This window comes from Acomys russatus, chromosome 18, assembly GCF_903995435.1.
Source record: "Acomys russatus chromosome 18, mAcoRus1.1, whole genome shotgun sequence".
Lineage (NCBI taxonomy): Eukaryota > Metazoa > Chordata > Mammalia > Rodentia > Muridae > Acomys > Acomys russatus.
The window spans coordinates 16,394,573-16,466,661 of NC_067154.1; the positions used below are offsets into that span (position 1 = coordinate 16,394,573).

At 41.1% G+C, this 72,089-nt stretch overlaps 1 protein-coding gene and 2 pseudogenes across 1 annotated transcript; all 3 read left to right on the forward strand.

The window, feature by feature from the left end:
* The first annotated feature begins 9,850 nt into the window (after positions 1-9,850).
* On the forward strand, positions 9,851-24,926 carry LOC127202001 (coronin-1B-like; annotated as a pseudogene).
* An 18,739-nt stretch (positions 24,927-43,665) lies between these two features.
* LOC127202407 (ubiquitin-like protein 5) lies at positions 43,666-43,886 on the forward strand (annotated as a pseudogene).
* A 21,783-nt stretch (positions 43,887-65,669) lies between these two features.
* LOC127202002 (histidine-rich protein PFHRP-II-like) lies at positions 65,670-66,611 on the forward strand. The gene has a single exon (XM_051160596.1). It carries the CDS (start codon positions 65,670-65,672, stop codon positions 66,609-66,611), a length of 942 nt encoding a protein of 313 aa, XP_051016553.1.
* Positions 66,612-72,089: the final 5,478 nt, after the last annotated feature.

Below are 72,089 nucleotides of genomic sequence, written 5' to 3' on the forward strand. Positions count from 1 at the left end.
TGCCAGAGGCATGCTTTTGAGGTTAAATCACCCATGCTGCCTGCTTTGTCTACAGCCTTGTCCTGCTTTTTGCAAATACAGGGCTCTACCTGCATATACACCAACAGGACAGAAGAGGGCATTAGTTCTCCAAGCTGTAAGAAACAATGTCAAGTTGTTAAGGACCAGGTAGCTCTTAAGACTCACTTGCTATATGGTCAGATCTAATCTTTATAAGTTTAGTTGGTAGCCATATTTTTTCATTTCCTGTGGAAACATATGCATACCCACGACCCCATCTCAAAACTACCGCAGGTTTCCATTTCATACTTGACAAGTCCTTGTAGAATATTGGTTGACCCAATTCCTCAGTTCTTTCTATCACCCAATGTCTCTCCGCAGCTGACGTCCCTTCATCATTCACATTAAGAAAATTTAGAGTCAACAAAGCATTATTTAATCGGTCCCGGGGTGTCTTTACCCTTCCCTTTTGTTTAATAAGCATTTCTTTTAAGGTACGATTAGCTCTTTCCACAACTGCTTGTCCTGTGGGGTTGTGAGGTATACCAGTAACATGTTTTATATTATAATACATAAAGAAGTTTTTCATCTTAAGGGACACATATGCAGGAGCATTGTCAGTCTTAATTTGTGCAGGTATTCCCATAAATGCCATTATTTCCAGCAAATGAGTAATTACACAGTCAGCCCTTTCAGAACTTAAGGCAGTTGCCCACTGAAAACCTGAATATGTATCGATGGTATGATGCACATACCTCATTTTCCCAAATTCTGCAAAATGAAACACATCCATCTGCCAAATTTCGTTCCTTTTGTTACCTCTAGGGTTAATTCCCACAGGTAATGGTAGTTGAGTATATAAGGAACATGTAGGACACTTATTAATTATTTCTCTGGCTTGTTGCCAAGTGATAGAGAATCTTTTCTTCAACCCCTTACCATTGACATGATGTTTTTCATGAAATTTTGAGGCTTCGAATACATTACCTATTAATAATTTGTCGATCTCTTCATTTCCTTGTGCCAATGGGCCTGGTAAACCTGTATGGGATCGAATATGAGTAATATACAAGGGATAATTTCTGCTTCTGATGACCTGTTGCAGTTCTATAAATAAGGTAGTCAATTCTGTGTTATCAGGAGTAAATTCAGCAGTTTCTATATGCAAAACAACTCTTTCAGCATATTGAGAGTCAGTAATTATATTAAGAGATTCAGGAAAATCTAACAATACCATAAGGATTGCATATAATTCTGATTTTTGAACTGAGGTAAATGGGCTTTTAATCACCTTGGTCATTTTCTCAGACTTATAACCAACCATGCCTGACTTATTTGTGTCAGTGAAAAAGGTGGGTGCCCCTGAGATTGGTGACCTCTTTACAATACTTGGAAGGATCCAATTAGTTCTTTTTATAAACTGTATACGTTTGCTTTTTGGGTATCTATTGTTAATGTCTCCCAAATAGTTACTACAAGCTTTTTGCCAATCTTCATTAATTACCCATAAAGACATAATCTCAGAATCAGTAAGAGGCACTACAATTTCCGGCGGGTCCATCCCTGACAGTTGGCGCAATCTTATTCTTCCCTTTGTAATCAATTCAGAAATTTTCTCTATGTATGTTTTCAATTTTTTGCTCTGTTTATTTGCCAGAAATATCCATTCTATGATCCTGTCTTCCCTTTGCATAAGAAGCCCAGTTGGAGAATGTTTCGAAGGCAAAATAACCAGAATGCAACCAAGTTCAGGATCAATTCTATCCACATATGCCTTTTGAAGTTTTTGCTCCACCAGAATTAACTCCTTTTCTGCCTCAGCGGTCAGACATCTAGGACTGTTTAAATCCGAATCCCCTTGTAAAGTTTGGAACAAGTTACTTAGCTCATAGGTAGCTAACCCAATTGTAGGCCTTAACCAGTTAATATCTCCCAATAATCTTTGAAAGTCATTAAGAGTTTGCAATTGATCTCTACGGATCTGTACCTTTTGTGGTCGAATTTTTTGTTCACTTATCTTATAGCCTAAATAGGTAATTGAATCTCCTCTTTGTATTTTTTCTACAGCAATCTGTAATCCCCAGCATGGTAGAATTCTTTGTGCTTCCTGAAACATTTTTTCTACAACACTAGGATCAGAATCAGCTAGCAGAATATCATCCATGTAATGGTATATGATAGATTGAGGAAATTGCTTACGAATTATTTCTAAAGGTTGCTGCACAAAATACTGGCATAAAGTTGGGCTATTCAACATTCCCTGTGGAAGTACCTTCCAATGATATCTCTTCATTGGAGAATTACTGTTCAGAGTAGGTACTGAGAAAGCAAACCTTTCCCTGTCCTTCTCATGTAAAGGTATGGTGAAAAAACAATCTTTTAAATCAATTGTAATTATATGCCAAGACCTAGGTAGCAAGGAAGGCAAAGGAATTCCAGGTTGAAGTGAGCCCATGGGTTGAATCACCTTGTTTATGGCCCTCAAATCTGTTATCATTCTCCATCCACCTGATTTCTTTCTTACCACAAACACAGGGGAATTCCAGGGACTGAATGATTCTTCGATGTGTTGAGCCTCCAGCTGCTCTTTCACTAAACCGTGAAGCGCCTGTAACTTTTCTTTTGTTAAGGGCCACTGCTCCTGCCATACAGGTCTGTTTGAAATCCATTTTAGGGGCAGGGCTGTTGGTATCTCAGCAGTGGCCCCTCTTAAAAATTTTGACACTCTAAACCTGAAGAGTTCTGAGGTTGGACAATGGGCATAGCTTGTGGTTGCCCCTGATCACTTACATGAATCTCTTCCCCAGAAGCGTGTGTCAGTTCACCCATAGTTTCAACCTTGTTTATCTCGGTATTTGCAGGAATAGTAATCTGAGTACCCCATTGCTGTAAGAGGTCTCTTCCCCATAGATTTATGGGAATGTCAGCCACATAGGGTTTCAGCCTCCCTATCTGCCCATCTGGTCCCACACACTCAAGCCACTGTACACTTTGTTTTATTTGAGTTGGCTTACCAATTCCTACAATTTCTGTATAAACCTTCTTAAGTGGCCAATTTTGGTTCCAAGACTTCTGGCAAATGATGGAGACATCGGCTCCGCTGTCTACCAAGCCTTCTATTTTAACACCATTCAATTGTATAATTAACTTAGGTCTCTGATCATTAATTATTGTTTGCCAGAACACCCGGGTCCCTGTGCTTCCGAATGCACCAGTCCTTTCCACTGGAGCGGCTTTGCCCTTAATGTAAGGAAACAGTAGGAGTTGAGCAATTCTATCCCCGGCATTGATTTTCATCTCCTTTTTCACACATGCCATGATTTTTATTTCCTCTTTAGAATCTCCATCTATAATACCGGGATGCACAATAAAACCATGAGAAGTCAGCCCACTTCTTCCCAGAACCATTCCTACTGTGCCTGAAGGCAAAGGTCCGAAAACACCAGTATTTAATTTGTAACATTCAACCTGGGGAGATAGGGTAAGAGACATATTTGAAGCCAGATCCAAGGCTGCACTGCCTTCAGTAGCATGCATTAGATCACTAACACTCAGTTCCCGTTTTCCTGCGGGTTTGTTACTTCCTGACTGGCCAAAGGAATTCGGCTGGCATTGTTTATGGGGGCCCGAGCCGATGGCCCCCTCCTGCCGTTTCCCGTCGGCAAGATATTGCCTTGCACATCTCTCTTAGACTGACAATCCCGAGACCAATGTTTCCCTTTCCCACAGCGACTACAGTACCCTGGGAGTCTTGGCACCTCATTACCATCATAGCCAGAACCTCCTTGTTCTCTCCTATGAGTTACGTTTTCTCCTGGGTTATTGCGCCTTCTATCTCTACAGTTTCTTTGCACATGACCAATTTTACCACAATTGAAGCACCGAGTATTAGGATATCTGGGCTCTCTGGTTAAAGCTTGTCCCACAATATTATTTTGATACTCCTGAGAGTTGATATTAACTGTCTCCTTTACCCAGTCATCTAGTGGAGCGCCTCTTTCCTTTAATGGTCTAAGCACCCTCTTACAGTCAGCATTTGCATTCTCATAAGCCATGATAAGTTTTAATGCCTGTTTGTTGTCAGAATCTGGCATCACCTTATCCATTGCAGATCCTAACCTCTGCAAGAATTCTGTAAAGGGCTCCAAGGGTCCTTGGAACACTTTAGTAAAGGGAATAGTGGTTTTCCCAGGTTCCTCTACCAGCTCCCAAGCTCTCAAGGCTGCCTTACGACATTGTTCAATCACCCTATCTTCAGCTTGAATTTGTTCTCTAATATTAGTATATTGTCCTTCACCAAGCAATTGATCTCTATTAATATTTATTCCCTGTGTCGTATTTTCCTGTTCTATTTTTATAGCCTCTGTTCGCCACCATGATAACCACTGTAACTGTTGTGCTGCTTCCAATACCGCTGAAACTAAATTTTTCCAATCTTGGGGAACAAGTCTATTTTGTGTGGCCCAGCTATTTAACATTTGTTTAACAAATGTAGAGTGCATACCATATTTGACGACGGATTCCTTAAAATGTTTTAAATCCATCATGTCTACAGGACGCCAGGCCATTTCATAACCCTCAGCACCATTTTGCTCAGGCACAGGTCTTACCGTGACTGGAAAAGCTGAAGGTGTCTGGGCGACTGTGGAGGTATCCTCCACTGGGACATTTACTTCCAAAGACCTTTTGGTCGGTCTGGCTTCCTTTGCCTCTGGTTTCTGACCTTCTCCATCCTTTTTAACCACAGGTGCCTTCTGCTTTTCCAGCCCTTCCAGTTTTTTCTGCATTTTGCCCATTTGTTCAGTCAAGTCAGTAATTCTTTCCAAAAGGATAGAGCTTATTGACTCTTCTGGTTTTTTCTGGCTTTCCGGTCTCTCTATTTCCTGTCCTTCATCACTACCAATTACCAAAAATTCTTTCTGCTTTCCCATCCCTTCATTTTCTTTCCTCAGCCTTTCCATCTGTCCAGTCAAATCTGCAATCTTTTCCAAAAGGATAGAACTTACTGCCCCTTCCGGCTTTTCTATGTCATTAGCCTTTCTTCTAATCCTTCTAAACATGAAATATTGTAATAAAAGGACAATGAAAAAACAGAGAATTCCCTCTAAGTATAATGCAGGAAAAAGTTTTGCAACAGCAGTTGCAGCTTTGCTGATACCCTGAAACAGCATTTCTATACCTTCGAATACTGACTCTTCCTCCGTACCCTTAGGGACTGTGGAACCCATCGGGCCCCACGTCGTGCGCCAGATGTTGACTCTGTTTCTTAGCAATTAAACTTTATTATGCAACCCAACTAGCTTATAAAAGAAGGAAAAAGGTTAAAGGGACGAAAGAGTGAACCTTCCGGTAGCCGTTCCACGGGACGGATCCTTAGGTGTCTCTCTGGCCGGCGTGCTGATCCAGCTTGTCCGCTGCTCCTGCACCCTCTCCCTGCAGCCGACTTTGTTTTTTTCCCTTCCCCAACTCCCTCAGTCACGTGGGAAGGACCGGCTCCTTCTCCCGGTGAGGGTCCATTAGAAAGACAATAGACCAGGTGGGGTTCCCAGGTCTGCTTCCAGAATTCCAAACCCAGGATGGCTCCACTCAGTCTGTCACAAGGTATTCATGGGGTGCCCAAGGGTAAAGCCCACCAAGACTGCTCCCACCTGTGACAAAGCTTACTCCTTCCCACAGGAGTTTTCTTTCTAATAGCTTCTGTAAAGCTGGATTTGTGGCTAGGTAGTGTTTGAATTTGTTTTTGTCATGAAATAACTTGTCTTCTCTGTCAATGGTTACTGATAATTTTGCTGGATATAGTAGTCTTGCCTGGTATCTGTGTTCTCTTAGGGTTTGCAGCACCTCTGTCCAGGCCCTTCTGGCTTTCATGATCTCTGCTGAGAAGTCAGGAGTCATTCTGATAGGTTTGCCTTTGTATGTTACTCGGCCTTTTTCTCTTGCCGCTTTCAATATTTTTTCCTTGTTCTGTATATTTTGTGTTGTTATTATTATGTGGCAGGAAGATTTTCTTTTCAGGTCTATTCTATTTGGTGTTCTGTGGGCCTCTTGTATGCTCATATGCATCTCTTTCTTCAAATTGGGAAAATTTTCCTCCAGTATTTGATTAAAGATGTGTTCTGCGCTGTGGAGTCGGCTGTCCTGTCTCTCCTGTATCCCTATTATTCTCAAGTTTCGTCTTTTCATGTGGTCTTTTAGTTCTTGAATGGTCTGTGTCAGGAACGTTTCAGATTTAGCATTTCCCTGAATGGTTGTTTCCAGTTCTGCGATTGTATATTCAAGTCCTGATATTCGTTCTTCCATTTCTTGCAATCTGTTAGATAAGGCCACCTCTGAGATGCTTGCTTTCCTCTTTGCAGACTCTTGATCACGTTTTTCTTCTGTGTGTTCCTGCATCATAGCTTCCATTTTTATCTTCATGTCTTGGACTGTTTTAATGATTTCCATCATCTGGTTATTTATATTTTTCTAAATTCTTCAAGTGCCTCTTTATATGACTCTTTTAACTCTTCAGCCCTCTTGTTTGCCTCCTCCTGCATTTCCTTACAGATTTTATTTGTTTCTTCCATTATCATCTTCTTTACTAAGGACTTGAGGTCATTTTCTTGCCTATCCATTGCTGTTAGGTTCTCTAGGTTGTTTTCATTGCGAATGTTGGGATTCGGAGATGCCAAACTGTTTTGGTTTTTGATAAGATTCTTACGCTGTCCTCTTGTCATTTTGATGGCTCTGATGTTGAAAGGTATTTTGTAGTGACCTTTGCTGGTTGAGAGTGGTTAATTGATGACTGATTATAGGTCAGGTGCTCTTGCCTGTGGGGATCAGGGGGTATTTTTTGTGGAACAGGTAGGTGATCCGGTTTCACTCCTGGTGATTTTTGTCTGCCCTCTGGGCTCCAGGCTGAGTCAGCCAAATTAGATATCTGTTTGGACTTTACTGCTGTAATTCAGATCAGCAGTCTTGGGACCTAGAATAAAGTCCGCACACAAACATTCTGGCTGAGTAGGTTGATCCCAGCTGCCTGTCCTTCCTGTGGATTTGTAGTCAAGACCCCAGGTAGATCAGATCTTCTGGGGGTGTAGCTGTCTTTTAGCTCTGCCTCTATACCCTGTAGCAGTGCCCAACCTCTCCCAGTACTATATGCCTGGAGGGACCAAGGTCGCTCTTGGTCAGCAGTTAGGCACTGCAAGTAAGACCCTCTTTTTGCCTCCCGATAAAGTGAAAGTGCCTGCCTTGCTCGGGCCAGGGTCTCCACTGGACTCTGTCATTCGGGGAGCAGGGAGCGCAGTGCCAGGGCCTTGCGGCTGGGCGGTTCGTAAGACTGGGTCTGCAGAGCTCTCGTGGCCACTCGTGGAACCAAATCTTTCTGCTGGGGTATGTTGGTCCCCTCACACTCTGGGTCAGCAATTAGACAGTGCAAACACGACCCATCCACATCTTGTCTCCCGATAATGTGAGAGTGCCTGCCTTGCTCAGGCCAGGATCTCCCACTGGACTCACTTGTTGGGAAGCAGGGAGCACAGGGCCAGCTCAGCTGGTCTCTCTCATTCGGGGAGCAGGGAGCGCAGGGCCAGGGCCTTGCGGCTGGGCGGTTAGTAAGACTGCTGCAGTGCTCTGGCGGCCGCTCGCGGAACCAAATCTTCCAGCCGGGGTATGCTGGTCCCTTCACACTCTAGGACAGCAATTAGACACTGCAAACACGACCCATCCACTTCTCGTCTCCCGATAATGTGAGAGTGCCTGGCTTGCTGGGGCCAGGATCTCCTGCTGGTCTCTCTCGTTTGGGGAGCGGGGAGCGGGGAGCGGAGAGTGGAGAGCGGAGTGTAGGACCAGTGCCTTGCGGCTGGGTAGGAACAATAGGGTTGCAAAGCTCTGGCGGTCGCCCGCGGAACCAGGTCTTCCCGCAGGGCTAATAAGTTCAGCTATAGCTCTAGGCAAGACCCACGTCTCCCGATGGGTCTGTGGAAGCAGTTCAAGCTGATTTCTCACTGCCGCTGTTTGCAGGCTCAGTCCGCTGTGATTGGTGTTAAGTTTGACCCCGGATGGCCAGCGAGCTGTCGTCCCACTATAACTGTCTCTGTTGGGTCCTGCCGCCTGTGATTTCAGTCGGCCTAGGCGGGTGACCTCTGCAGTTTGGGGTGGTGCGGAAGGAGGAATCCTAGGGCAGATTCACCCTCTTCGCTGAGACTCCTCTGGCTGGGGACTCTGGAAAAACCCCTCCCCAAACAGCGAGTCTGTGCTTTATATACAGGCTCTGGATTCCATTTCAGAGTTTGGGGAGTGCGTTTAGCACCTCTGGGATGTTGCTTGACCCAGGGGGTTAGGCCCCCTGTTTGGTCTGTGGCCTTTGGGGCCCCACTCACCTACAGTTCTCAAAGTCCAGCAATCTGTTGCTTCTCTTATGTCTCTGGTCTCCATGGAGTAGATCAGATACGTGGCTTAATGGTCGGCGCCATCTTGGAATCCCCTAAGATGAAAATTTTAAAGTAGTTTTGATTTGCATTTCTCTGATGGCTAAGAATGCTGAACATTTAAAAAAAATGATTCTTAGCCATTTGAGTTTCCTCTTTTTTGAGAATTCTCTATATTTGTGACCCTTTTAAAATTTAGTTGTTTTCTTGATAGCCAGTTCTTAAAAATTCTTTGTATATTTTGAATATTAGCCCTGTATTGGATGTGTAGTTGGTAATTTTTTTGATTCTGTACGTTGATGCTTTGTTTGATTGGTGGTGTCCTTTGCTATGGAGAAGCTTCCAGTGTCATAAGGTTCCATGTGTATGCATGTATATATCACCCCATTAAAAATATTTTAGTGATATGTAACTTATAAACTCACACCTTCACTCTGATTCATTAGAATTAGAAATGGATGTTTTTATCACTGTCACGGCAAGGAAGTAAAAGGATAAAGAAGGTGGCATAGCATGAGAAGGTGGAATTGATAGCTCTGCAAGGGTGCAAAAGAGGGTGGAACTGATGATGGCTCTGCAAGGGTACACAAGAGGGTGGAACTGATGATGGCTCTGCAAGGGTGCACAAGAGGGTGGAACTGATGATGGCTCTGCAAGGGTGCGCGAGAGGGTGGAACTGATGGCTCTGCAAGAGCCACAGCTGGGTGCTTCATTATACATATCTGAGTGAAGTAACCTTGGTAGAAAAAACAGTTCTTGTGGAGAAGAAGTGGGATAAAAAGTGTGAATTAAATTTATCCGTCAGCTACTTCATCTTCTGCTTCTTTTACTGTTGCTGTTGTCTGCAGGGAAGTGGGGGGTGAATTAATGTTTAGTTTATTGCTTCTAATTACTTGTAACAGTCACATTCCCACATTTTACCACATGACTTCGAGGGTCTTTCTGTCAGTTGGGCAGCATTTACTGACCACTCTACCCACCTGTGATGAATATGTGTGTGTGTGTGTGTGTGTGTGTGTGTGTGTGTGTGTGTGTGTGTGTGTGTGTTCCTGTAGAGTGGTTCACTGAGCAGTACTGACCATTTTAATTCAGGCTGCTATAACAGAGAACTATAGAGTGAGAGGTACGTGTACATTGAAACTGATTTCTCACCATCCTGGAGGCTAGAAGTCTAGATCAACATTACCAGCATTGCTAGCTTCTGAAATGCAAAGCTTGAACTTCCCAGTGTGTCTTTGTCTGGAGAAAGAGGAAGAGAGAGTCTCATGAAGTCACTCTTATAAAGTCACTAACCTTATACGTGCTATCCCCACCCCACAACTCCCGTGACCTCATCAAGCCTCCAAGCATTCTCCTTCTGACATTAACTCCTTGCATAGCAGCATCAGTCTATGAATTTGGGAGAACACAAGTATTAGGTCCATGGAAGACTAATTAAAAACATGAAGGTAAGCTCTTTGGTGAGATTAGCCACAAAACGATGAAGCCTGGATTGTAGAACTACAAACTGTAAATAGGCATTGAGCATAAAGCGACTTAGTGGTACCCAAATGGCACAGCCATATCTAACAGGAACAGCAAAAGTCATAATGCCAACACAGCTGTTTGACAAACCTTCAGCAAGGCTGAGCCGAGTGATGAAACTGCTGTGGTACTGTCCCCCACTTTTTGGCCTTGATTTCTATGTGTTGCATACTTGGGGGACTTTTATTATTTGTACAACATGGGGATATTGGATTGATGGAAATTTTTTATTATGAATCATTTACGCCCTCTCCCTGGAATACTGCTTCTAAGCTTCCCCAGGAATGTCCTGACCGTAGTATCTTTTTCCACTTTCAGGGAGATACCCTTATCTGGCCCCACTTGAAGGTCTTCCTCACACCCCGGAGGTTGTGAATCAAATAATTATGCTAAAGACCTCCTTATAAGGCTCTGACTCAAAGGTACTCTTGGCACATCTGCCCCTGGATGTTCCTCAGTAAGGAACAAGATAATCAAAACAAAGTAAACTTATAAACAATATTCAGTAGCCAAAGAAGATGGCAGCAGATAAACGCCTCTTCCTTGTATTGATGGACAAAAAGTGGCGTGGATAAATCATACAAGAATAAAATATTAAGACCGCCTTTTCTTAGAAAAGGTTACTCATGTAAGGCCACTATGGAACAAAGAACACCAAGATTAGATATATAAGTAAATTCTACAAATATATAAAATAGTAACATGGTATTATGGCAGAAACTAAATAATAACTGCAGCTGCTGTGACCTGAAGTTTTTCTTTGTCCTAGTGACAACTTGTACTCTATTAAAAGTTGGTAATATGCTGTTTTGGACATGACAACCTGCCCAGGCTGGCTTGCAGATTTTATTTCTGTCTAGTGCCCTTGAAACCCCAAGAGTTACCAGCCTGAGAACAGGCTGTCATGTTTTGACAAAATATACCCTTGAAACTTCACTATTGTTTAAATTTGGGTTATGGGGTTGATGAGGAAAAATGAATGTAAAGGATAATTCTGTTCGGTTACAGCTTATCAATGATGATGTAACTTATGACCAAAAAGAAGTTAAAACACATGATTGGGCATAAAAATGACATGATCTATGTTTTAGAACAATGTGCATCTATCCTTGCCTACCGAGTTCAGTATAAATAATGAAGCACTCTGACTGCCAGTCAGTCGGAATGTAAACTCCTCCCAGTCCCCATACCTGACTCAGTCCTCTCTTTCTTCCCTCATTACTCTTGCATCCAGCCTTCTTCAATCTCTTCCCTTTTTGAGGGCAGGACCCCAGCACCCAAATATCAGAAAAATCAGTGTGGTTGGCATGTGGGGAAGAATCTGCCAGCCAAGACTCTAATGCGCTTGTCAGAAAGAGCAGATGAGGCAAAGATACTTTTCATGTACAACTACCCTGGCAGTAGGTATAACCTCTGGAGGAGTGTAGCTAGGTGGTAAACTGAGGTAAACACTAGCCAAGGTGGGGAAAAGAGAGCAAATTAGCTGTGTTTTTATAGATAGCTGTAGCTAACAGGTATTTGCCCTCCCAAGGATAGCCATGCCTTCATTGCCGCAAGTCCACAGACTTTTCTGAGTGAAGCTCCACATGACTTCTCCAGAGCCTTATAGAGATGAGAGAGGAGGATAAGTGCGTAGCTAGCAAAACTTAGGGGATAGCACCACAACCATTAGGCACACAGATTTGAGTTCATATCCTGACTCCTCTACGATCTAACTGTGGGCCTGGATTTCTGTAAGCCTTCTTGTTTTTCACCTATAGAATGAGAATTGTGAAAGTTACGTTTCTTTGCGTCAGCAGGCAGAGATAGGGAGAAACGGCTTAATGCCATCTGTGGTCACTAAAGGAGAAGGCCTGCTGCCCACGCCCATGTTAGTGTTGCATGTTCTGTATCTTCCTTGGTTGGACGAAGCCATGTGATCTGTTCTGGCAAATGTACTGAGAGTGGAAATCAAGACCATTATGGGATTCTCCAACTCCCCAACCTTACCAGTCATCATGGAAATCAAGGATTCCAGATGAGCTACCCAGGACCAGGAGCTCATTGCTCACCTATATGGCTCAGTAGTATGAGGCAGCCATAAAACTCTAGCAAGCTACAGAAACTTTTGATGTTCCTAGCTCCAGTTACAGCAACAGCAGCAGCTACTTCCTGCTATGTCAGGGCATCTTAACAGAATTTCTGCCACATAGCAAGTAGTAAAAATAATGTAGCTGTTAAAATGAGGAATCTTATGATGACTCCATTAGGGATATTCTTCAGAAATATTTTGTTTCCATGTCTTATCACAAACGAGAAAGAAGTAGAAAGGAAGCAATAAAAATGCATGAGTATCTGTGCAATTTTAGTTTTTTATTTTACAGTCATTAGTTTCTGATCAAGACGAATAAGCATGCAGGCAGATCCTTACTACACATTTAATTATCCTAGAAAAAAGTCTGCAAGTTGAGACAAGTAATTGATTGCATGGAGAGTTTAATGCAGATGCTTAATTATAAATACATGTCATTCATTCTCTATAGTTAATGCCTATGACCATCCTTGCCTGGTTTATATCTGGATTATAACTCTGGATGACGCACTGACTACTCAAAACCTATTATAAAGATCATAGAATGGAAGATGAGAAAACATCCTATTAGGTTTCTCAAAGTGACATTCACACTTGTTTTGAAATCTCCAGATGCCAGTCATGAGAACTACAGAAGAGCCCTAGGAGCATGCTCAGGGGGTAACGTGCTTACTAGATGCCCAGGAGGCCCTTTAGTTAAGATCCCCACAGTTATGTAAAAAGCAGAGCATGGTGGCTTGTGTTTGTAATGATGATGCTGGGAGGTGGAGCAAGAGGATTTTGGTGGGGGGAGGGTGTTGGCCAGTCAGTATAGACAATTCTGAAGTGTCAGGTCAACCAATGATAGACCCCATCTCAAAACTTAAGATGGAAAATGATGAAAAAAGATCCCAGGCATTAACTTATCACCTCCACAGGTCAATGCACAAGAGTATGCACCTGCACACACACACACACACACACACACACACACACACACACACACACACACACAGACACACACTCACACTCATGCACACATACACATGTACATGCACACAAATTTACTGACAGACATGAACAAAAAGTCTTTATATTTTGAAATAATTTTTAAACCTGCAAACAGCTGTAATAATATATGAAACTCTACATTTTTATTAAGATTTGATAGTTTTAAGTATTTTTTTTCCTTATTTGTCATCTCTTTTTAAGAGAAAGCTACCTCATCAATGTTACCACAGTGTAGATATCAAGCTACAATAATTTAAAATTGATGCACTGTTATTATCTAGGGTTCAATATCTAGTTCAATCTGACCTGTTACTTCTGTAACACCCTACAGCATCTTATCTCTTCTGGCAGAAAAACCAGTCCAGACCTGGGTTAGATTTAATTTTTATGTCATTTAAATCTTCTTTAACCTAGGATATTTTCTCAGCCAGCCTTTCTCTATCCTTTGCTGTGTTTATACTTTTGAAAAATACAACCAATCTTGGTGTAAGATTTCATCCTAGAGAGATTCAGGCTATGTGTCGCTTGGACATAATTTGCAAAACGGACGTCACTTGGATGTGTTCACTAGTGCTCCTATGCCTGTCCTTGTACCCAGCAAAGGTTTTCCTGCGATCTTCACTAGACAGTTACTATTTTTCTCTTATAAGTAATAAGTCATTTATTGTATGAAGGATGTAAAGAAGACCTTAAGGATTACTTACATGATTCAGACATATCCTAAAGTTGAACAGACATTACTCTAAACCTTAAAGGAAAGGAAAAACCCAGACCAACAACATTGACAACAACCACACATGAGTAGTTTTTTTTTCTTTCTTTATTTTAATTAAATATTTTTTTTTATTTTTTACATATACATGTATATTATTATACATATATACAATGAGCTACCTATAGCAAGAAGAACCATGACACATGAAGAATCAGGAACTATATAAATGTTAGTGTTTTCGCTATTTGTATTTGGCAGGCTTGAAGAAAACATTTTTCCTATCTTGGTGAGTCTAAAATTCTGAATGAGAATCAATATCTATCATTATCTCATCATTATCAACTTAAAACATCTATCTATACCCATAACATCTTAACCACTAAACAACTAAACTTAATTGTAAAACTAAAGTATTTGGTTTTCAATCCCATCAGAGACTTGAGAAGGAATAAACATGATTACCTGAGTATAACAGGAGTGAAGATTAGTAGCTTTTCAAATGAGAAGATGACAGAGACAGTTTGTTACTTGAATAGTCACCCAAAACTTTCTATAATGTTGGAGTATCCTCTTCAGCTTTCTGGCCTAAAATATCTGACAGACATATTTGTGAGGCAGGAACTACTGAGAAGTTGTTTACCCTGTCTAGGCAGAGTTTGGCCATCGACTCTGCTTGTGTCCAAGCTTGCCCTTTTTTAGGCAGAATTCTGTCTGTGGTAGAAACAAGGACATTTTCCCCAGTGGCTTGTTTGCCACATTAGAAGTCATTTTCATAAGGAGGTTCTTTGATGGCTCATCATCCTCTTTGAGGTAGGCTGGTTATTGCCAGGAATTAACCTGTCTCATTGTCAGTGAATCTTTTAAATAATAAAAACATTTTTAAATGTCATATCCTGCATGTCTCTGAGGCTTTTGAAGACCTTACCTAGTTTATCTTCGTATAGAATCGTATCTATTTGTTACACCTAGGATGTATGTTCTTGTGATAAAAATAGACTAGTAATTGATATGACCATGATTTGACCAACTAACGATTAACGTGTATAACTTATTTATCATGAACAGCCTGCAATAGCACTTTCAAAGTATTGGAAGTAAACCTTGTATTATAATTGAGTTACATGGGTACAATACCTCATATTAGAGTAGAAATATATATATATATAATGTGTGTGAAGAATAATCCTACATTTTAATTGTATACCACTGTATCTAAAATTAAACTTATTTTGCATCTACATGCAAAGTTCTATACCAGTGAATTAAAAATAACCTTGTGAATGACATTTGAGGCATTAAGTTGAGGAGTAGAGTCTCTAATCTACTTTTTGTTCTATCTTCCCTATATATTTCTATATTCCACCTTCTTTATTTTCAACTCCTATCTCCAAACCTAAGAATGGAAGATAAAGGAAAAGAGAGACATTTCTGAGTCCAACTTTGTTTTCTCTCTAAAGAAGACCAATAATAACTTATATCCAACTCCCATTGAAAATAACCCTCTATAGCCCAAGAAAGCAACCAAAAGCCTACCTGACCCCCCTTAAAGGAGATGGGACTTTGTTCTCTTAAGGTATCTTCTGGCAGATTTGGGTCAAACAATACAGTTGTAGGTGTCCAAAAAATTGTGGAAATGATTAAACAAGCTAGGAATAGCATTTGTTGTTCAGTTTCTAAATGTTGAGAAATTCCAGGCTTGATTAGAGTCCTGTGTGAGACAATCTGAGATGCTAGACCAGTTGGGACTGGAAGCTTTATTGAAAGATGTTCTGGGAGCTGTCTTGTTCTGATGAGGAACAGCAACTGAAGCATTTGATGCTGGAACATGAAGGATGCAGGATGTCAGTGTCCAGCATGCTGAGAGGAATGAATCCTGTAAGGTCTGATCCAATGTCAGTGTTCAGTTCTTTGGTTCTGAAAACATATACTTTCTCACAAGCACTCTACAGGACTAAAATTATAAACGTATAAGGTGTGCATGATGCACAGAACAATTAAGACTGGTTTTCTACTCTTTGTATGAGCAGAAAAAGACATCTGTAAATCTTCATTCATACCATACAAAGAATGGCATCTAATAATAATTCCTTGGGGTTTTGTAGTCAACAAGAAGCATTGTCTTTGACTAGACATTCATGTCTCAGCCAGTCTCAGAGCTATTCACATATAATAGGATTAGCAATATAAGTTACCTTGTTCTGCAGTTTAAATTCTTCACATCCCCATTGTATCCCTCTCTCTCATTCCCTCCTGACCCCCCCATCCCCTTTCCCTCCCTCCCCTAGTTCTCAGAAAGAGGAGCCCCCCATCCCCTAACATCTGACCTCAGCCTATCAAGTCTCATCTGTACTACCTGTAACCTCTTCCTCTGTATCCTGGCAAGGCCACCCTGTCAGGGGGAAGTGATCAAAGTTTGATGGCCAGAGTCCATGTCCAAAGTAGTCCCTACTCTCTACATTGTGGGACCCAACAAGAAAACTGTGCTACTACATCTGAGCAGAGAGTCTAGGTCCACCTCATATATGGTCCTTGGTTGATGTATTAATCTCTGTATTGTAGTGTAGTTATTCTGTAATTATGTGGCTAATATCCGCTTATTAGTAAGTATATACCATGCATGCCTTTCTGGGTCTGGGTTACCTCACTCAGGGTGATCATTTCTAGTTCCAATCATTTACCTGCAAATGTCAAGATTTCGTTGTTTTTAATAGCCAAATAGTATTCCATTGTGTAAATGTATCACAATTTCTTTATCCATTCTTCATCTGAGGGACATCTAGGTTGTTTCCAGATGCTGGCCATTATGAATAAATCTGCTATGAACATAGTTGAGCAAATGTCCTTATTGTATGGTGGAAAATATTTTGGGTATATTCCCAGAAGTGAGTGATATGGCTGGATCTCGAGGTAGAATTATTCCCAATTTCCCGAGAAAGCACCAGATTGATTTCCAAAGTGCTTGTACAAGTTTACACTCCCACCAGCAATGGAGGAGTGTTCTCCTTTCTCCACATCCTCGCCAGCATGTGCTGTCATCTGAGTTTTTCATCTTAGCCATTTGGATAGGTCTAAGATAGAATCTCAGAGACGTTTTGAGTTGCATTTTCATGATAACTAGGAATGTTGAGCATTTCTTTGTGTTTGTCAGCCATTTTGGTGTTCCTCTGTTGAGAATTCTCTGTTTAGTTCTGTACCCCATTTTTTAATTGGGATAGTTGGCTTGCTGGTGTTTAATTTCTTAAGTTCTTTATATATTTTGGATATTAGCCCTTTGTCAGATGTAGGGTTGATGAAGAACTTTTCCCAGTTTATTGGCTGTCATTTTGTTCTTTTGACAGTTATCCTTCACCTTACAGAAGCTTTTCGGTTTCATAAGGTCCCATTTATTAATGGTTGATCTCAGCACCTGAGCTGTTGGTGTTATGTTCAGGAAGTTGTCTCTTATGCCAATGAGCTCAAGGCTCTTCCATAGTTTGGCTTCTGACAGATTTAGTGTGTCTGATTTTATGTTGAGGTCTTTAGTCCATTTGGACCTAAGTTTTTGTTGATTAATAGAATTGAATTGAAGACCCAGAAATAAACCCACATACCTATAGACACTTGAATATTTGACAAAGAAGCCAAATCCATTCAATAGAAAAAAGATAGCATCTTCAACAAATGGTGCTGGTCTAACTGGATGTCTACATGTAGAAAAAAATGTAAATAGATCCATATCTATCACCCTGCAAATGAGTAGTCTGAGGAAGAGAATGAATTTTGTTTTGTTTTATTTTTCCATGCTGGACACTACTAGGGACTGAGCCTTCAAGAACAGGCTACTCAATAAGAAGATCTACGAAGAAAATTAGATGATACATCTAACTAACACTTGTGCAAATCTCAACAAATAAGCATGAGAAACTTTGAGAGGCAAGGGAAAACGACTCCTCCACAGATTACAATGCCACATTACTGATCTCAGATAAACTGAAAGGTAAATGCCAGATGATGATTTAAGTTCCCTTTTCTGGTAAAAATGATAAAAGGCTTGAAAGAGATCAAAACCAAGAAGACCAATTTAGTCTAGGACCTGAAAAGGAAAGTTAGCAACATAAAGGCAGGAGCCATCAAAAGGGTGAGAAAACCCAGCAAAATGAAAATAAAAACACAACTTATCAACATTTGGCATACAGCCAAGACAGCCCCAACAGGAAAATCTGTGTTAATATAGATAAATCAGAGCTACCTCAAAAAATAACTGATCAATGCATTTAAATATTTTTAAAAAACATCAATAATTCAACCTCAAAACAGCAGGTGGCAGGAAATAACTTTAAAAATCAGTTATAAATTAATGATATCGAGAGTAAAAGTCAAAATAAAACAAATACATTGACCTAGAATTTCTTCTTCAGACAAAATAATATGCCAACCCTATGCAAAATATGAGAGAATACACGAATTAATAAAATTATAGATAAAAATAAAGAGGAGAGAGCAGATTCCACTGAAACTCTGAGGGTGAAAAGAAAGTGCTTTGAAACTTACTGTTTAAAAGCTGAAAATCCCTATGACTCAAACTTGAGTAAGAAGATAATACAAACCGAAACAGGTCCAACAGCAAGCAGCCGCATTGGGGCAGTGAGAGGAGAGCTCCTAACAGAGATCAACTCTGAGTGCTGCCAACCTTTTAGAAAGGACCTGCCATGATTGTTCTTCAACTCTTCTAAAGAATAGAAAGAAAAAAGAGCACTACCAAATTCTCTTTTAGGTTGCTGTCTTTTTTTGTTTTTTAATTTTAGAATGTTTTTTTTTTTTTTTAACACAATTTCACGTAGCTGAAACTGGCTTCTAACTTGCTACATATCAAAGGATAATGTCTTAATATGTTATTTTTTTTAATTTGCATATGGTATATTTTGATGATATCCACTCCAACTCCTCTCAGGTCCACCATCATTTTCCTGTTTTCCTTCAAATTATGTCCTCTGTTTTGAAATTAAAATAGAGTTACATCTCTTCTTCCTTTCCCATTCTTCTCCCCAACTCTTCCCTTGTTCCTTTCCTCCCTCCACCCAGTGCCCTGTCCCACCTCCTCCCTCTCAAGTTAGTAACCTCTTTTGACTATTATTGTTACATATGCATACATTTATACATCCAACCTGCTGATTCTGTAAACTATTGTGGGTCTGACTGCTTCCTACTGGATAATCATTTGGGAGGATCATCCTTGGGAGAGGGGAATTCTTTCTTTCTCTGCAGCCACTGTTTTTTGTTTTTTCTGTTTTCCTTCCAGAGACATTATCTTATAGTGGATGTCCTGGGGCCTTGGATCTTACAAGTTTCCTATTCCCTCTTCCAAGGTGTTCCCTGAACCTTAGTTGTGGAGATATTGCTACAGATGTATTGAAAGGGGGAAAGCATCTTGTGGTCAGTGTGCTCTATGTTTTGACCTGTTGAGGCTTTCTGTACTGGTGCCTGCTATGAAAAGAAGCTGTGTTGATGAGGGATGATGGCTACACTTACCTGTGTACATAAGGATACATATTTAGAATGAGTCAGCTATGGACAATGTTGAATCCTGACTTCCCTTGCTTCCATCTCCCATGTGCTAGGATTACATGTGTGATTCTCATGTTTCACTGTTGCCAAACTTATTCTACAAAGCTGTTCTCTTGATACCAAAACCTAATAAAGATACAACAAAAATACAAGTTCTCCAGATGATAATAGATGTAAAAATTCTCAATAAACACTTGCAAATCAAATTCAAGAGCATATTAAGATTATATGTTGTGACCAAGTTGTTTCCTGTCAGGATGCAAGGTTTGTTCAACATATGCAAATCTATAAGTATAACTCAGCATACAAATAGACTCAAGGATAGGAATCACATGATTATTTCAATAGATGCAGAAATAACCTTCAGCAATATTCAGTTTCTCTTCATGATATAATCTTCAAAGAAACTAAGAATAGAGGGCACACACTTCAAACTAGAAAAGCTATATAAAATTAACCTATGTTCAATATCATAATAAGTGGGAAAAAAACCCGAGAGCATCTTCTTCAAAATCTGGAATGAATTAAAGATGTCCTCTCTCTCCATTCACATTTGACATAGTGCTTGGAGTCTTAAGTAGAACATTTATAAAAGGAATACAAGCAAGAAAGGAGCCAAAAATTTCCAATTGCAACGATCCAATACTTAAAGTCTAAAGACTTCAGTGGAAAACTCTTACAACTGAGAAACACATAAATCTATGTATCAGGTTACAAACAGAAAAATCAGTAGCTTTCCAATGTACCATTAATGAACTTGGCTAGAAAAAAAAAAACCAAGAAAAATTTCATTTCAATAGCCTGTGAATAAATAAAACACTGAGGAATAAACTAATTTATTAGGTTTATTAGGCAGATTCTTCCACAGGGAAAACCTTAGAACAATGAAGAAAGAAAGAGAAGATGGCAGTAGAAGATGGAAAGACCTTCCATGCCTATGGAGTGGGAGAATTAGTATTATAGAAATAGCTATATTGATGAAAGCAAGCTACAGATTCCATTCAATCCCAATCACAGTTACAATGATAGTCTTCATCTACTCAAGTAAATCTAAAGACTTAAAGACATGTGGAAGCACATAAGACCCTGAATAGTAAAGGCGATCCTTCACTCAAAGAAAAATGCTGGTGTGTCAAACACCTGATCTCAAATTATACTATGGACAATAGTAACAAATGCAGCATGACATTGGTACAAAAACAGAGACATAGGAACAGTCCAGAAGCCCACACTGCTACATCCCCTCAATCTCTAAGGAAGGCATCAAAGACACACATTGGTGAAAGATAGCCTCTTTAGGAAATGTTTCTGGGCTAACTAGATAACATGAGGTAGAAGGTGCTAGATCCATCATTCTCACCCTCTGCAAAAGTTAATGCACAGGGGGCCAATGGCCTCAGTGTAACACTTGAAAATTTGACAGTGCTAGAGAAAACATAGGAAGAACACCACACACACACACACACACACACACACACACTCACACACACACACCCCAATAATTGAGAAATGGGTTTACATGAGATTAAAAATCATCTTCACAGCAAAGGAAGCAATCATCAAAGTGAAGAGACAGCCAGCTGCACACCAGACAGAGAATTAATGTCGAGAACCTATGACGAATTTTATTCTCCCAAACCCAAATAATCTAGTTTACAAATGGGCCACTGAACTGATTAGATGGCTCTTAAAAGAAGAAATACAATTGCTTAACATAGACCTGAGAAGGAATCCAACATCCTTAGCCATCAACAAAATGCAAAGTAAAACTGACCTGGAGTTAACATGTACTTCAGTTAGACTGGGTATTAATAAGAAAGAAATGATGATTCTTGCTGAAGATGTGTTAGAAGAAGGAACCCTTGCTTATTTTATATAATATAACAAATACATTTATTATATATTAAAAATATAATAAACTGCTTGTTTGTATTATGAAAACTTTTGCACTATGGAAGGCAGTATGGTGGCTTCCCTAAACACTATATCACCAAGCTGTGCTGCCCTTGGGTGCACACCTGAAGGATGCTAGCCCACTATGGCACAGGCAGTTTGCTCATCCACATTTATTCTGCATTATTCACAATTGCCAGGAAAAGGGACCAGCCGAGATGTCCATGAGCAGAGGAATGGACAAAGGCAATGGGATACATGTGTACAATGGAATATTTCACTCAGCTATAAATGATGACATTAGTAAGAAAATGGATGGGCCCAGGAATCACTATGTTAAGCAAAATACATAGTGTGCTCTCTCATAGGTTGGAACTTATGTTGAATGTGTGTGTGTGTGTGTGTGTGTGTGTGTAGTGTGTGTGTGTGTGTGTGTATAGTGTGTGTGTGCTCACACTGGAAAGATAATCACGAGGAGGGAGGAAGATATCCTATGGAAGTGGGGATAACAAAGGCACTGGAGTAAACATGAGACAGAAGTGAGTGTGCGTCTGGGAAACTTATCTGGAGGGAGGAAGGAAACTGACCACAGGTGCCCAGGGAACTTAGCAGAACCAAATGAGGCATGGAGGACCAAATGAGAACAAAGTATACTGAAATATCTATGAAAATGCCATACAGAAACCCATCATTTTGTGTGGTAAATCCAAGAATTAATAGTAAAAGAGTCTGTCAGATATATTGGGCCTGAAGGCTGAAGAAGGTACTCCAATATTTATAGAGGGTTTTGGGTGACTATTCAGGTAGAAAACTGTCTCTGTCATTTTCTCATTTGGAAAGCTACTAACCTGTACTCCAGGCATACTCAGGAAATCAAGTTTATTCCTTTTCAAGTAGCTGATGGGCTTGAAGACCAGGTAGCTTAGTCTTACAATGAGGCTTAGCTGGTTAGGGGTTAAGATGTTTTTAGGTCTAGATAGATATTTTAAGGTGATAATGACAAGATTGATGAAGATTGATCTACATTCAGAATTTTAGACTGACCAAGATAGGAAAGATGTTTTCTTCAAGGCTCTCAAATACAAATAGCCAAAACATGAAGAATGTAACATTTATATAATTCCTGATTGTGTCATGGTTCTTCTTGCTATAGGTAGTTTATTGTATGTATCTGTAATAATATAAATGTATGTGTAAAAAATGTTTAACCAATAAAAAAAATATTAAAAGAGACCATGTACATGTCCTGTGGCACCCAATGTTCCAACTCAAATTTAACACCTACTGTCCTTAGCTGATCCAGCTTAACAGTAACCCAGGACCTGCTCTGTGTACACACTTATGCTCACACAAGGACAGCACTATGCCATCACATCCATCTTATTTTGCTCCCTTTCTGTATGGCAGTATGAGAACATAGATTCATACTTTATTCAGTGGGAAATATTCTAAAACTGGTACCTATTGTAATGTTCAAGCTATCCCAACTTGGCCAGTTGGAGCCCCTTCCGGGTAGTGCCTATTTCTTTTTACATGCTCCCATATGTGACTGTGTCAGGAGGAGGGGGTGGTGGCCCCCCTTTTTTTTTTTTTTAACTTTTCTGAACTGCAAGATAGTTTAGCTCATATGGTTCCTGTCCTTCCCCAGGCCCAGAGTTTCAGATTCTAAATCTAAGGTGACTGAGATAAATGCCAGGGAGTGCAGCTAGCTAGCTGTGTTTAAAAACGAAATCTCCCAAGTGGCTCCAGTGTTCAGGTAGAGTCACAGAGCGCTGGGCTATTTGACAAGGATGTTTAGAAAGGGCCCCAGCATGTTAATGATCAGGTTTCATGACCCTATCAGAGATAATTGATTCCTTCAGGGCTCTCTGTTTTACAATTTCAGAGGAACAGTGTGACAACCAATTATCCTACAGAAATGCCACACTGCTAACTGGTCAGATTGTGACGGGGGCCTTTTTCCTTCAGTACTTCCCTTCTAGATGGTTCTAATTCTGTCTTAATGACACAGCTTACATCCAGGCACCCATTATCTCGTTTTTTTGCTTTTCCCTCTCTGATTTATCACTCTGTAGCAGAAGAGACTTAACACAAGGGTGTGTGATGAAATACCAGAGGATGGGAAGGGAGGCAATTGTTGGTTATTGGTGTATCTACAAATAGTGACTGAACACCCACTATGGACAAGGACCTACTATGTACTCAGGGTGAGGGATGAAGCATGGATAAAGCATCCTGCTCCTACTTCCTTAGAGTTACTGGCTAGTGTTTTAAGGCAACATTTAGTCCCAGCACTCATCAGATAGTAGCAGGAGATTGGCCTACTATACACAGATCCAGGCCAACCAAGTGTCACAGTGAAACCTTGTCTCAAAAGAATGACAGACAAAAAAAAAAAAAAAAAAAAAAAAAAAAAAAAAAATATATATATATATATACACATATATATAATTTGTATATATAAATATTATATATATAATTTGTATATATACATATATATTAATAAAACCAGAGCAAACATATATGTATATATTTTGAAGGACTCCCACTTCCTGTTTCCCAGGGGCTAGGATCCTGAGCCTCGGGAGGTTGTTGCTGCAGCCCCAACACCCCAGTGAGCCACAAGTCCTTCCTGAGAACTGCAGCAGAGCAAATTTCAGCCAGTAGAAAAATGACTGGTGCTATGAGGACATTCTGTGTTACCAGAGACAACTCATTCTGCATAGCTAACTCCAAGTTCCTGGCAGTGATTATGGAAGCCAGTGCCGAGATGGGGAAAAGATGCTTTCTAGTGCTCCTGCTAGGCAAGATGGGCCACATTGATAGGGCTTGTACAAGAGTGTGTGGGCGCACAGGACCTGTCTAGACATTGACTGGTGTCCCCATAACAATGAAGTCATCGCCAGTGCCTCAGAGGTCTGTGCACTTGTGGTGTGGCGGATGCTGGAGAACGGGCTGACCTCCCATCTAACAATGGTAGTAGTGGCGTTCAAAGGGCACATCATGCTCGTGAGCATCACCATTTGGCACCCCATAGCCCAAAAAATGCTACTTAGTGCAGGATGTGACAATACCGTGCTTGTCTGGAGCGTGGGTGACTGGAGAGCTTGTGCCCTGACCTCATCTATTATGTCAGCTGTAGTCATAACAGCCACCTCTAGCGCTCAGTTTGCAAAGACAAAAGCATATGCTATGTTGCCTGGTTGCGGAGCAGGAGAAGGCTCCTGAGGGGGCCTGACCCATTCCGGCCATCTTTCTGGCAGATGTCAAGGTGTTCGCCAGCAGTTTCAACCTCGTAAGCGAATGGCAAGTGGTACTCTGGGGCCTAGAAGAACTGGAAGAGCCCATGGGGCTGCAGGAGGTGGAGTCAAGCCATGCGATAGAACTATCCCATGCCGTTCTATGACCCAGACACCATTGTGGTCTATGTCTGGCGCTAGGGTGACTCCAGCATCCTGAATCACAGATGAGCCCTGCTACATCCACACCCTGAAATGCATTCGTCAGCAGAAGGGTTTGAGCAAGCGTGCCTGAGAGAGGCTTAGAGGTCAGCAAGTGCGAAACTGCCCTCTTCTACAGACTGCATGAGCACACGTGTGAACCTGCGGTCAGGACTCTGACAAGAGAGTCTGACTTCTTCCAGGATAGCCTGCACCCTGCCACCGCTAGGCCGGAGTCACCATTTGAGGCAGAGGATTGGAGGAGTGGGCTATGCGACGCTCTACAGCTGGCCTCCCAGCTCCAGCTGCCCAGGGACCTCCACAGCTGTTACCATTGCTAATGTTCCCTGTGGCAGCTTCACGGAGGCCTGGGCATCCGAGCAGCTGGAAGAGGAGATGCAGAAGCTGTGAGAGCTGGGGCTGGTGTTCAAGGGCCACCCTGAGCTTATCAGCTGCCTGGAGGAGCAGCTGGGCTGCGTAAAGAAGAGGATCCGTGGGACCATCAGGGACCAGCTCTGGAGACCGCACCCTTCTTTTCCACCCACTTCTCACCTGGCGTTGGCTGCCAGGTCACACCCAGTAGTTTGCTGCTCAGGGCAGGGCATAGCCAGCTTGTGTCTCTTCCCTGACCTAGGTTGTAAGCACCATCTGGCTTTCGGAAAGTTTGTGTACCAAGGAACTACCTCCCCAACCTTCCAGGCTACCACCTCCTCCTCCAGAGAGCTACAGAGATGGGTTCTATATTCTCATTCCAAATTAAAAACAAAAACAAAAACAAATAAAAGCAACAAACAAGATGAGAAATCAAGGAAATCTCAAGGAATTGCTGGACATACCATAATACCATAAAGGTGATAGTCCCAGCAGAGGAAGAGCCCGGGCAAAAAGGTCCTGTGGGTCGTTATATCCCTGCAGTCTGACAATCATACTAGAAAGTAGACAAAAATTGATGAAGGGAAAGTAAACAAAGCTAAGGTCATGCAAAATTCTGTGAAATATGCTAAAGATTTTTATCTTGCAAGCAAGGTAAAGACACTGAGTGCTTTTTATAAAATGCAGCAGAGTTCCAGAAAAAAGCAAGTTCTTAGCACTAGCAGGCAGCCAGGCAGGCAGGGTTAGGCAGCCAATAAATAGCTTTCTAATCTGGTGAGACATGCATCTCTATAGCATCGTATAGGGCAAAGGCAGAGAGTTGTCATTTAGCAAAAGCTGGATCTTGAGATATTTATTGCTCTCCCATCACACAGTTGTAATTCTCCCTTTGTTGTAAATGATGCAAGTTTGTTGTTTGCAAAGCAAACCAAAAAATAATTTGTGGATCATCTTTCGATGAATAATAGCAGCCTCTAGGATGGATGAAAGGAATGTACCCTCACAAAGGAACAGCACAGAATTGCCTGCTGCTTGTTAGAAGATAGCCGTGGGATTGATGTGCTCTTGATCACAGTGCATGGGGTCCGTCAGCCCCAGAGGAGGTTTGCCTCCCTGTTTTGCTGACTTGCATAATTCCCCACAAAGCAAGAACAGATCAACGGGCCAAAGCCCCAGCAGGTAGCAGTGACTGAGGGTAGTATTGCTCTTGAACCTTTAGTAGTTACCCCCTTTGCTAGTATCCTCCCTCCCCTTTGTCAGTGAGCCCCCCCCACCCCCGCTCTCAGGTAATGCCACTCCGCTCTACCTAGGTCTGCTGCTCAGAGTCCATTGAAGGCATCGTCTGAGTCTCCCATCAGTGACCTCCACTGTCGGATGTAGGGGAAGGACAAGGCGTCTCTTCTCTAAGAGTTTGCTAATCGTTGTGACATTTGCTGTGAGGCTTCCCTGGACAAAGTACCATAGGCCATTGGTACATAGTGAATTGGGTACATAGGTTTTATTATCATGTATTAGATTATGTAGACCGTTGGTATTTAATATTAGCATTTAAAACCTTTTTTCTTCCCTGCCCAGGAATAATGGAGTCAGTTCTTTGCTAGCTCTCAAAGGTAGCTTACCTGAGAGGAGAGAGGGGCCAGGCTTCCTCTCTTAAAGGGAGGACAATAGCTGTCGTCAGATGCCCAAATAATTATCACGAGAGTTGTCATCTATTAGAAGTCCTTAGTGTGTGGACTTAGCAGAGCAGAAATAAAATAGAGGCAAGTGATTTCAGGAAGAGAAAGAGGAGGGTCACAAGCACGAGGCCAGCCTGAGCTATGTGTCTAGAAAGAAAGAAAGAAAGAAAGAAACAAACAAAACAAACAAACAAACAAAAAAAAAAAAAAAGAGAAGAAAAGAAGAAAAGAAAAGAGAAAAAATATCTTAGAGACAGAAGTAGCTGCTGAAAGCATTTCTGTGCTGTGGTACCCTCCATTTCTATCGTGTGGAACAAAAAGTAAAGATGCTCCTTCCACTTTGCCCAAAAAGTGAGGCAGTGGATGTGCATGGCTTTGGTCACAGTTCTCAGAGTTAGAATGTGAAGAGTGGCACTGATGGAAAGCTGCAGAATCTCACATGGCTTCTAGGTTAGTCTCCTTGAGAAATTAGACAGTCACCAAGCACGCGTTGTTTTGGATGTCCACATATGACATACCTGTCCAGCTCCATCAAAAGGTGTCTGTGTTCCTTGAAAGATAGTTTCACTTATCTCTTTTGATAGTGACATAAATAAAAAATGAGCCGACAAGGACGGGATGCAGAAGCTCGCTGTAGCACGCTATGACAAGACAGGAATCAGGATCAGAGAAACAGTAACAGAAGGATAGTCCCCACAGGTCACTGAAAGACAGAACAATTGATGCTTCCTGCATCTTGCTTAGTTGATGGCAGCTCTGGAGGTGGCTCCAGCCATCTCCAATATTTGTTGCAGTGTCCTTTGGCTATTCATATAATGAATAGCTATTTGTGGGGTGGGGGACAGGGAAGACAATACCCACATTATCATTAGTTCTTAAAAGTATTACCAACTTTACATTTAAGAACAGAAGGCTGGAAAAAAAAGCTATTTGATTTTTCCTTTGGGGTTGGCCCTCAGCAAAAGATGGAGTGGGAAATTGGGAAGTATAGAGTTTCAGAGGAGAAAGAGACACCAGAGCACACAACCTAGTGGCTTTCAAACTCTTAGATTCAATAGCACAGTTTTTGAGGGGATCTAAAATTACTATCTGTTACTTGTTCGTAAGCAAAACAGCCATTTTGTGGAAATGGAAAAACATGGACAATGTCAGTAAGATACAGTGTCATTGCAAACCATATAGAGATCTTTGACTTGATCTATTATATCCTGTCTCATTTATGTTTTAAAATCTTCATATATGAGCTTATGCTTGGTCTTAAGATTGACAAGGCTACTATTCATTTATTTACTTGTATTTATTTTATGTGTTTTCATGTATGTGTGGGTACACATGCGAATGTGAGTGTGTGTGTGTGTGTGTGTGTGTGAAAGAGAGAGAGAGAGAGAGAGAGAGAGAGAGAGAGAGAGAGAGAGAGAGAGAGAGAGAGAGAGAGAGAGAGAAAGGATATGGTTCCCTAGGTGACACCTCTTTTTTTTTTTTTTTTTTTTTTTTTTAAAGAGAATCTCTCATTGGCCTGGAACTTGCCAGGTAGGCTAGGCTGCCTAAGCAGAAAATCCCAAGACCCAAGCCTCTCCTTGTATTTAGTACCATTCCTGAATTTTTATATACTGATTATGATAATTAAACTCCAGGTCAATATGTATATATTCTACTGAGTTCAATTTAGTGTTGCTCATATATATATTTGGGTGTGGGGCTGACCATTTAGGTATGGGCAGTCTGTTAAGAGACTGATCCCTGAAGAAAATGACTCTCTCTCCATTAGCAGTCATTGGCTTCCTGTAGCTCTTCAACTAGGCCTGAGGTCTTGTGCATCTTTCCTCTATCCATCCTAGAATGTGGGTTAGTGTGTTCTTGTGCAGGTCTTATGCAGGCAATCACATCATTTGGAGTTCACGGGTGTAGCATCCCTGATACTTCCAGAAGGTACCATTTCACATCCATTCCCCATGTCTTCTAGTTCTTATAGTCTTTGTGCTCCTTCTTCCACAGTGGTCCTTGAACCTTGAGTGCAGGAGCTTTGTTATAAATGTCTGATTCGGATTGGGACACCCTAGAGTCACTTGCTCTCTGCACTTTGACCATATGTAGTTTCCTGTAGTATCCTCTGTCTAATGCAAAAATCTGCTTCTTTGACGAAGGCTGAGAGCTGCGCTAACCTATGGTCTAAGGATATGCATTTAGAAGGCAGTTGGCTACCACATCAGTTTAGCAAAATAGTGGTAGTAGATTCTCCTGTAGGTTCTATGACCTCCCCAGGATAGGCTAAGTTTACAGTATCGGGCGTGAGTTCCTTACTATTGACTCTGTCTTAACTTTATTCAGAAAGCCATCGTCAAGTGTAGCATTGGCATACCTTACCTGGTCCTTCATTGTTCTCATTCACTGGATTTATAACCGTGAAGGATTGCTGATAACTTTCCTTCTTCCGTGGTTTACTTAGCACCGTTGGACCCTATTAGAACTTGACATCATGGAGAAGGCTTCGAGGTCTTTATCAACTTGGTTTCTCTAAGTCCTGTTACCAAGGCGTGTGATGTCTTTAGCCATAGTGTCTTATCTAGGAGGCAATCAAGATCCATGGGAAGTTTGGGGTGGTTTCTTGGACCCCTTTAATAGTATTATTATAGCAAATATTTGTAATATTTAGTGAAATTTTTGTTACTCCAATAAAGTACCTGAAAGACCTTAGAGAGGGTGGAAAAGGTCAATTTTGTTGCTATTTTGTTAGTTTCAGTCTATGGGATTGGCCAAGATGTTTTGGGGCCTGTAGTGAGGCAAAATGTCACTGTGGAGTATGTGCAGGACTGTTTACTTCATGGCCAGGAGGGTTGCAGAGTCACAGGACCTTTTGAGAGTCCATACCCAGTGACTTAAGTACTTCTCACTAGGTTCCACCCCCTACACATGCGTCCTCGTGGGGCTCTCAGCAAATACCATGACTAAGAGAGTGATGATCCCTGGGAGGCAAGGAGGAAGTCCAGTTCAACATGACTCAGTAGCCTTGTGATGGCTAAAACTTCTAGACTCTGATAGCAGGCAGTTTACTTTAGGCATGTGTAAGTACAGCACAACTTGAAGGAAAAAAAGTTTCCCAGAGATAGTGAACTCAGTCCCATGTGCACAAGAAAACCTAAGCCATGTCTCCATTGAAAGGCTCTGTAAAGTACATGTGACTTTTTCCACAAACACGGGTTCTATAGATGGACCACATGTGGCATCTCAAGGGTCTGCGGGAGGATATGGCATGGTCTTAGTCATACAGATAGCACAAACTTCATCGAGCTCTTAACCTCATCATTCTCAGGCTTCTCAGACACGCACATTTCTTCCTTTGAAGAGACAACCCCGTGCATTTAACATTCCCGGTTTCCCTAGTGCTTATCCGTGAGTACAAGGGCCTCGTGCCCTCTACACACTCTGGAGACCATGACTTTAATATGTGGTCTTAGAAAAGCAATCTATCTACAAACTATGGAAACTTGTGCACTAACCTAAAATAAAGTCCACCCGATCAATGATTTAAACATAAACATAACTAACATGCTCTAACTACAAATGAAAAACAGAGACTTTATTAGAATCTATAGCTCAATACCTAAGTTCATAAGTTTGAAATACTGTTTTGGAAGACACGGTGAGTCAGTCAGAGGCTTGTGTTATGCAAAATAAATAAACATGCATATGAAAGAACAGGAAATATCCTGAACAAGCAAAAAGAAAGTTCAAGGCAGAGGCACAGCGGATGTTAAATCAGAAGATAGGAGGACCAGTGCACGTTAGAACTGGAAACTGCTTTGTTTTAAATGTCAGACTACATTAGTGTCCAGACTCTCTGATGATTAGGCTTTTCAGCTGTTCCAGTATCAGAGGGGCATTAGGAGGGAGTGTGGAGCACAGGTTCTGTTGGTGTCAGGTTGGTATCAGCACTACAGGACTTCCATACCCTTGACTACACCTGTGAAGAGCTGACCAACCACGGTAGCTAAACTCTTCCCTTGGGGCTGATGTGGAGGACCATTTGGTTTGGCTAAATTCCTTTAAAAGTTTTTGTTTGTTTTGTGTCTTTTTTAAGAAGGTGACATTAATTGATCCTAAGTGCTTACGTGACATTGTTTTGGTACATGCATCCATTAAGTAATAATCAAATAAGGGCAACGAACACGTCTGTGGTGGTTTTAATAGGTATGCTTCCCATAGATGTATGTGTTTAAATGCTCGGCCACAGGGAGAGACGCTATTAGAAGGTGTGGCCTTGTTGGAGGAAGTGTGCCACTGTGGAGGTGGGCTTTGAGGTCATATATGCTCAAGCTATGCTCAGTATGGCACACAGTCTCCTTCGGCTGCCTTCAGATCAAACAAGATGCAGAACTCTCAACTCCTCCTGTAGCACCATGCCTGCCTGCACGCTGCCATGCTTCCCACCGTGATGGTAATGGGCTAAACCTTTGAAACTATAAGCCAGCCCCAGTTAGATGTTTTCCTTTATAAGAGTTGCCTTATTCACAGTGTCTCTTCATGGAAATGAACTCTAAGACACTATCCATCACCTTATACAAAATTTTCTCTTGTGGATAACACACAGTATACAAGATAAGTCATATGACTAACAAATTTAAGATTACTATCATATCAAGTATGTTTTCTGACCACTATGGGATAAAACTAGAACCCCACAACAGTAAGAAATTTGGAAAATTAAAAAAAAAAAAAAAAAACCATGAACTATCATATTCCAGTTCAGATATTTAAACTAACTATGAAACTATTTTGTGACTAGATCTGCCACTAATTCTTATTTTTTATACTATTTTTAAAGTATATATCTGCACATCACAATCAAACATTTTGGAATTTGTATTTCAATAAAATTATAATATTCTGTATTGTTTTTCATGGATTTAAGTAAATGCATGCACCCTGATTAGTTCATCCTGCTGTAGAAGACTGTTGAAAGGATTCATTACCCACAGAATGATTAAGGACTCTGAAAGAGTGCACTGCAAAGAACCTAATGAGCCAAGAACGAAGCATGTGTTTGTACCTTTAAAAATAACTGTTTTCTAAATAATTTTCATAGTATATTTAACTTTTTTTGATAAAGCACTTAAGATGATCTATGGCAAAAGAAACCCATCTCTCCTATTCATTTTGAAGAATACATTATTGTTAGTGTAGTGACCCCCATATGTTTCTACTTTTGCACCTGGTGATGAGACTTCCCCCGCCCCCTCCCTTGTCTCTGGAAATGGCTGTTCCAGCATCGATTTCTATTAAGCAAACTTATTTGATAACCATAATGAATGAGATCATATAGTTCTTTTAAAGGAACTTTTGCATTGCAATATCAAAATACCTGACAAAAAAACTCAGGGAAGAAAAAAAATTATTGTGGCTCATGGTCTCAAGGGTCTTATTCCATCATCTCTTGTCCTAGGTGATTGGGCAGAGCATGGTGGTGGCAGGAATACGTGGTGGAAAAGCTGTTCACTTCATGGTGGACAGGAATCAAGAGCTCATGACAGGAAGAAGTCAGGGATACTATAACCCTGAGAACACACCTCTGTGACCCACTTCTTATAGCTAGGCCATGCCCAGTAAAGTCTCCAGAAGAGTGCCGCTTGCTGGAGAGCAGGTATACAACATCTGTATACATGTGGGAGGCGCACTTCATAGTCAGACCATAAGATAAGGCCTTTCTCTCTCTGTCTTGCTCATTTTGCTTAAATGAATAGTATACCCCTTGAAGACCAAAGTAGTTATATGACCGAGCAGAAGTCACTCAGCCAAGTAGAGGCAAATCAATGACAGTTTGTTGAATCTTGCTCAGGAATCACAACAGCCTAAATTACATTCTTTCCCATTGTTCCCAACACTTTTTTTTTCTGGGGAGAAACAGGTCATATTATCATCCCTCTACTTTTTGAAAGACTAGGATATGCTATGAAGGAAGATTTTCCACTAACAGTGTTAGACTGAGTGAGGAGCCTTGAAGGACTGGAGCTCACAGAGGATCTGCTACCCACTGCCTCTCATGTAAACACACCTTTGAGTTGTCACTCTACCCATCTTTTCCTCATCATTTCTGCCTCAGTGAGGCTCTGAGTTATTTGTGCTGCTTTTCTTTCTCTGCTGTATAAGAAGCCAAATAGGAATGCTAATTATTGCCTCTCCAATATTAACATTAATAGCCTCTTTTTATTGCACTATGGCAAATTTATATGGGTTTTTTTTTCAGTTAAATACAGTTCTCAGTAAAATATTACAGATCTACATCCATTCTTTGACAGGCAGTAATCTAGGTTTTTCCTGATCTGATTTATTGTTCTTGTAGCATTCAGGGTAGACATTCTTAGCCCCAGTTTGAGAGGTGAGAAAATTGATATTAAGTGGATTGGAGGAGGAGAGAGAAGAACAGTTAGACAGTGAACAGAGTTTGCAGGGAGGGATCGAGGCCCCATGGAGTAGAACCGAATTGCACCAACACCTAAAGAAGTTCTGCATGAGTTGGAGGTGTGCATTTATTCCTTTCATGTGTCTTTCTTTGTGAATCTGACATTAACCTCATTCCCCTCTTTCCATTGATACTGCTTATCTCCCAAAGAGGAGCCACAAACCCTATTTTCACGGTTAAATCTTGTATATGTCATCATACCCCAATACCTTGCTGGTGTCAGTGCTGAGGATTACTCCACTCATCTTCATGTCTCAGGGTTCTCTGGGCACCAGACACAGGTGGGGAGAAATGGTGGCCACCCTCCTTAGTAAATAAATCTCTCAGATCTTGAGTCTCTGCTCGCTACTTCATTTTTCTTCCATTTTTCATGTTCTTTCCATCATCACAAACAAGCAGTCTTTTTCTGCAGCTACAGATGGCCTTCTATAGCTTTCTATAGCTTTCTATAGCTTTCTATAGCCTTCTATAGCTTTCTATAGCTTTCTATAGCCTTCTATAGCTTTCTATAGCTTTCTATAGCTTTCTACAGCCTTCTATAGCCTTCTATAGCCTTCTATAGCCTTCTATAGCTTTCTATAGCCTTCTATAACCTTCTATAGCTTTCTATAGCCTTCTATAGCTTTCTATAGCTTTCTATAGCCTTCTATAGCTTTCTATAGCTTTCTATAGCTTGTTATAATATAACTTACTGATACTTCACATAGATTACGTTTCATGAAGGGTTTGAGATACCCAGTGTGCTTTTCTTCTGGGCCATGATTTTGGTCATTTTTGTTATCTTAAAATGGGTAGAGATGAAACACAGCTCATTTCCCCCCAATAAATAAGCTCTTTCACTTGCTGATTTGTTTCTTCTTCTTTGTGCCAGCCTCCTGTTAGTTTTTGGTGCTTTTCCTCCACATGTTCATTTCTTCATTGCATTTCTCCTCCTGCTCTCTCCTGTGTCTGCTTGCTGTCCATCCTAATGGCCTCGTGTTATGTGCAGCAGTCACTCTCTCCCTTTATTTCACTTCCTGCCCCCTCTCTGCCCCTTTGTGCTCTGCAATGACTATTACTTTACGTAAACCTACAGTGACCACTGCATCATCTGTTGCACTGAGTTGGATGATATTTTGCTGTACTCTGTAGTTGCCCCACAAGTTCGTCTTCTCATCCCATCAGACTCTTCCTCTTATCACAGAGCAGGGATGAAACAGTGCTAAAACCAGAAACCAACAGGGAGCCTTCTTAAAAGCTTCAGAGCATCAGAGAATGAGAATCACTCTTAAATGCTCTCTCTCTCTCTCTCTCTTCTCCTCCTCTCTCTCTCTCTCTCTCTCTCTCTCTGTGTGTGTGTGTGTGTGTGTGTGTGTGTGTGTGTGTACATGTAAGACTCAGGCTGTTCAAGATATATCCTATCCATGGATGGAGGAAAGGGAGGAGCACTTGTAAGGGCTCTGAAGTCCCTTGTGGGGATGGTAGAGATGGTGGTGACAATGACAGTGGAATGAAAGTGGCGTTGTTTTCCCAGTGTGCTTCGGGTACAGAAGAACGTGAAGGGCCTTGTGATGCCTTGAAATGAGGAAACTGTGTGGAGACTTAGTCCATTCATAATTCCCTGATCACATTTTTCTGCTTCTGGCACTTCACTGGCCTTCTCTCCTGTCCAAGTGCTGAGCAGCCTTGGCCCAGCTCAGCCTCTGAGATCAGATGAAATTGGGTGCATTCTGGGTAGCATGACTTCCTGCCTAGAAATCTCTCCTTCACCTTCTTTTTACCCAATGTCCATTCTTGCTTTTCTCTACCATCCCATTTGTCACCTATGTCACCAACTATCCCTATCAGTTCCCTTTTTTGAACCAAAGTCTTTAGTAAGCCCCAGTCTCCGTTTCCCTCAGCATTCACTGCTCTGTGTTCTCTCTCGCTTCTGGGAAAATTTAAAAACAGCAGAACTCTTCATCCTCCACTTCTATTTGGAAAGGCAGTTGTCCAAGTCAGGGGGTCTCCACTCTTGCTTATATTTGTCCACCACTATGATTATTGACGCACACCTTATATTCCCTTTGCTCAGTTAGGAGCTGTTGGAGGGTACAGTCTACTTGCTTACGTCATGTCCCTCTTAGTGAGGCTTGTAGGTAAATTGTCAATAAATGTTTATTGAATTTGGTTCTCTCATAGCACTTATTATTGCTAGTAAGTCTTTCCAAAGATCATTCATTTTTTTAAAAAAAAGTTCATCTTAAGATGGGTTAAGACACTATTAATGGCATAATAACAGGAACCATCTTAGATACATGCTTTTCTTTTCAGTTACAGAATTTATATTTTCCCATAGTTGATTTTATGATTTAAAGAATGAATTAGGTGATGAGTACTAATCTTTGTTTCTAAAAATGTAGTTACTGGTGTTTAGTAATGCTACTTGATTCTGAATCAATGGTATTTATGAAATGTGTACTTTTAGTAAAAGCAGATTGGAAAAAGTTCTTCTTTTTCACTACATGTGAGTTTAAACAAAGGGTGATGGCGCGTTCTCTTATCTGGGCACGAGCTCCTGTTAGATGCAATATGCTTCTGATTGGTGCTTATTCTGTTGCAAAGTTTGGTCTGAAAACAGTCTCCTCCTTTCTCCCTTGCTTACCATGGAAATAACATAATCCATCTCAGACACCGTTGGGTGTGTGAAATGCTGCTTGGCTGAAGAAAGGAAGATTGATCCACAGGAATAAATGCTAACGAGAGACGCTTGTGATCCTGCTGAACCACTCGAGTCCCAGTAACCTATGAAGCATTGAAGTCTGCAGTTTTAAAAAATATTCAATTTAGGGAGTTCTTGGTCTTATCAAGCAATGATGAAGACAAATATGTGACATTTCAGACTAGAACACGGATATAGAAATAAAATTTGCTTCCTCTAAGAGTGACCCAAACTGCTACTTTGAATTTTTTCTTACATTTGTTCATTATTTTGTGTCTGTGCATGTGTACAAAAGCATGTGCCATAACATATGATGTATGTGAGGCTTAGAGGACAACTTGCAATAAACAGTTTTCTCTCTTCATTATGCAGGTCCCAGGAATTGAACTCAGTTCTTCAGGCTTGGTGGAAAGTGCATTGCCCACTGAGCTATTTTATGGGCCTTGATTTACTTCTTTGCTCATATTTCTTGTGGCATTTGAGGCACTGGGAATGTTGTGAAATATTTGAGGCATTTAAAAGCAAGCACCAGCTCTTCACAATTCTTTATACAAAAGTCTACTGGGAGGAAGGGACTGGTGAGATGACAGTACTAACAGGCTCATTTGGATTCACAAATGTCTAAGAAACTGTCCGTTGAGGTGTCCGTAATTTAATAAGAGCAAGTCTAGGGCTCATATTGTTTTCCTTCATTCTATGCTATCAAAAGCATGAAACATTGAGGGGGAACTCTATCTACTCAATGAAAGAATTATCTTTCTAAGGATTAGGCTCTGTGAGGATCACCAGACCCCTCAGAACCATCGGTAGATCACAGATCCAAGAAACATTGGAAAGACTCACCACTTGTTAACTTTGATGGCTCATATAGCAGTTGGCTCGGCCAAAAGGGTGCTTAGGTGTTTGGGCAAACAGTATTCCACATATTTGTGAAAGAGTTTTGGGATTCAATTAACATTTTAGTTGGCTTTTTTGTTGTTGTTTTGGTTTTGTTTTTTGTTTTTTTTTTTGTATATAAGATGGGCTGGCCTCATTAATCAGAATGACAACAACAGCAAAATCTATCCTTCCCCCATGCAGCAGAATTCTTTACCTGCTGGCCTTGGGACTGAATTCATACCATTGGCTCTCTTGGGTCTCCAGGTTGCCTGTTTGGCATGCCTCCCCGCCCCCTGCCACCCTGCCCCATCTGTATTGGGTTTTTTTCTCAAAGTTCTGATCAACACAGCATTGGGATAAGTATAGCCAAGTCATCCAGTCTCTCCAAAAATCTTTCCTTATCTCTGAAAATGAAGAGATAATACTATTTTCCATAATTATGTGATTGTACTCACGAATCAGGTCAGTAAAATTAAAATACAGTTCTAAATCATTAAGCACAGCAATTTATTTAACCCTTACAACCATCACATGAGAAACAGTCCCACTATAGATAAACAAAAGGAAGCACGCGGATGTTCTGCAGCCAGCCTGGGCTATGTGACGCTCCAGAGGGCCAGACAATGCTGTGTATTCACTCAAACCCATAACCGCTTTCCTGAGTATAAGGAAGGGGGCATCCAGGCTTATCCTGTGGTTAAATGGGGACTTTTTGGAGTGGGACTCAAGTTAAATCAGACATTATTGGCCCTTCCCACAAGTTCCGCACCACCATTGCCCCCAGCACATCTTGCAGGCAGGGCAGATTGTAGGTGATGGCTTTTGGCTTGGGTTGGTGTCCAGGTTTTTCTTTCTGTAGCCTGCAGAGTACCTTCTTGTGACAAAGAGATTAGAACATAGGGGTGAAGACACCAAACCCACCCCAGCTCAACTTCTCTACGTTCAATGAGCAGAGTGGAAATTGCCCTCCCAGTGCCCACTTCCCTGTGAGTTTTAAGACAGCAAACGTCTTTCCTAGCATCAGCCTGGGTTGTTTAGAGTTCTCTATGAGGTTTCCTTTACCAACGACTCAACCGACTATAATCTAGTCCTACCACTGGACGCCTCGCCTGGCTTCAGAAGATGGCCATTTCAGACTTGGGATCCTCCATTACTAGTAGTCCTTACTAGGCTTACCCTCATAGACTCCAGGAAGTCTCCACTGCACTAGGTGCCCCCTCCCAATGCCTCCCATTTCTAGCTGTCTCTTCCCACATCCTCTCCTTCCATCCCTCCTACTCCTATCCCCACCTTCCACCAGTCCACCCACAGAATCTATTCTATTTCCCCTTCCCAGGGATATCCATGTTTCACCTCTATAACCTCCCCTTTACCTAGTCTCTCTGGATCTGTGGATTGTAGCTTGATTAGCATTTACCTAACACCTAATGTCCACTTACAAGTGAGTACATATCATATTTGTCATTCTGGGTCTGGGCTACTTCACTTAGGATTTGTTTTCCTAGCTGCATCTCTTTTCCTGCAAATTCTATATGTCATTTTTTTTTTTTTTTACACCTGAGTAAAACTCCATTGTGTAAATATACCACATTTTATTTATCTATTCTTCAGCTGAAAGACATCTAAAGACATATGGGTTACTTCTATTTTCTGAGTATTATAACTAAAACCGCAATGGGCATAGTTGAGCAAGTATCCTTGTGGTAGGATGGAATGTCCTTTGGGTATATTCCCAAGAGTGGTATAGCTGGAATTTGAGATAGCTTGACTCCAAATTTTCTGAGAAACTGCCATATTTATTCCCATAGTGACTGTATTAGTTTACACCCCACAAACAATGGAATGAGCATTCTCCTTGCTCTACACCCTTTCTAGTATAAGCTATCACTTGCGTTATTTATCTTAGCCATTCTGACAGGTATAAGATGGAATTTCAAAATGGTTTTGATTTGAATTTTCCTAATGGCTAAGGGCGTTGGACATTTCTTTACGTGTTTCTCAGCCATTTGAGATTCCTGAATTGAGGATTCTCTGTTTAGATCTGAATCCCATTTTCATTGGGATAATGATGTTGATGATGATGACGACGATGACTATTTTGATATCTAGTTTCTGGGCCAGAGACCTAGGGTAAAACCAAATATGGCAGATCTAAAACAAAACAAAACAATGAAAAGTTTTGTAATGCTATTCTGTTATACTCATAGATAAGTCCTTGTCCAGTAGTCATTAGAGAGGCTTCCTCCAGCAGAACATGGTGATGGATGCAGAAATCCATAGCCAGATAGTCTGTGGAGCGAGAGTCTAAATCAAAGGTCTCTATTAGGTCCTTTCACTTGGAGCTCAGTCCTGCAGAGGAGGCAATAGAAAGAGTGTGGGAACCAGAGGGCTTGGAGAACATGGCACGCTGAATCAACTAAACAGAGTGCACTGTGGGCTCACAGAGACGGAAACAATAATCACCAGACCTGCAGGGTCTGCACAAAGTCCTCTGGTGGTGTTACTGCCATTAGCTTGGTGTTTTTGTGGGACTCCTAACTGTGGGCGCAGGTATGTCTCTGACTCTTTTGCCTACTCATAGGATCCTTGTCCTCCTGATGGGTTGCCTTGCTTTATTGTATTTTGTTATGTTATGTTCGGTTGTTGTCTCTTCCAGACCTGCTCTTTTCTGATGGGGAAGAAGGGGGAATGGATCTGGGGGAGAGGGGAAGTGGTGGTGGTCATAAGAATGAGGGGAGGGGAAATTGCAGTTAGAATGTATTATATGAGAGAAGAATTTGTTTTCAACAATAATTAATAGTAATAAGGCAACCTTTGGCCTTGTTATCAGTAGATATCTTAATGCCTAGAGTCTAGCAAATAATACCAAATGCTAAAATTGTGATGCTCAGAGAACATTCCTTATTTAAGGTAAGCGATTTTTATTACCAGGTGTTTACTGCTCTAGAGGTGGTGGGATGTGGAAGGACGGAGCCTAAAAATGAGGTGAACTAAAGTCTCATGGAATAGCCAACTTTATTCAGAGCTTCAGACAGTTTATACTCTGACAGTTAAGAAGAATCACCTGAGTAAAGTTCTTATGAGCCCAAGCCATGTATAATCACATGGACAAAATGCACATGGAAAATAAAAGCCTGTTTCTCCATAGAGACATATAGAAAACCAAATAGCAATCGCCAGTTGTGATAAATAATCTGAAGTGAACTAACTCCTGTCCACTCCACCTGGAAGGCACACACAAAAACACACCAAGAACAATCATGCATAGAAGAAACTAAGGTCACAGGACTCTTGTGTTATTTTTTTGGAGTGTTCTCATGAGCACTCAGAATTCCCCTTACAGAACTGAATTCTTGGGCCATGTTCTGACACTCAGGTTTCTCACATGCCGTGTTAGTGCTCGTAGGAGGATTTGAGAGAGGTAGCAGGTGTAGATTAAGAACTCTTAGCTACATATACATGCATTTCCTCTACTATTATTTTCGGTGGCAGTATTTTCCTCTTTCCCCTTTAAAGGGTACCAATCACAATTTACCTTTGTACACAGTGGCATATGATTTCCAGACCTCCAATTATCCAGAATGAAGACTTACACTGTGTGAATGCACTGACCTTCAGGTTAGAAGGCCAAAGTGGGTTCTTCAAAACAAACAAACAAACAATTAAGCCCACCAGGTTTATATGCCTGTATTGCACATTGGGGGCTGAGGCAGGAGGATCATGTGTTCAAAGCTAGCCTGTCTCAACAAAATAGACAAACACTACCAAAGAGTCATGGCAGAGAAGAAGTCTGGAACCAGGATGAACATGTATCAGTTGGGGAGAAGTTGAACGCAGTGCTTTTGAGGCAGAATTCAGGAGAGCAGCCAAGTGAACACCAGATGACTTTGGAGAACGAGTGTCCTTTTCCTAGGAGAAAGGCAGGTGTCAGGGATATCCAGACAGGCCTCACTGATGGTGTGTGATACATGATGGCTTCTAAAAATAAACTGAGCAGTATTCGATCCCCAACCATTTTTAAGCTTTTCACTTACCAAAAATAAGCTGGGAATAAGAGAGTATTGAAAATCATTGTGTTTTAAACTGGGATTTTGGAAGCCCAACTTGAAGGATGTTATTAGAATTCTCTGTAAGAATTATCAGATATCGTGTTTTCACTAGGGTGGCAAACCACTACTCCCCCCACCCCCAGCCAGGGCCTATTTTAGATTAGTTACATGGCCATGCCATTTGTATGGTCACATGATGCCATGGTAATATGATAGAATATTTCCACTTAACTTCAGCGCCCAAGTTTGGGGTAGACGAGAAAACAGGCAGATGAGATATGAAAGTGAAATATTCATGCCAAGTGAGGTGTAGGCCATGTCGTGATGTGCTGAAGTTTGCATTTCATTAACTAGATGTGGATGAAGCCTTGAGTCGCTGTACAGAAAATGGCAATGTTTCTTAACAATACTTTAAAAATGCGAGTTCTTTTTGTTCGTTCTGCTTTTAGCAGGGACACTGGAGGGATTCTATTTCACTTTGTTCCTGCCAAACTGATTTGTGGGTACAAAATGCAAAGGGTGGAAAGGACTACATGCATGTTAAGGGCATTGCAAAGGGTCTCTGACTTTTACTCCCAGGGTTAGAGTCCTATGGAGTCACAGACTAGGGCCAGTGCGTATGTCTTGGAAGATGCGGTTGTTGAGAGGATGGCTGGGGTTGGGGGATACCTGGCACGACCCTGTGCTAGTGTATCAGGGAGGATAGTGAGGATGCCTGGCACGGCTATGTGCTAGTGTGTTAGGAAGCAGAAAGCATGCCAGGAAGCAGAAGGTGTGCCATGGAAAGGAAGGAGGGTGTTTTTTCACATTAGCTGAGATGATTTGATGGCGTGGTTCTCCTGGAGAAGTGGTGTGGGCAGAACACTCAGAAATCGGCTACTCCATCCTTTGTCCCATCACGCTCCCTTCTCCCTGCCCACACTTCTTGGAGCCATCTAAAAGTCTCAGAACTTAAGTGAAATTATGGATAGAAGGAACATAAACTCTGAACTGATTTTCTACTGCTTTGGAAGGCAGCAGAGATTCAATAGAGTAGTTGAAACAGCAACAATAATGACTTTAAGGTACCCTGGGGCCTACAGATTTGGTAATTGCTCCTACATATTTTCTCATAGGTATATCAGCTCAAGAGAACATAGCTGGGAACAGTCAACTCCATCTTTTCTGTTGGAAGCTTCCGATGTTTGGTTTCCATCAAGCCAAGATTATGTCACATTAATTGTGTCATAATTATGTCACAATTAATTTTAATTGGTACTTTATTGATTTTGTTGTTTTCCTTTCAACTTCTTTGATTCTGTTTTTACAATCACTAAGAACTACCAGAATTATGCTCAACATTTTATGTGTGTTGAATAATTTAGCAACAATAATTTATTTAAACATAGTAGTGATTAACATATTTGGGCAAAATATAGATTTTTTTTTCAAAATTAAAATTAAAAAGTCTTTAAAATACTATTGTGAGGACAAAGGTGCTAAAGTTAAGAGAGTGATACAGTTGCTCATTAATATCCGTGTTTCTTGTCTGTAAAACTGAAAATGCTAGGTTGCTGCTTCCATGACTGTGTGTTCAGGTCTGTTCCTGGGCTTGCGGGTGAAACCCCCTTTCGTGCCATTGCTGCCCATACCACGCTGCTGTTTCCACAGCATTTATTTGGCTGTGATGAATAGCACAAGAAACAATGAAACGTGTGCGGTAGGATGTTCCTAGCGTATACAAACATTATGTCATTTTAGACGGGCGACCTGGACATCGGCAAACACTGCTCTCTGAGAGGACTCCTATGAACTCTTCTCCATGGATGCCAAGGAATAATCTCATTTACCATTGGTATCCATATTTCATCAGAAACTACCCACCACTAACAACCTCAATTGATTCTAGGAGCCATATCTGGGCTGAGAACATGAGCCATTTGTTTTCAATCATACAGTAAACATACTGGAGCACTTTGTAGATGCCAGGCTTTGTACTAAGAGCTGTGAGGATGCGATGATCACCAAATCATGGCTCATGCATTCAAATAGGAGCCCTGACAACTCAGAAATGTAGACAGTGCGTTTATTAGTTGCCTTTCTCGTTGCTGCGACAGAACACCTGACACGATGTCCTTCGTGGAGGAAGAAGTTACTCTGACTCATGGCTCAGGGAATAATACAGCTCATCACTGTGGCTGACACAGTGGAGTCCGTGACTGAGAACATCACATGTGAATCCAACTGGGATGCAGAAACAGCAACAGAAGCAGAGCTGTGCTGTAGCCCTCAAAGGTCCGTTTCCAGTGACACACCTCCACCAGCCAGGTGCTACAATAACAGTGCTACAAAGTGGTGCTCAAAGTAGGGAACTAGGTGTTCAAGCACAGGAGCCTGGGAGGACATGCCATGTTCAAGTTGTAACAGTCGATACATGAGTGGGTAAGATGGTGTATGCTAGGGCTTTTAACACCTCTACAGTGAGAACACAGTGATTGGTTCTTTTGTGTAATGGCGTGGGAAATGCAGAATATAATGCAGAGCTTGTGCAATACAATTTAGGAATAGCCCTGAACATGTGTGATCCGTGTGAACATGTGTGCAATACAGTTTAGGAATAACCCAGAAAATGTAGCATTTTTCCTTTCCAAAAGTCATGTACTGATGCATTCTGCCCATTTAACAGTATTATGAGGTATGGTCTTTAATTGGTGATTAAGCAAAGCAGGATAAGTAGACTTATACAAAGAGTCACTGCTAATCGGAATATTCTCTTCTCCTTCTGCCCTCTGCCATGTGAGGGACCACTAAGAAGAAAGCTGAACAGTACTCATTGGATATGGATACCTGTTATCTACATTCTAACTACAGAACTACAAGAATGAAATTTCTCTTCCCTATAAAAATTATCGACCTTAAATCGGGCCAGGGTTCAGCGTTCAAGCTACAAGCTGTGTCGTTGGTAGGTTCATGGAGACTAGAGCCACAATGACTGAGGTGGTTTGCAATGCCCGTCTAGGAAAGAAAGTTCACGTTAAGTGCAACACCGATGACACCATTGGAAACTTGAAGAAACTGATAGCGGCCCAAACTGGCACCCATTGGAATAGGATCGTTCTTAAAAAGTGGTAACGATTTTTAAGGACCACATGTCTCTGGGAGATTATGAAATCCATGATGGGATGAGCCTGGAGCTTTATTACCAGTAGAGGGAAGTCCTCCACCTGGTCCCACCCCGCCTTGCTCTCCCACCCTCCACCTGGCCCCGCCTTGCTCTCCCACCCTCCACCTGGCCCCGCCCTGCCTTGCTCTCCCACCCTCATTTACACTGGTGTAGTTGTTCATTTTTAACAATTCACGTGAATAAAAACTTTGATGCTCCTTTGCTGATGTCAAAAAAAAAAATTATCTAGCCTCTGTCTAGTCTTTTGTCATAGCATCACAAATCAAATCAAATGAAGAGGATTTGGAGTAAGCACTGATTCTATGGAGAATTAGGGTAACTGGCAAAATTGTTAGAGAAAAGCTGAGAAACAAAGTCTTGTAGAGTGGGACAACTGTCATGTAAAAACACTGTGTTCTCTCTAAAAAGCAAAGCAAAATAAAACAAAGAAAAACATTCCGCAAATGATGTTGGTGTTTCTCTTAGTACTGACCGCTCATAGATTTAACATGAAGCTCAACGTCTTGTCCTTTTTCATTGCTGCAATAAGTGCAACCCCAACATTTAAGTCATGCATGTCTTTCTACCCTCTCTCACACTGGGCGAAGATAACCCTCCTCTAGGGCAACACTGACAATTACTGCATTCGCTCCTACCGCTGGAACCTCTGCTGCAACCCACATCTCAACCCTCTCAACCAGCTGGCTTCTGGAGTTCCAGCTCTTGCACTATGACAGAAAGACTACTTGATGCCATACATCACTGGATACCAGCTGTCATATTATCTTTTCCAGTAACTAAACTTGCACTGCAGCCCTGGTATATGCTGTGCATGTGGTGTGTGTGTGTGTGTGTGTGTGTGTGTGTGTGTGTGTGTGTGTGATACTCATTGCTACTCTGTGTGGCCCCACCTTTGGAGCAAGACAGAGAAAATAGGGAACAACTCTCCAGAGTCCAACTGTACCACTCATCTTCTCCTGGAGCCTCTCTCCCTAACCACTGTGGCTCATCAGATTCCCCAGGGATGCAAATTTTATTATTATGGTGGGAAGAAGTTCAATTCATGCCTGTGCATTCCCTTCCTGAACCAACAATTAGTCTTTTGGTGCCTTATTTCATCATTACTTTTTCTTTTTTAGAAAACAACATCCAATTTTGTTGTTTTCTTTTCATATATTTCTCAAACCAAACCTCAGATCTGATATCTATCCTTTTGGTCAAGTTTTTTTTTTTTTTTTTTTTTTTTTTTTTAAAGAAAACCATTTTGGAATCTACATTGCTTATTCATTGCTGGGAACTATGGTAAACTAAGTCTTGGCTCATAACCTGAGAAACCACTTGGTTTTTAAACCTCCTAGAGTACAGCCCACCAATCTAGAATTTCCCAGTGTGGACTTTAATGTCCTCTATGACTAGCATGGTGCTTGTCACATGCTAGATACTCCACATATGCATTTAGCAATTGATACTTCAATTCTTTGTACCTTCTTTTTCTAATCTGTAAAATAATCATGCCAACTTTATGTGTTTGTGACAAATCATACCACTAATTAGTAAGTCCTTAGAAAAAGTACCTGGAGCAGAGTGGGTACCCTGTCTGTATGAGATGGTGTGAGTTTTGTTTCAAACATCATGTCAGGACCTGGGATGAGCCTGAATAAGACAGAAATATAGTCTGCTCTGCAAGGAAGTCAACTATTCAGCAAGTGCCTATAATAAATAGATCCAAGAGTTAGGAGTCCTAGCTAGTGGATGGAAAACCCCAACTCTTAAACACACACACACCGATTTTACTCTAGAATGGGTAAATAAATGGAGCCTCAGCATATATTTGGCCCTGAATGTTGGGCACTGTCCACACGTCTGAACAGGCTTTTGTTTGAACTATAAAAGCAGAACACCTTTCTTATAAGTTTGTTCAACAGGTATGTTATATGCTGTCTTAATTTTGATTGTGTACTCTATGACTCGTTCCAGAATAATCCAAGAAAGTTCCATTGTGGTAGAAGCAGCTGCTTTGTCTGGAAAGGGCCAAGTAGTCCTTTTAGGGTGAAGCCAGCCAGTTCCATCTTGCATTTCTCATTTCTAGTGTGCTCCTGAGATTAGAAATTGGTACTATGTGTAGCATCCCTAGCCCAGCAATGAAAGTTACAGCTGATGGCACATGGCTCACAGCATGAATCTCTTTCAAGCATTGGTACTAAAGCCATTCCATAAAAGAGTGGTTACCTCAACTTCCAGAAGTTTCTTAGAATAAAGCATGTATTTGAACACTGTTTCTAGGAGCACCATTTTAAGTGTGCTGCCTGTTTTAATCCTGAAGAAAAAAATAAAATTGGGCCTTTATTTCCTATGTCTACAAAAAGCTATTTTGACAGAGTATGTTTAGCTCATTCAAGATAAATTTTAACTTTAGAATTCAAACCCTAGTGATAGATAAACTGTTCCTCTAAATTAGTATAGTTGACAAAATAAATTTCAAATATCAAGGGTATCAGTTTGTTAAATGCACACACACACACACACGCACACACACACGCAGAGAGAGACAGAGACAGAGAGACAGAGAAAGACAGAGAAACAGAGAAAGACAGAGAGACAGAGATAGGCAGATAGACAGAGGAGAGAGAGACAGAGACAGAGAGATAGAGAAAGACAGAGAGACAGACAGAGACAGAGATAGGCAGAGAGAGAGAGAGAGAGAGAGAGAGAGAGAGAGAGAGAGAGAGAGAGAGAGAGAGAGAGAGAGAGAGAGAGATCGGAGAGGCACATACACCTTCCTCTGAAGCTGTCATTACAATCAAGACAGGAATATGTTCATCACTTTCACAGCCCTCTTCTCCTTAGGTAACTGCTGCTTTCTGCCACTATAGATTAGTTTTCTCTTGAGCTTTATATAAGCCTTAGCATTCGGTAGGCACTCTTTGCTCTTTTCCTCCAGCAAATTATTTAGGAATCTAATTATTTATCTACCAGTAGTTTTTTAGGGTTCATTTTTTGGGGGGATGTTTGCTAGTTAACATTCACTTGTACATATGTGTAAATTTTTGTTCATTTGATTGTTGATGAGCACTGGAGTTATATCATATTCCAGATATTGAAAGTATAGCTACTCTCTTTTGTAGCGCATTTATGTACAATTCCTTTACAGTTAAAAATTGTGCAAGTCTATCCAAATTAACCTTTTAGAAAATATCTAATGGTTTTCTCACATCTCTATTGTCAATGAGTCAGAAGATTTCTATTCCTTCATGCATTGTATGGCACTTATCATGCATGGTCAGTGAGCTGTCTAGTTTTATATCAACTTGACACAAGTTAGAGTAATCAGAGATGGGGGGGGGTCCTCAGTTTAAGCAGTGCCTCCACAAAACTGGGCTGCAGGCAAGCCTGTAAAGCATTTCTGAGTTAGTGATCTATATAGGAGGGCTCAGCACATTGTGTGTGGTGTTATCCCTGGGCTGGTGGTCCTGGGTTCTATAAGAAAGCAGGCTGAGCAGGCCAGGGGAAACAAGCCAGCGAGCAGCACTCCTCCATGGCCTCTGCATCACTTCCTGCCTCCAGATTCCAGCTCTGTGTGTGTCTGTGCCCTTTTCCTATAGTGATGGACTATGATGTGGAAGTGTAAGTCAAATAAAGCCTTTCCTCCCTTAGTCGCTTTTGGCCACAGTGTTTCTTCATAGTAATTGTAACTCTAACTAGGAAGTCAGCCTTTTATCTTTACTATTTTAATAAATATGTACTTAATTGTGTTTTAGTATTGTGTTGTAGTATTCATGTGCTTAGTGTGTGTCTGTGTGTGTGTGTGTGTGTGTGAGTGTATATATGTGTATGTATATGTATGTGTGTTTGTATTTATGTGTGTTTCATTCTGTAAGCTGTTTTAATGTGTCTTCATTTTCTTATTGGGTTTACAATGTTGCTAATAAGTTTTTATAAAGTTGTTCACATGTCTGGATAAACATCCTTTATCTAATGCATAAGTTGAAATCCTTTTCTCTCAACCCATACTTTTTAAACTCTTTTAATGGACTTTTAAAAACAAATGTGTTAAGTTTTGATGAAGTTCTTCCTATTTATTAGTTTGTTCTTTTGTGGATTATAGTTTTGTGTCTAAGCAAGAATTAAAATGATTTTAGTTCCACTTTATTTTAGTTATTTTGTCATTTTCAGCTTTGCATTTAAGTTTCTTTTAAAAAATATTTTTCTTGTCAGGCACAGTGGCACATGCCTGTAACCCTAGCACTCGAGGAAGCAGAGGCAGGTATATCTCTGTGAATTTGAGGCCAGCCTGGTCTACAAAAAGAGTCTAGTACAACCAAGGCTACACAGAGAAACCCTGTGTCAAAAAAACCAAACCAAAGCAAACCAAACAAAACTTCAAAAAAAAATTCTCTTTTATTTTGTCTGGCTTCTATTGCTGACTAAATTCGCTGACATCTTCCCGCCTTGATATCCAATCTGCTGCGAGGTGTTTTCATTGTGTTTGTATAGCGCTTTATGGTCTTCATTTTAGAATTTGATATAGATCTTAAAAATCATTTTGTAAATTTCTTCACATTTGGGTACTGTGATCAATTATAATAACTAAAAAATTTGTCTGCTGCTTCTATCACCTGTATAAGTTCTGAGCTGTTTTTGATTGACTGATGTTTCTCTTCGTGGTGGACCCCAATTTTCTTGATTGTTTGTTCACATCACAATCATTGATTAGCAGACTGATGGTAAAGACTCTGTTTTTATTCTTAGAAATACTTTGCTCATGGATCCGATTCAAGTTTTACAAACTGCTTGATTCCTTCAAACTTTGATTTCTAAGATTTGCTAAGAAAACAAGGGCTGTCTTTCATCAAGGCCTAAATGCCCCCTTGCTGCTGAGGAAGGCCCTTCTGTCTCCTCTATTTGTCCCCCAGGCAAACCATGAGAATCCAGTCTAACTGTAGACTAAAGAGTCTACTCTCCCAGCTCCTTGCAAACACTGGCATGTGTTACTTCTAGCCATCCAGAAATTTTCTTTTTTTTTACTCAGCCTTGAGTAATTTGCTTGCACATTATAGCCAGTGATGAGCACAGGAAGAACACCCAAAATGAGATTCTGTGAGTGGCTAATGCTGATCACTCCTGTGCAGAATTTTATTGTGTGAACTTCAGTCATTTGGCCTGCTTGGATTCTGACTTCATCACTTTGACTTTGGGAATCCGAGAAGCTGGCTCTCCGGTTTCTCTCCATGCCTCTGCTGTGGCTGGCAGTCTGCCAAGTCTGCTAAGTAACAATGAGGCTGTCAGCCTTCAGTGATCACCACCGTTAACTGCCTAACATCCAGTCCAGTCCATTGTTTGGTAACCCACTGCTTTGTGTAATTCTTTTGTTTGGGATGTTGATCCAAGAGGAACTGAAAATCACTCAAGAGTAGACATTCCAAAATATAGCACATTAGTTGCCCCATCATTACTGAAGATTCATTTTAGAGTGATTTGGAGCTTTAGAGAAAATTGCATTCTCATTTTAAAAAGTGGAAGCAGGGGGCTGGAGAGATGGCTCAGTGGTTAAGAACACTAACTTCTCTTCCAGACGACCCAGGTTCAATTCCCCACACTCACTACTATTTAATAAGCCGAAGACAGTTCTCTGCATTTAAGTCATCAGAATTATCAGGACTAAAACATTAGGAAAAACCTTAGGTGGAATACCAATTCCTATTAGTTGTCCCCCCAAGGAATGCATAAATAACTCCAATTTAAAATAATTTGACTTAAAGTAGGAGAGTAACTCCACACAGGAGATCCAACTATTGGGCTGACATGATTCTGACAAAGTAGAGTGGGGTATTAGATATTCAGTGATTAAGATTCCTAGTGTCAGAATAAACGAAACAGATGCTCCACCACACAACAAGGACATATGCTTAACCATGTTCATAGTAGCCTTATTTGAAATAGCCAGAACCTGGAAACAACCTAGATGTCCCTCGGTTGAAGAATGGATAAAGAAACTGTGGCACATTTACACTATGGAATACTACTCAGCTATTAAAAACAAAGAAATACTGAACTTTGCAGGCAAATGGATGGAACTAGAAATGATCATCCTGAGTGAGTTAACCCAGACCGAGAAATATACACTTGGCATATACTCACTTATAATTGGACACTAGCCCAACAGTGATGTCCCCTGAAAGTATTTACTTAGCCAGAGATTGGGATAGATACTGGGACTTCTTACTGGGACTCCAGGTGAGAGAGGTAAGGGAGAATAGGAAAATAGAAGGATCCAGAGGGTCCTAGAAACCTCCAAAAAGAACATTAAGGCTGGCCTTTCTGGACCCAGGCAGGTCAGCTCAAACTACTGTACCAACCAAGGACAATGCATGCAGTCAACTTAGAACCCCTATCCAGATCTAGCCAATGAATACCACAGTCTCCACAGTTATGTGGAGAGCAGGGACTGACTCAGACATGAACTCTGGTGTCCCCTATTTGACCACTTCCATTTGGTGGGGAGACCTGGTGACACTCAGAGAAATAGTAAGCAGGCTACCAGGAAGAGACCTGATAGGCTGTGATCATATGGTGGAGGACAAGGTCCACTTCTGTCACAGGTCTAGTGGAGGGGAATAGGATGAAAGAGGGAGAAAGGGGTGACAGAAGATACAAGTGAGGGGCTAACAAATGAGATGTAATCTGAATAAATTACTTAAATACATATTTAAAAAAAGATTCCTAGTGTATTTATGTCCTCAGATGAACCAATACTTATAAAGTTCACTATTTTGAGGTCCTTAAGCAGATTTTATCAGGGATGCCAACAGAACACTAGGAAAATCTGTAAAGAAGATTATATAGCCATAATCCTAGTATTGCAAACAGGCAAAGAGAACTTAGGAAGTTACTGAGAACAGCTTTAGCTTTGCTACTCTTGGTGGTGCCAGGCTTTCAAAACATACATTCAGTTGAGCATGTGCTTAGCATGCACAAAGCCTGAGTGTGGTCCTTTGTACACAAACAAACAAAACATAGACACTGGACCAGAATAGAGCCATGTGGGGCAGAGTTAGGCTGAAATGCAGTATGGTGTTTTTACTTCTCCAGTCTGCACTCAAACAGAGCAATCATTTAAATGGCTCTTATGTGCCTCTGTTAGCATCCTCACTCACTGTTTCTAAAAGCAGAGATGCTCAGCTATGCTATATTCCTTATGATGGCTACATCTTGGATCAATCAGTCAAGTGTAAAATATAATACTATGATTCTCTAGACTTATATTTCATCCCTGTAGACTTTTAAATTTTATTTTCATTCCCCCATGTCTGTATCCCCCCCCCCGCATGTGTGTTTATGAATGTGGGTTTATGTGGGTCATGTATGCAGGTGGAGGTCAGAGGACAATGTTTGGTAGTTTGTTTCTTCCTTCTTCTTTAGACAGGATCTCTCTAGTTTTCCCTTGCTGCACATTGTACTGTACACTGAGCTTCTAGAAGAATCTCCCGTCTTTGCCTCTCATCTCACCATATGACTGCTGGGACTCAGTAATGAGTATGAGTGCTGATATATCTGGCTCTTTGCATAGATTGCAGACACTCAACTTAGGCTGTCATGCTTGCCTCAAAACTTTTATGACAGGGACATCTTTTTTTTTTTTTTTTATTAATTTATTCTTGTTACATCTCAATGTTTATCCCATCCCTTGTATCCTCCCATTCCTCCCCCCCCCCCATTTTCCCATTATTCCCCTCCCCTATGACTGTTCCTGAGGGGGATTACCTCCCCCTATATATTCTCATAGGGTATCAAGTCTCTTCTTGGCTACTTGCTGTCCTTCTTCTGAGTGCCACCAGGTCTCCCCGTCCAGGGGACATGGTCAAATGTGAGGCACCAGAGTACGTGAGAAAGTCGTATCACACTCTCCACTCAACTGTGGAGAATATTCTGACCATTGGCTAGATCTGGGAAAAATGGGAATAGGGCTTCCTCAAGACCCAGCTATTCCACTCCTTGGAATATACCCAGAAGATGCTCCAGCACACAACAAGAAAATTTGCTCAACCATGTTCATAGCAGCCTTATTCATAATAGCCAGAACATGGAAACAGCCTAAGTGTCCCTCAGTAGAAGAATGAATAAAGAAACTGTGGTACATATACACTATGGAATACTACTCAGCTATTAAAAACAAGGAATTCCCGAAATTTGTGGATAAATGGATTGAGCTAGAAATGATCATAATGAGTGAGTTAACCCAGAAGCAGAAAGAATCAAATGGTATATACTCACTTATATCTGCATACTAGCCCAAGGGGCATGTCCCACGAAAGCCTTCACTTACCAGGAAACTGGGACAGAGGGGAAGGCATCCTATTGGGACTCTAAATGAGAGACGCATGGGAGAACAGCAAAATAAAAGGATCCAGAGGGTCCTAGAAATCTACAAGTAGAACAATATGATAGGTAGATTTGGGCCCAGGGGTCCCGCTCAAACTAAGGCACCAGCCAAGGACAATACAGGAGGTAAACTTTAGACAGGGACATCTTTTAGAGCTTTCCAAAGCACAGTTTTGTAGACAGTCAAGTGGACAATAAAGTTATTGGTGTTGGCATGTAGTAATTATGCTAATAAGCATCATAGGCAACTGTATGTGAGCAGCACCATCTGTGCCTTTAGTTTGTGAATTTTCAACAGTACATTATCAGCAAAAGTTCAAGAAGTGGAAAGAACACACAAAGCCAAACAGGTTTCCTTACTATGTAACTTAAGTTCTTTAAAGTGAATTTAAATAGTTCCTTCCACTAGTTGTACTCCCTAGTGCCCCCAAGGCATCTCATAGTGAAGAATTTTTTTCCCCTCTCCTCAAGATGTGGCAGAACTGAAGGAGTTTTGAGAGCTAATTTTAACCACAGTAAACAGTCTTTGCTTTAATAGTGAATACCTGGGTAACAGGAAAATATGCTGTGTGGGATCATCAATATCCAACGAACTCATATAAAGATCAGAATAGTCTGCACTTCTGGGGATCCTCATAAAATAACACAGCTGCTGACACACAGGGAGCAGATCCCACTGTAATGGGAGCATTTGCTCTCCAGCTAGGCAAGTGCTTTGCTCAGCAGGCTCCTTTCCTCTCTCATGCAATGACTGTTGAGCAGGTGATAGTTTTCCTTTTATTGCACAGACGGAGTTGTATTTTTAATGGTCACCAAAATAGTGTTAATTAGCTAAAAGTTATGATAGATAAATTGTGGGACATGTGCTTAAAGCATTACAGTTTTTATCGCCCCCCCTGGCTTTTCTGAGACTGCAAATACGTTGTAGGGATTGTTCAGCTAAAAATCTGTCTAGTCTAGAGTGTCTCGTGGAGACTGTGCGTATGCGATATGACTTTTCATTTGAGTCAGATTTAATTTTTTATCCATCATGTGCAAGCACAGCACTAGATTATTCATGTTTGGATTTGCCAGTGGTTATTTTCTTTCTATTGCTTTTAATAATTAGACTTATAAGAGATGCAAAGACTAGGGGGTGGTAAGAAGTAAGCGGACTTCAGGTATCTTCTTTCTTATTTTTATTTTGTCAGGAAAACCTATGGATAGCTGTCAAGAGCTCTTCTCTAAGTACCTTTATCCATGGTGATAGCTGCATATGGTGATACCTGCTTTGCTCACCCGCCTAAACTGCCGGTCTGAGGTTAGAGGAGGAGGACATGGTATGTGAAGACTTATCAGATCACTGAACAGACAAAGTTGGGGACTGTAGAAGAATTAGGTTCACAAGTTATTTTAATTAGACTATTTATTACATTTTTATTTATTATGTTTGTGCATGAGGGTACACATGTGCCATGACATGTGTGTGGATGTCAGGATAACTTGCAGGAGTTGGTTCTCTTCTACCATGTTGGGGCTTAGGAATTGAATGGAAATCAATAGGCTTGGAAGTAATTGGTTTTGACATACTGAGCTATCGTCTTTCCCAAAAGTCAGTCAGTCAGTCAGTCAGTCAGTCAGTCTGTCTGTCTGTCTCTCTCTCTCTACCTATCTATCTATCTATCTATCTATCTATCTATCTACCCACCCATCCATCCATCCATCCATCCATCCACCCACTCATCTATCTATCTATTGTTTTTTGAGATAGGGTTTCTCTGTGCAGCCTTGGCTGTCTTGGAACTCTGTAAACTAGGCTGACTTTAAACTCAGAGATCCACCTGCCTTTGCCTCTGGGATTCATGGTGTGGGACAACACATCTGGCCAAAAGTTATTTACTTCTTAAAGGGGGTTGTATTAATTTCTTCAACAGAGACAGGAGAATAAAATGAAGCTTTTACTGAACTGTAAACTGAACCAACAGAATGTCTGTCTCCGTACTGGGAACCTCCGATCATGGGAGACAGAGTACTTTCAAACTTATTGAGCGATGTGGTTAGGAGATGATTTCCTGAGCTCTAATCAGGACTAAGCATAACCTATTAGAACTTTAAAGAGAACAATTAACAAGCTAAACAGACAATTAACCTGGGCCCAGAGAGGCTTGCAGAGACTGCAGCACCAACCAAGGACTGTGGTTGGACTGGACCTAGGCCCCTACATAGGTGTAACTGATGGCTTGCTCAGGCTTTATGTGGGTCCCCTAGTAAGGGGAGTGGGGGCTGTCTCTGATGTAGACTTTTTTATTCCTGCTTGTGATCACTTCCCCTAGGTGGGGCTGCCTGCCCAGCCTCAGTGGAAGAGGATGTGCTCAGTCCTGATGCAACTTGACATGCTGGGTGGGTCTGTATTAAGGGACACTCCCTTTTCTGAGGAGTAGGGGAAGAGACAGTGGAATTGGGAAGAGAGGAAGGAGGGGATTACTATCAAAGTGAATAAATTAAACTAATTAATTAAACAAAGCTAAATAGACTGTGCTTAGTAGAAATAATGGCTAGTGAATGAAAACATGGTTAAGGGTGTAACATGAGTTAATGCTTTCTTTACAATGTCCAATCCTGCTGCCACACAGAGGGGAGGGATGTCAGGCATGGCTATGAACTTGCTTTGGGATGTACTCTAGAGCTAATGATTCAGTGAGTCTCTTCTTCCTCCTGCAGCTACTGACAGTACTCAAACCCTGTCCCCGAGTGAGAATGACAGAGGCCCCAGCCAACCCACTATAACGCTGTAGCATGAACAAGAAAGGAACACCCACTGATTTCAACTAGCTCACCCCTTCTAACTAGACCTCTACAGCAACCAGAAGCATGCCATTACAAAACAGCAGTGGATTCCTTTCCAGTACTTTCAGAGGTCTGAAAGCATTCACTAATCTTTCACTGCTAAAGCAAGACATGGAACATACTAATGGTAGCTAATTGTCTAGGTTATTCAAACTTTAAAAAATAGTGAAGAGAAAATTTAAAGGCTTTCAGAGCATTGCTAATACACTTCAGCAGTGAGTCATCTGCCTAAATGTTGAATTTTGTTTCTGTGGTTTTTGTGTTGTTCTTACTTCACCTTGTCCTCTGCTTTCTTCTCTTTTAGGGGAAGGAATATTTGCTTATGTTTACTCCCTGGCTATTTGTTTATATTCCATCTGTTTTATTCTCTGTGCCGTCACTTCTACTCATTGGTGTGTTTTGCAGGATTTTTTTTTCCTTTTGAGTATAGACAACAATTTGTGTTGGTTGGGGTTTGTTGATTTCAGTTTATGTATGTGTGCATTGTTTTTTTTTTAATTTTTTTTATTAATTTATTCTTGTTACATCTTAATGTTTATCCCATCCCTTGTATCCTCCCATTCTTCCCCCTCTCCCCCCCATTTTCCCATTATTCCCCTCCCCTATGACTGTTCCTGATGGGGATTACCTCCCCCTGTATATGCTCATAGGGTATCAAGTCTCTTTTTGGCAACCTGCTGTCCTTCCTCTGAGTGCCACCAGGTCTCCCCCTCCAGGGGACATGATCAAATGTGAGGCACTAGAGTACGTGAGAAAGTCATATCCCACTCTCCACTCAAGTGTGGAGACTGTTCTGACCGTTGACTAGATCTGGGTAGGGGTTTAAAGTTTACCGCCTGTATTGTCCTTGGCTGGTGCTTTAGTTTAAGTGGGACCCCTGGACCCAAATCTGCCTATCATAATGTTCTACTTGTAGGTTTCTAGGACCCTCTGGATCCTTCTACTTTGCTATTCTCCCATGCTTCTCTCATTTAGAGTCCCAATAGGATAGCCAGAACATGGAAACAGCCTAAGTGTCCATCAGTAGAAGAATGGATAAAGAAACTGTGGTACATATACACTATGGAATACTACTCAGCTATTAAAAACAAGGAATTCCCAAAATTTGTGGATAAATGGATTGAGCTAGAAATGATCATAATGAGTGAATTAACCCAGAAGCAGAAAGAATCAAATGGTATATACTCACTTATATCTGCATACTAGCCCAAGGGGCATGTCCCACGAAAGCCTTCACTTACCAGGAAACTGGGACAGAGGGGTGTGCATTGTTTTTAAGTGGAAGTTGAGACAGGGTTTCACTGTATAGACTTGGCTACCCTAGAATTTTCTAGGTAATTTGCTGTCCTCAAACTCATAGAAGTCTGCCTGCCTCTGCTTCCCATGTGCTGAAATTAAATGTGTGTGACACCAAGCCCAGATGGTTCATTGATTCTTATATTTTTGTTTATAAAAAAATGAATCATATCTTTTGAATGTCTCTTTTGATTCCTTTTTCCAATTTCTGGAACTTTTTTCCTCTCTCATTCTTCATGTATTATTTTCTAATTTTTAAATTATAATTTATTTACATTTCTTTTCTAATTATTACCTCTTGTTTATTCATACTGCTTTCTGGATAATTCCTTTGAACTTTCTAATTTCTTGTGTGTCTGTGTTCAATCAGCCAGTTCATCTTGTCATCAAGTTATCAAAGTTTTTTTTTTCTATTTCTAGTTTATAGTTGGGATTAATTATTTTTCTTTTCATAGCAGTTGGCACTTCAAGATTTTTAGTTTTTTCCCCATGTCTTTATAATTTGTAAGTTTACTTATTTTATAGCTCACTTAGGATCAATCCATTTGATAATATTTACTGGAAACAAACTATATTAAAGTCACTGCTCCTGGCACTAGGGATATAGAAATGAAAAATTGGTGAAATGTTATATGTTTTCAAGTGAAAACAAACACATAAAATATACCTTGTGTCAGATGGTTGTGTTAGTCACTATTGCTGTGATAAAATGCCATGACTAAGACAGCACATGGGAGAAATGGCTTATTTGAGTTATGCTTCCAGAAAGATAAGAGTGTGTCATGGTGAAGAAATGTGGCAGCGTGCAGCAGACACAGTGGCTGAAGCAGGTATCTGGGAGCTCACATCTCCAACAGAAAGCAGAGGGAGCCAGCTCCAAATGGCCCAAGTCTTTAAGGTCTCCAAACCCACCCTTAATGACATACTTCCTCTAGCAAGACCTCACCTCATAAACCTACCCATACAACTCTGCCAACTGGGCACTGAGAATTCCAATACAGAGAACACGGAGACACCTCATTCAAACCAGTACATGGACGCCATTGCTATGGGAAACAGTTAAGAGGAAGGGCATGTGATGGAATTGTAGAGTGAGCAGACAAACCCTCAGGGAGAGAGGAATTCTGAGTTGAGATTTGGAGGTGATAATAAGGCAAGATTTGAAGGTGGGCGATCACCTAGAAGGAAAAACATACGCCTACAAGAAATATGTGACGTGGAAAACACATCATGTTATTTGGTCACCTTACTGTGGCTGATGCCAGGAAGGTCGGCAGGCAACAGTGAGAACTAAGGTAAACAAATGTTACTGCCCCAATAACATAGGCTGAAGGTGCAATGTAGAAAAGTGTGTGTGTGTGTGTGTGTGTGGTGGTGGTGGTGGTGGTGGTGGTATTTTCCTGTGAAGGAAGGAGGAAGTCTTTGTGAGTTTTGCCCTAAGGAGTAGTATGTACCATCGTGCTTAATGTGACCACTCTCTCTGCTGCTGCACTAAGAGGAAAGGGGTGAGGAGAGATGAGAGGTTGCTCTATTCGGGCTGCAGGTTGGATAAGCGGAACGTGGTGGATGGATTCACTGTTTCTGGCCAAAGGCATAGAAACAGCACAGCCCTTCAGTGTGACATACAAGGAGGGTCTGTGTTCTTTTTTTTTACTGGAGTCCTAGAGGCTGTGGGCTACTCCTCCAGTGCTGGGGAAACACAGTTAAGGAGCCAAGCAAATGTATTTGCTCATCCAGTTTCTGCTTTGTGAAGCTATGATTTCAAATTAGTTCTTATTTACCATGAAATCCATCCCGCGCATAGTAGGATTACAAAAACAGTGATTCTTGAAAGAAAAATAAACTGCAGCATGACATTTGAATGCCATCTTTGAGCAAGTCATAGGGCTTGTGTTGTTTACTGATTCTTTTACTTGGGATCTTTAAGTAATGAAAGTTCACATTTAAAGGAAATCAACAACTGACAATTTCTAAGAAAATTTAAATAGAAAAATAATCAATAACCTAGCTTTGCTCTGGGACATGAGATAAATGGTTCTGACCATAAGGAAATTTAAAAACTGATTTATCATTTCTCTGGATAAACATGAGGAGCCAAGACTTTAGAAGAGAACTATTGATTTGGGCTTGAGGAGATTTGTAGGTCAATATTCCTTTCTTTGTAAAATGACAAGGTTGAAATATCATGGCCGTCCAGTTCTAAGACTCACTGACCTAATTTCCTTTCACAGAGCATCACTCTCTAATCTGAGCTATGCATGCTGTGTACACTTGTCTATCCTCCCTAGTGTAGGAATTCAACATAAGGCCTTTGGCAGAATTCTTTCAGTATGACTTTTAAATAGTTCTTTAAAATTCAAAGTCTAACTAAAGTTGTAGAAAAAAAAAATGTAGAAATGACCATCTAAGTAAGTGCAACAGCATAGAGTCTGCAGGCTAGACTAAGTTTTCAGTTTTTGGAAGATGAGACATAATGGTTCAGAAGTTATTATTAAATTGACAGTATTTTAATGGAGAAAAGTAGATTGCTACTTTAATTTTAGTTTTAGGACAGGCAATATCTGTCCTTTCTTGCTTGAAAAAGAATGTGGTAAAAAAATTTAACTCATCTCTCTTAGCTCTCTGTAAAAGTCAAGGTGAATCCAGGAGACACGAACCTGTCTGTCTACCTCCTATGTAGCAAATTTCTTGAAAGCAGAGGCATGTTTTTTTTTTCTTCTAGAAATTCTGTTTAGCTTTAAATAACTCATTTCCTTTAACTGTAGAAATTCCAGTTACTGCTTTAGTGCCAGCAAGAGGCAAGATTCCCTTTGTTGTTTTGTAAATTCTGAGTTTTCCTTACCTTTTTCAGTGGGGGAATGAAGAACGCTTGTTTATAGATAGTGACGTTGCCTTGAAACATCCTGAACAGGCCAAGTCTCTACTTGAACAGCTGTCCCCATTAGCCCAGTTGTCCTCAAAGAGCTAATGAGTCACTCTAGCTGCCGAGGTGTTCCTGTTTCCCCAGCTGACATCTGCCTCTTCCAGGAGGACCATATTTTTCTACCTACACCAGACATGAGGATTCTGGGGCATTTGTTCTTTGGTTGTACCCAAGACTCCTGCAGGGACCCACCAGATCCATGCCATTCCTTCAACTCCCAGATGACCGCAAACTGTTTTCAGTGACATCTATCACTACTCAGATCAACATAAGTAAGGTCATGGTTTCTTTATTAACTGGTAAAGAATCTAGGATCATGTCAAAAGGAGCTTCTCTGGAAAACTTTTACAGCCTGGCTATAACAGATAGTTAGATAAAGGCTAGGGAAATGACTCAGCCTGTAATATGTTGGCCCAGCAGGTATGAGGACCCAAGTTCCTTTCTGTGTAAAATCCAGGCACAGGGGCACAGGGGCACAGGGGCACAGGGGCACAGGGGCACAGGGGCACAGGGGCACAGGGGCACATGTAGTGCTGAAGAGATGACTCCAGTTGCTGGCCAGTCTAGCAGAACTTATCATCTACAGGCTTAGTGAAAGACCCTGTCTCAAAAAATAAGGTGTATAGAAGAAAGTGCCTGCCACAGCCCCTGGCCCTCCATGGAGGAGCACACATGCAAATGCATACCTGTAGGCACACATGCACATAAATGCACGTGCGCATGCGCGCACGCGCGCGCGCGCACACACACACACACACACACAGACACAGAATAATGACAGATGACAGACAAGTAGATGATACATGATAAATAAATATATAGAGATAGATGATAGATAGATAGATAACGGATGATAGGTAAATGCTTAAATGATAGGCAATAGACAGTTATGAAAAGTAAACTGCTACCTGAGGGCATTCTTGTCAGGATGTGATGAGCAAGGATCCAATGAGCAATATGCTAACCTGTGGTAAGACATGACTATATCTCATGTAGACTACCCCTGGAACCTTGGTGGGGGATAATGGCAGTATAATGAGAAAAGCCACAGGCAAATGGACTAGACAGTGACTGAGAACAGTGAATAAGATTGGGGCATCACTACTAGGTAGCCAGCACCTCTTTAGTGTTGGAAGTTTGGTTTAGGTGCATGCATACCTCCTTCCCTCTGCTATAGGATGAATGTAGAGATTAGGGCTGGTCGATGAACTTCTACTAATCTGCTTTTGAACTTTGCCTTAAATTCTCTAAATTTTTACTGTGTCAATGGTACTACTTGTTCTTATTTTTGCCCTTTAAAATAACAGTTTAATAGTTCTAGTCTTTTTAAATTATTTTATTTTTGTACATATACATTTATATTATTACACACACACACACACACACACACACACACACACACACACACACACACATATATATATATATATGAGATGACCTATGGCAAGAAGAACCATGACACAATCAGGAATTATATAAATGTTACATTCTTCGTCTTTTGGCTATTTGTATTTGACAGCCTTGCAGAAGACATCTTTCCTATCTCAGTGCATCTAAATTTCTGAATGTAAATCAATCTCCATAACATATTGTTATTATCAACTTAGAACACCTATCTAGACCTAAAATCGTCTTAACCCCTAAACAATTAAGCTTCATTGTAAAACTAAGCTACCTGGTCTTCAACTCCCTCAGAGACTTGAGGAGTAAACTTGATTATCTGAGTATGCTGGGAATGCAGGTTAGTAGCTTTCCAAATGAAAAGATAACAGAGACAGTTTTCTACATGAATAGTCACCCAAAATTCTTTATAAAGTTGGAGTATCTTCTTCTGCCTTCTGGCCCAGTATATCTGACAGACATATTTGTGAGGCAGGAACTATTGAGGACTTGCTTACCCTGTCTTGGCAGAGTTTGGCCATCGACTCTGCCTGCATCCAAGCTTGTCCTTTTTTAAAAGGTAGAATTCTGTACACTGTGATAGAAATGAAGACCTTTTTTCCAGTGGTTTGTTTACCACATTTGAAGCCATCTCCATAAGGAAGTTCTTTGATGCTCATCATCTTCTTTGAGGTAGGCTAGGTGTTGCCAGGATATTTCTTGGGTTTTGATAAGAAAGACACTTATAAATATATCCATTTATTATTACTGTACATTGTCTCAAGTTTATTGGAGGCAGTCATAAACCAAAGGGTCATAGATATGCAATTACAGGCTCTATGAATCATTTTTATCATTAAAATCTTAAACATAAATATAAAACTATTATTATACAAATCATGATTATAAAACTTAAGCTGGATATTTCTTATGGGACCATTGATATTATCTGGTATTATAGCAGTTCATAAATGATTGAAGAATCTTGGAAATAAATTACTGCCTCTTCCTGGACAACTAGATTTAGTGACTAGACAATTTTAGTATTCTATAAAAATTTGCCAAATTCATTTTATGCTTTATCTTTAATTCTGTTATAGTTGACCTTTCTTTATTTCCTTATCATTTATCTTACTTTTTAATGTTTACTTTTCTATTAATTTAAATTCCCAACTCATTTTTTGTCATTTATACACATTATGTTTTGTGATATTTGTTCATTTTATTAACCCCTCCTCTCTTAGGTTTCCTAAGTTACCTTGTAGTCCAACAAGCTTTGTGCATATAAGATGCTTTTGGCTGCAGGTAACAATCCCATCTTTTACCCCTTCCAATCTCAGTGGCTGAAACAACACCTAACTCTATCATATTGTGTAAGATGATGGCTATGGCCATGGCCTGTCTTTGAACAGTTGGGTTAGAACCCATGGACCATTTCAGGGATAGAGCAGATGCTCTTCATTGCCCTCTCTCCCTCTGTAGCCTTTGGCTTTGTATTGAATGTGTCACTCCTGAGACTGCAGATGGCTGCAGCATTCCCATTGCCATATCTCAAGACAATATCCTTCCAGGAAGGAGGTCTTTGCTTCACCTGTGCCTTTTTCTTGTCAGCCATTTCCTTTGAAGACGCCCAGAGAGACTAATTTCTTGTCTCAGCGGGAATAATTACATGTACGACATAACCATTCTAAAGCTAATTGTTAGCAACTGGGATGGGATGAATGCTACTGGCTTCACAAATAAAATGCAGGATTTTACACTAATGAAAAGCAACCTGGCCTCATTGGGAGCCCTGTGGGAATGCAGTGGAGGGGGTTTGGAAGTGCAGTGTGATGGGACACTCTCTCCCAGGGCTCTTAGTTTGTCCCTGGGTGTGTACATGTGAATGTGTTTCTCTGGGCTTGGGTTTAAATCCTGGCTAAGCCAACTTTTACTTTGAAATATGTATAGTTAACTTGAACTTAAGTCCTTATCTCTGAATAGGGATAAAAATACTATCAAGTTTTGAAATAATGTTTGAATTTATGATAGTATTGACACATAGGAAATAATCAAAATATTGATGGGGCTTTCTGTAGTCTGTGTTTTTCACCCGCGCCCCTGTTTTCAGAAATAACAACTCTGAGACAACTATATTTAGAAAAGCCTAGGCCAATACAGCTAGATGTGGTTCCTGACTTGCTCATAAGGAATATCCCCTTTATTCAATTCTAACTTCTGCCATGTGGCTGGTTACCTCTGCTCAGGTTTCATGCAACTGTCTTCCTCAGTGTCTAGGGAGAATCCCCCGTTTGCTTCCCTCTATCCCAGCATTCACTTTCTCTACTGGAACTCCTCTCTCCTATTTCCTGCCTTAGCTACAGTTCAGTAAGCAGTTTATTGACAGGTGAAGAATCCATATTGGATGCAAGAGATTATACCTAAATCAGTATATTATTCAAGTATAGGCATTCACCTTTATTGAATTTAAAAATTAGGAATCAATGTGCTACCAAGGTGTTATTACATTAGCACTGAATTTGGGTATTGTAACTCCTTTGTCTCTGGTCCAGTTCCCTACAGAGGATGTTGACATCTGTCTGCATGAAATGTTCTTTGAAAAGAAGTCTAGAAGAATAGCCCTTTGGGGCGCTAATAGGAGCAGGGCTGGGCAGAGGGGAAGTTGGGCTGCAATAACAATTGCCTTGAGGTTTCTGTGATCCTGCAGAGGCTCAGCTAGGCCTTATAGGTCTTTGAAGACCCAGAAACTAGGCCATTGCACCCCTCTTAGAGCACAGTCATTCACAGAGACATCAGACAGGATCTCTCCGGCAAAAAGGTTTTCTTGCCTGGGGAAATTCCTTAAGACGACTACAGCGTTTAGTCAAGCATTCGCAGCTTCTGTGACTTCAAAAGCATCTCAGATATGAGCATCATAAACTTGCATGGTGAGCCACATGATCTACTCTACTTTATCTGGGAAATAGTGGCCGTTGCTTCGTGTCGGTAGCCGGGACCATGACAGCACGGAACCAAAACACAGATGCTCAGTTTCTAATGCTGGAGCTCCTAGCTGTGGGGAAACCTCAGATCAACAAAGGCTTAGTGATCCTGGGAACTTCTGAGCTGAGGGATCCTTAAGAACAATGAAGGCTTTATCTGCAATGGTATATAACTCAGGACAGGAAACCTAAAGAGAGTCAGAATGTTTTTGGTTCAGAGAAAAGTAAGATTTAGTAATCTTTGAAAGTGTTAACCCACCACGAAAGACTATATATGAAAAGATGCCAGAGTGTAAATGAGATAGCCCTCAAAATTAAAAACTTAGATGATTACATTGTGGCTAACTGTGGAGATTGTCTTTTCTCTTAGTTTGAATGTTTGAACACAGCTTTAATTTTTTTCATTTATAGTCATTTTTTATATGTGTGCATAACATTGGCATCATTTCCACTCTTCTGTCTCTTCTGGCTCCTGCCCACCCCATTCTTCTATAAACTTGACCCCTCCTACTTTCCTTGTCCTTTTGTGGGTACAAGTCTTGGGTCCACAACCACTGCTACTGTGTGTTGAATACAGTTTTTGATTCAAATCCCGTTTCTGCTTACCTCTCAGAGAACCTATACCTGGAGCGTGATAAAGGCTCTGTGCACTTATGCAGGATGCATTGAACCCACAAAGGGGCGCTTTCCATGTTGATAAATACATCCAATTTGGTACTTGTGCCACAGATGGCCTCCATTGAGTAAATAATAAATATTTGCAGTTCCAAAGGAAAGTGGTGGAAAACAGCATCTCTGTGCCTCCTGTCCTGCACCAGTGACTGCAGAGCCAATTAGGAGACCGCCATAACACAGAACAAATTGGCAGAACCCAAGGCTGATACCACATTCAAAATCTTCACTCATGCTCTCTGGCTTTCCATATTGAAAGCTGGAGAAATAGAGAATTCATTTTATTGTAGTAAAACTAATAAAAGGATGGAAATGTATTTACAGGAGGTGAGGCAAAAAGGGGGAAAGGTGGTAGATGCTCAGACGGCTGTTTGTTTTGTGAATTCTTTGCAAATTTGAAGAAGCAGTGTGGTGTGGGCAGAAAGGCTTTTGTACATTGCTAGAAAACATGGAGTCCTTTGATTTGCTAGTAATGGGAGCTTGTGTAGCTGCTGTTTTTGAAACTATGGCTTGCCAACTGACAAAATGAAGTGACTAACAGAAGGCAGAGATTGCGTATTCAGTAAGGGGCCCTCCTTTGCATAGTTATGTGTACTAGTGAGAACAACCAATGGTCAAATGTCAGAGGGCTTCTCTTTCGGGTCAGATTTTCACTTGAGCTCCAGCTTTTCTACGTCTGATACATATCTCTTGGGTAGATTGTGGCTCTGACTCCTTTTGGCCACTCAGTATTTTTAGTAGGGAATTTACCAAAAATTGCTACGTTCTTTGGAAAGTCGAGAGACACAAAAGACATGCTTATATAACTAAATGATTCAAAAGCCATTGATTAAAAAAATGCATCCAATAACATTTGGATGTACTCCTCACATAATGCTTTCACAGATGGTGGTAAAGAACATTTTTATTTATGTGGACAAAGGATGCCAAGTGGAGTCAAAGCAAATTAATGGGTGGGATGTTAACATACTTGAGTCTTTTTGAGGATCAGGAGGTATTGTGAGCTCTTTCATAAATAGTTTTCACAAGAGAGCAAGGTGCTCCACGGGAGAGAAACACTATAAGTAAATTAAATTAGTCAGAGTTAGCTCTGCCCAGAAAATGAAAAGTCAGATTTTCACTTAGAAGAATATGAGCTTTAGATTTGCTTTCTTATCTCACTTGAATCCTAGAGGATGACAGAGGGCCTAACAGTTGATAAAACATCAACAACTTAAATGGTGGGTTATGAAGCCCCATGTTTTCTCACAACAGAAAGGTGGGAAGAAGGGAGGTAGGTGGTCCCTTGAGGATCTCCTGGGAGTTTGAAAGCACACTGAAAGTGTGGAAGAGGCAAGGAACCACTAGAGCAAAGCCTGGCAGGGAAAGCACGATGACTTTGGAGTCCCAGGAAGTAAGGCACACTGACGCTCACAGCAGTGCAAGGCACACTGACGCTCACAGCAGTGCAAGGCATACTGACGCTCACAGCAGTGCAAGGCACACTGACGCTCACAGCAGTGCAAGGCACACTGAAGCTCACAGCAGTGAAAGGCACACTGACGCTCATAGCAGTGCAAGGCACACGGAAGCTCACAGCAGTGAAAGGCACATGGATGCTCACAGCAATGCAAGTCACACTGACGCTCACAGCAGTGCAAGGCACACTGAAGCTCACAGCAGTGCAAGGCACACTGACGCTCACCGCAGTGAAAGGCACACTGACGCTCACAGCAGTGCAAGGCACACGGATGCTCACAGCAGTGCAAGGCACACGGATGCTCACAGCAGTGCAAGGCACACTGAAGCTCACAGCAGTGAAAGGCACACGGAAGCTCACAGCAGCGCAAGGCACACGGATGCTCACAGCAGTGTAAGGCACACTGACACTCACAGCAGTGCAAGGCACACTGAAGCTCACAGCAGTGCAAGGCACACGGAAGCTCACAGCAGTGCAAGGCACACTGAAGCTCACAGCAGTGCAAGGCACACGGAAGCTCACAGCAGTGAAAGGCACACGGATGCTCACAGCAGTGCAAGGCACACTGACACTCACAGCAGTGCAAGGCACACTGAAGCTCACAGCAGTGAAAGGCACACGGAAGCTCACAGCAGTGCAAGGCACACGGATGCTCACAGCAGTGCAAGGCACACTGACGCTCACAGCAGTGCAAGGCACACTGACGCTCACAGCAGTGCAAGGCACACTGAAGCTCACAGCAGTTCAAGGCACACTGAAGCTCACAGCAGTGAAAGAGGATGGAAAGGCCACGAATCAGAGACCCACTCAATCCCACTCAAGAGTCCTACAAAAACACTAAATGCAAAGCTATAATATATAAGCAGAGGACCTGGTGCAGATGCGTGCAGGCCCTGTGCTTGCTGCCTCAGCCTTTGTGACTGTATGTGAGCCTTGCTCAGTTGATTTAGAGGGACTCGTTCTCCTGCTGCCCTCCGTCCCTTCTGGCTCTTACTATTCTCATCCATCACCTCTTCTAGAGGGATCCCAGAGATGTCTCTTTTCTAATGAGAGACAGAAAGGGAATGGATTCAAATGGGAGGGGAGGTGGGGAGGAACTGGGAGAATTAGAGGGAGGAAAAAACCATAAGGATATATTGTAAGAAGGGGAAAAGATGGAAATGAAACAAAGCTATTTTGTCACCACTAAAACCTCTCCATAATTAGTACCCAATGGTGGCGGCAGAATCTGACACACTTGTCCCACACCAAACAACTTTCTCTGTCTCCTAGAGACACAGATAGCAACACTTTCTAGTCTCCTTTGCATTTTGAAGTAGCCACAGAACTACCCCTGGCTTATGGAAACTCCCTCCTCAAAGTTTATCTTCTGGAAGCACTCAGAAAGAACATATCATTGTATACTAATAGCCCATGCCCTTTTAGAACTAAGGCAAGAACTTAGCACATCAAACTATAATATCATAATATTGATTACTGCTAAGCATTACTTTTTTGCTTTTTAAAATTCAGATTTTATGTGATTTTTTTTTTTTTTAATTTATAGGAAGTTACTAAGAATGAAACTCTTAAATCAGTGGACCAGGCTTCAGGTTTCTGTTTGTTTGTTTGTTTAGTTTCTACAGTAATTAAAATATTACTTAGATAAACTATAAACGTGCACAAATAGATAGAGATATATTCTTTATAGACTATGATCTATGATAGCCACATTCTGGATTTGAATTAATTAGTTTATTAAGTATATTGCAACAAAAGTTAAATGAGCAAATAGCAAGCGTGAGATAGAAATAGAAGGCAGGCAGTGAACCACCATGAAATCAGGCATTTACACCATCCAATGGAGACATCTGGAAAAACCTCATTGAGAAGACAAAAAAACACTAAATTTGATGCTTACGTCATTCAACAGAAGTGACTGGGGAAGGCTTGCTGGCACAGCCACGCTGGAAGTCCCAAATGGAGGTCCCGTGCAGGGCAGAGAGCTCTCTATACAGATGAGCTTCCAGTGTCTTATTCTCACTGAGGTATTATACCATGGAATAAACAGTGGTAACCTCTGTTGGAAATGCTTTACTGGTCTAACGATGCTTAGCAATGTTCTTAACACACTTAGATGTTTATTGTTTTCCTCTGAGCTAGGGAGCCAGACTGACCCAGCACAGGGAGTTTGGAAGGACACTTGAGATAAGCAGGCTTGAGTCTGACCCCAGGTAGTCTGGTCCTTAGAGTTAGTTCTCAACAAGCACAAACAACACATGGCAATTTGCATACACACACACACACACACACACACACACACACACACATATACCTTTCTACTTATATGTACATATTTGGTTTTTATAAAAAAACAACAATAACAAAATAATATAAAATCCCAGAGTGATTCTTATCTGTTCTGTGCTGCTATGATATAATGCCCCAAACTGGGGACTTAATAGAGAAGTGATTTAGTTCTTACAGTTTTGAGTGGTAAGAAGTCCATAATCAAAGATTCTAATGTAGCAACAGTCTTCGAGCTGTATCACTCCATACTGGAAGGTAAAGGTTGAGAGAACATCAAAGAGCAAGAAACCTACCTTTGTAACCTTAACCCCTTTTTAAAATTGGCATTAATCCATTCATGAGAGTAGAGACAGGATGACATACACATGTCCCATTGGACAGAATCTCTCAGCACTGGTGGACTAGAGTTCAACTTCCTAACTCATACTTTTGGTTGGGGGGCAGGGGAGGGGGACTCATCCAAACCAAAGCAGCTTCCAAACACTGGAAAAAGATAGTGCTAAGCATGCTAAGCAGAAGCCACATTTACCAGTGGAGCAAACGGGTTCTCCATGTGTAACCTCTCTCCATCCCACCATGACCAACCTATATTTTTCATTCATGTTTTCTGATGGAATTCTAGAACCCTTAGGGTTTTTTTCACTCATCATATTTTTTGAAGAGGTATTTTGGGTTGTTTCTCCCAATGACACTTCAGATGTCACTTAAACTCTATATGACAAGATACCTTCTCTTACTTCTTGTGGTTACTTTTTAGCCTCTGGCATGCTCCTGGCACAGAAAAGAGGCACTCTGTCCAAATCTGAAAGTTTCTCAGGCTCTGTCCTGGTCGTCTGCATAGAGGGCTTGTAATCTAGAGTCTTCACAGTGTGTCAATCCTGCTGAGCTCCTTCTCATCTGTTATCTGAGCTCTTGTTCGGCTACAGAGCAGTGCAAGGCAGTGATCATCGAAAACAATGGAGCCGACACGAGCTGTCACTCGCTTTTCACTGAAGGATGTGTCACTATCAATTACTGTAGATCCCATTAAGCTAACCCTTAGGAGCAGCCACAGTGAAGCAAGAGGGAAGAGGCAGAGTGTGCTGTCATTAACCCTTCACACACAGGCCAGAGTGGGCAATGAGGACTGAGGCATGGAGAAGCCTTCCATCATGGATGACTAGCATATCAAAGAAGGTTTGTTTATGGACTTTTTTTTTCTGGGAAGAAAATAAAGCCTCTTCAGTAGAAGCATTTGGAGCATTTGGAGCATTTGGAGCATTTGGAGCTAGGGTTATGTAAGTGATATGCTTTATAGCAAGAGCGTATGGAACAACAGAATATCTGTTATGGACTAAGGTACCTGAGGAAATGGTTTAACCTCAATTGTTATCATGTCTGCTTAATTTTTAGAGTCATAAAACATTGGACCCTTTTCCCATAGCTCTTTTTTAATGACTTTATTCAAATCTATGTTTTCCCCCCAAGAGTCTAAATGAATGAATCAGACTCTCATTAAAGTCAGGGCCAGCAAGAGAAATGGGCTCTATTTAATGAATGTACTTGCGGATTCCACAAAAACCTTGTCTGAGTTTTTCCAGTTTCATTTAGAATGCTAATCCCCAGGTGGCTGCTTCAGAAGAAGCACCCACCTTCCTGATGACCTTTCTTCCTCTAAGGCTAGGGATGGCTTCTCAACTACATTTGGGATTGGTACTACCCCCTGCCATCAGTATTGTAGCTCACATGTTTTGCTTTGCAAATGGCTGTGTAGTTCAAGGCTAAGAACTCTGTAGTTATTAGCCTGGATCAGGCAAGGGCCTTAGATCTGTGTCACTCCCCAGTGGAAGGTGGAGGGCCTGGAGAGCTCAGAGAGCAAGAAGTCAGTCTTTGAAACCTGGCATTAATCCACTCATGAGGGTGGAGACATGGAGGCCTAAACATTTCTCATTATATACCATCTCTCGGCAGTATTGGAGTCATATATGTTAAGCTTCCAACATATGCCTTTGGGAAGATGCATTCAAACCACAGTGCTCTTCTTAACCTGCAGGCAGAGGTTGGCTGGTTCAGCAGAGGCCACATCTAGTCATGTAGTGTACTAGTGTTCTCTACGGATATCTGTCTCCTCTCCCAGTTGAAACACAATCAACCTATCTTCCTCGTCCATCATTGTTCTGGACATTTACTTTTATTTTTTATTAAGATAGGCTTTCTCTGTGCAGTCCTGACTGGTCATAGACTCACTATGTAGCTGAGGCTGACTTCAATTTTGCAACAGTCGCTCCTTTCTTTCTTCTAAGTGCTGAAGATTATGGGAATAGGCCACTGTGCTCACCCATCACACTTCTGGATATTTGAAGTTGAATCTGTAGGATATTTTCAGCCACGCCATCACTGTTGAGGCTGATTCTTGAGTAGGCTATTTGTAGACTTGGGATTTTGAGCACCAGCCTGACACACTCCTTTGCTGTAGGTGGATTTTTTTTTTCAGGCAAGATGACTGTCACAGCACATAGAAAATAAGGCAGATCAATCTTATGGGCTGCCAAGACTTTTCTCAAGCCCAATTAATCAATTACCGATTGAGACTTTCGCTGGATCTCTAGTATTACCAACTGGGTAACTCTCAAGTGTTAACTGAACCAGTTCTGCAACATTCCAATGTCAATTTTCTTCTTCTCTAATTATTTGCAGACATGAAACAGATGCCTGTTGCAGAGGCGCGGTGAGTGATATGGTGCTAAGGGACTGGATGATTCTCTTAAATCTTGTAGTTGGATGGTATGATTCCCATTGCTGGGTATAACAACTAACAGGAGCAGGGAAAGGACAAAAACTTTGACTACATTTCTTCTGCCACTTTTTGGTAATAAACAAATGTAAAATTTGGATGCAAGCTAATGTGTATGCACATATATATGTAGAGAGAGAAAGAGATGTACATATGTTCCCTTTTGTGTACATATGTTTTATGGAATCTGCCTCATTATCTTGTAATCACATATGCACGCTCATAACACAAAGTCTCCAGTTGATTGACAATTGAAACTCAGTACGAGGCAAACAAATTTAGTGCTCCATCCAGTGTGCAGCAGATGATCACCTACACAGTCTGCTTGTCTGTGAATTTGTATTTGCATACACTTTTCTCTGGGGAAAAAAAAAGTCATTCTCTTATTTTAGACATCTCTAGCATTTCTTTCCTGGTCTAGAGTTTTGATACTTAGTGAATTTAAAGTAGCTAGAATGCTTAGAATGTTTGCAATTCTCAACAGGAAGAGCAGAAAACAAAGAAATTGAACTAATACGATAACCAAAGAGCAAAGGAACAAAACCCGTCATTTCCTGGTTTTCATAAGCAATGGGGACATAAGTGGTCATGGAGGAGTCTAGCCTTGTGAAGAAAATTGTCTCCTCTTCCTTCAGACTAATCGTGCCTGGTGGCTGCTGAGCTCCAAATAATTGTGTGTTTAAAATCTGCTGCCAGTGTAATTGTATCTAGAGATTAAAGCCTTTGGAGCTTGCTAGGTCTAGGGATGGGGCCCTTACAGAAGGGAATTAGTGACCTCCGAAAGGCACCTCATATGATCACATGAGAAGATGCTATTTAGTCAGGATGTGGATCTTACCTGCACTCAACATGGTTGTGCCTTGATACTAGACCTGCCAGCCTGCAGAACTGTAAATGTAAATTTGAATTTTTCCTAAGTTACCAAATGTATGCCATTTGAAAAAAGCAGCCTGAACAGACCAATATAGTAACTCTATTTCTTAACATCAACACTGACAGGAAAACTTACAGATGTTTTAAGGTCAGGGAAAGAAATTTCAAAGCCAGTCATGGAGATTTTCATCTTCAAGAACCAAATGATTGTGAGGCTGGTGGGGTGAGAAACATAGGATGTCACACTTAATTATGCTTATCCTCAAATTTGGTGTTGATAGCAGACTGCCCAGCAGAAGTGGAAGTTGGCACCTGTGCTTGGCTCTTTATGATGTCCTTAAGTCAGTGGTCCTCAACCTTCCTCATCCTTTGACACTTTAATACAGCTCCTCATCTTG

Bases quoted from the DNA above. Each gene is read 5' to 3' on its own strand.
- LOC127202002 (XM_051160596.1), top strand. From the start codon at position 65,670: ATGACTTTGGAGTCCCAGGAAGTAAGGCACACTGACGCTCACAGCAGT.